General features: G+C 42.7%; 1 protein-coding gene and 2 long non-coding RNA genes across 7 annotated transcripts; 2 read left to right on the top strand and 1 right to left on the bottom strand.

The window, feature by feature from the left end:
* The first annotated feature begins 22,710 nt into the window (after positions 1–22,710).
* LOC123084819 (uncharacterized) lies at positions 22,711–29,032 on the top strand. Its single transcript, XR_006439423.1, has 3 exons — positions 22,711–22,763; positions 24,162–24,278; positions 25,330–29,032. It is a non-coding gene; the product is annotated as an uncharacterized lncRNA (long non-coding RNA).
* Positions 29,033–31,184: 2,152 nt separating this feature from the next.
* LOC123084818 (uncharacterized) lies at positions 31,185–45,861 on the top strand. Of its 5 annotated transcripts, none has more exons than XR_006439420.1 (8): positions 31,185–37,568; positions 38,014–38,100; positions 38,505–38,639; positions 38,845–38,921; positions 39,169–39,232; positions 39,666–39,721; positions 39,802–41,752; positions 41,949–45,861. It is a non-coding gene; the product is annotated as an uncharacterized lncRNA (long non-coding RNA). The 5 variants fall into 5 exon arrangements; XR_006439421.1 differs by having other exon boundaries at positions 31,193–37,568; positions 39,802–39,895; XR_006439422.1 differs by having other exon boundaries at positions 31,194–37,568; positions 39,802–39,874.
* A 20,323-nt stretch (positions 45,862–66,184) lies between these two features.
* Positions 66,185–67,091, bottom strand: LOC123084817 (protein PAM68, chloroplastic). The gene has a single exon (XM_044506327.1). The coding sequence runs from the start codon at positions 66,998–67,000 to the stop codon at positions 66,365–66,367; it is 636 nt and encodes a 211-aa protein (XP_044362262.1). The 5' UTR covers positions 67,001–67,091; the 3' UTR covers positions 66,185–66,364.
* Positions 67,092–72,089: the final 4,998 nt, after the last annotated feature.

The following is a 72,089-nucleotide window of genomic DNA, read 5'->3' as shown; positions in this document are numbered from 1 at the left end:
TGCTTAGCTTTGGGTTTGATCTTGCGGTGTCCTTACCCAGTGACAGAAGGGGCAGCAAGGCACGTATTGTATCGTTGCCATCGAGGATAACAAGATGGGGTTTATTTCATCTTGCATGAATTTATCTCTCTACATCATGTCATCTTGCTTAAGGCGTTACTCTGTTTTTAACTTAATACTCTAGATGCATGTTGGATAGCGGTCGATGAGTGGAGTAATAGTAGTAGATGCAGAATCGTTTCAATCTACTTGTCACGGACGTGATGCCTATATACATGATCATGCCTAGATATTCTCATAACTATGCTCAATTCTGTCAATTGCTCAACAGTAATTTGTTCACCCACCATAGAATACTTATGCTCTTGAGAGAAGCCACTAGTGAAACCTATGGCCCCCGGGTCTATTCTCATCATATCAATCTCCATCACTTTAATCTTGCTTTGCTTTTTTTACTTTGCTTTTACTTTTTACTTTGCATCTTTATACCAAAAATACCAAAAATATTATATCTATCAGATCTCACTCTCGTAAGTGACCGTGAAGGGCTTGACAACCCCTAATCGCGTTGGTTGCGAGTAGCTATCGCTTTGTGCAGGTACGAGGGACTTGAGCGTGGGCTCCTACTGGATTGATACCTTGGTTCTCAAAAACTGAGGGAAATACTTACGCTACTCTGCTGCATCATCCCTTCCTCTTCGGGGAAAACCAACGCAAGCTTAAGACGTAGTAGTCGCCCACAAATAACCAATCCTCATGAGAAGGGATATCAATATCAAATAGCCATTGAGTGAATTTTTGACGTTGCTCTCCTTGGCAGGGCCCATAAATTGACCAGTGTCCAATGCTGTGCGGATTGCGTTGAGGTGAATCTAATGACAAGTGCAAAATCTTCAGAGAAGAGAGTTACAGCCGAGAAGATCGAGCTGTTCCAAATGGTCGCAATACCACCCAAGGCCCCACATGAGAGGACGAAATCAAATTGATCAAAATTATGCGGGAAACAAGATTTAACAAATGTAGATCAAAAGAGGTCTTGTTCGTTTCCCGCAAACAGACGACAGCACAACCACTAGACCTGACAGCATGTCATCAGAGTTTAACCCGTGAACGTTCCAACATAAAACATTCTAGTTCACTAATGGAGGCATTAAGTAAAAGAGGGTAAAATATTAAGTAGAGGCATCCTACTCCTCCTCCAGAGGAGCCATGAGAGCATCATCAGAGATCTCACCAGTTGGGATAGCACACAGGTTGGTGCCAGTGTGCTGAATAACATTGACAGGAGTTGGCGGGGGATTTGTTCTTCAAAGTTGTCACTGATCCTCTATAACACCTGGACACACCCGCCGGTGGTCATTACTCCTGGCGGGATCTAGACTGGTCCCACAGATCAATACTAGTCTTTTCTGCGTACTTTGTCCTCACTCGTGCGCACCCCGGAGCAACTTCCCAGTCGGTCACCCATCCTGAAACTACTCCAAGCTGAGCACGCTTAATTTTGGAGTTCTTTCCGAATGGGCTCCCGGAAAAGAAGGAATTCCTTATTGATATGAGTAGTCTATCATCCCTAATAAGCCAGGCCATCACATACACCCCCACTCAGAGGAACCGACGTCCTCGTCGGGCCACAGGAACGTTCCCTCTTGGCACATACGTCTGTGCATCCAGTCCGGTACATGTACCATGTCGTGTGCCAAGACGGGTCACAAACGTCATGAACAACATGACCGCGCACCTGTCCACAAACATCCGTGTAACCGCGAAGGTCGGCTCTGATACCAACTTGTAACGCCCCGAACACAACCGCCGGTGGTCGTTACTCCGGGCGGGATCTAGACTGGCCCCACAGATCAATACTAGTCTTTTCTGCGCACTTTGTCCTCACTCATGCGCACCCGGGAGCAACTTCCCGGTCGGTCACCCATCCTGAAACTACTCCAAGCTGAGCACGCTTAACTTTGGAGTTCTTTCCGAATGGGCTCCCGGAGAAGAAGGAATTCCTTATTGATATGAGTAGTCTATCATCCCTAATAAGCCAGGCCATCACATCCTCATAGCAACTGGTACAATCCGAGGCTTAACCTTGGAGACCTTCATCTTGGTGTCAGAAACTGGATCTATGCGAAATCCATCATATTTATTGGAGCGGGTAATACGGCGCGGAGAGACAGAACATTCAGGCACTACGGCCTTCCCCTTGCGTTTGGCAACAACTTCTACCTCTTCAGAATTGGCAGTGTCAGCATTGACCGGCTGGTCATGCATCAAAACCTCTTCAGCAGCGTCAGCGATAACAGTCAGGTGATCCTCCTGGCTTGGTTCAGTGACAGGTGCATACTCCAGCAAAGGCAGGTTAGTCACTGAGTTACCAGCAGAGGCAATATTGTTCAGACTCCAATTGCCTGTACCTGGATAGTTTTCAGTCCATGTAGGAGTACTATCATGCTGTGTGATCGTCTGAGTGGCAGAAGTGATAGTCAGAATACCATCATTCTCAAAGAGTGTGAAGTTGAGAGTCACACATTTGTGTTTGAAACCATAATTGGATCTCCGAGGGCCATAAGAGGCAATGATGGGCATAACAGCAGCTTTCAGGTAGGTGTTAAACCTCAGCATTGGCACACATTCATTCAGAAACATAGCTGGGCTGAAATTACCTTGATCAACCATACTTAATTGCATCCCAGTTTCAAACACAGTGAGTGAGATTTCCAAAGCATTGGTTGGCTGAGTGTGTACAGTAGAGGTGGCCAGGGCTTGGGTGGCCGAAGTGGATGCTTCCAGAGGCCAGAATTGGTTCATCAACGTGACAGGTACCAGCACATAAGAATCAGAGATAGTAGTACTGGAGTCTGAACTGCCATACATATAAATTGAATCATTCCATGCAGATGCAGGGCTATCTTGGAGATTGTTTGGGGGCACAATACCATGGTTCACTTGGAGCCGTTCCCCGGCCAACCATTCTTGAAAATTATAGAGCATTGGTGGGGCTTGCGGAGGTGGTGGAGGCCAAACTCCCCATTCAGGGTGGAAATCAATATCATTTACCTCATCCACAACAATGTTCTCACTATTGCTTTCTCCCTGATTTGCATTAGCTGCAGCATTCTGAAGTTGCCAGTTGTGTAGCTGCTGCTGACAGATTTGTTCCGTAGTCAAGCCATTGCCAAACAGAGGATGCGGAATGCCGTCAGTGGGCGGTGGATCTTCCCCTGCCGGAGGGACCTCAGGAAGATGTGCATTCCAGTCCGAGCTGCACAACATGGTTACCACAACTGTCCAGCTCTGCCTAGGACCACCTAACTGACGCATAACCAGGCTTTTGGGAACAAGCCGCAGATGAATAACCCAAACTTTAACAAGAACAAACTTTCTATCATTCCTAGGATTGTGCCACTCAACAAGACTACCAAACTTATCAACATATTTGTGAATGTAATGTTGTGTCTGGTAGTCATACAGAAATCCGATGTAAAGCAACCATATTTCAGGACCAAAGGTGGTGAGTCTCATATTCAAAGCAGTATCATGCGGAACGAAAGAAATAACAATGTGCTCATCAGCCTCATCCTCATCTAGTTCAAACATTGTGCCTATTGGGGATCGTAGCAGAAATTTAAAATTTTCTACGCATCACCAAGATCAATCTAGGAGATACTAGCAATGAGAGAGAGGGAGTGCATCTTCATACCCTTGAAGATCGCTATGCGGAAGCGTTCAAGAGATCGGGGTTGATGGAGTCGTACTCGTCATGATCCAAATCACCGAAGATCCTAGCGCCGAACGGACGGCACCTCCGCGTTCAACACACGTACGGAGCGTAGACGTCTCCTCCTTCTTGATCCAGCAAGGGGGGAGGAGAAGTTGATGGAGATCCAGCAGCACGACGGCGTGGTGGTGGAAGTAGAGGGATCCCGGCAGGGCTTCGCCAAGCGCAAGCGGGGAGGAAGAGGTGTCACGGGAGGGAGGGAGGTGCCAGGGCTTAGGGTGCTGCTGTCCTCCTCTCCTCCACTATATATAGGGGACCTGGGGGGCGCCGTCCCCTAGAGATCCCATCTAATGGGAGGGGCGGCGGCCTAGGGGTTGGCTTGGCCCGCAAGCCAGGTGGAGGCGCCCCCACCCCTTTAGGGTTTCCAACCCTAGGCGCAAGGGAGGCCCAAGGGGGCGCACCAGCCCACCAGGGGCTGGTTCCCATGTCACTTCAGCCCATGGGGCCCTCCGAGATAGGTGGCCCCACCCGGTGGACCACCGGGACCCTTCCGGTGGTCCCGGTACAATACCAGTGACCCTGAAACTCTCCCAGTGGCCAAAACTGGACTTCCTATATATATATATCTTTACCTCCGGACCATTCCGGAACTCCTCGTGACGTCCGGGATCTAATCCGGGACTCCGAACAACTTTCGGTTAACCGCATACTAATATCTCTACAACTCTAGCGTCACCGAACCTTAAGTGTGTAGACCCTACGGGTTCGGGAGACACGTAGACATGACAGAGACAACTCTCTGGTCAATAACCAACAGCGGGATCTGGATACCCATGTTGGCTCCCACATGTTCCACGATGATCTCATCGGATGAACCACGATGTCAAGGATTCAATCAATCCCGTATACAATTCCCTTTGTCTACCGGTATAGTACTTGCCCGAGATTCGATCGTCGGTATCCCGATACCTTGTTCAATCTCGTTACTGGCAAGTCTTTTTACTCGTTCCGTAACACACCATCCCGTGATCAACTCCTTGGTCACATTGTGCACATTATGATGATGTCCTACCGAGTGGGCCCAGAGATACCTCTCCGTTTACACGGAGTGACAAATCCTAGTCTCGATTCGTGCCAACCCAACAGACACTTTCAGATATACCTGTAGTGCACCTTTATAGTCACCCAGTTATGTTGTGGCATTTGGTACACCCAAAGCATTCCTACGGTATCCGGGAGTTGCACAATCTCATGGTCTAAGGAAATGATACTTGACATTAGAAAAGCTTTAGCAGACGAACTATACGATCTTGTGCTAGGCTTAGGATTGGGTCTTGTCCATCACATCATTCTCCTAATGATGTGATCCCGTTATCAATGACATCCAATGTCCATGGTCAGGAAACCATGACCATCTATTGATCAACGAGCTAGTCAACAAGAGGCTTACTAGGGACATGTTGTGGTCTATGTATTCACACATGTATTACGGTTTCCGGTTAATACAATTATAACATGAACAATAGACAATTATCATGAACAAGGAAATACAATAATAACCATTTTATTATTGCCTCTAGGGCATATTTCCAACAGTCTCCCACTTGCACTAGGGTCAATAATCTAGTTCACATCACTATGGGATTGCAATGAATCCAACACCCATGGGGTTTGTTCATATCTTGCTTGTGAGAGAGGTTTATTAGTCAATGAGTCTGAACCTTTCAGATCCATGTGTGCTTTACAAGTCTCTATGTCATCTTGTAGATGCAGCTACCACGCGCTACTTGGAGCTATTCCAAATAATTGTTCTACTATACGAATCTGGTTTACTACTCAGAGTCATCTGGATTAGTGTCAAAGTTTGCATCGACGTAACCCTTTACGACGAACTCTTTTACCACCTCCATAATCGAGAAAATTCCTTAGTCCACTAGTTACTAAGGATAAGTTCGACCGATGTCATGTGATCCATTCCTGGATCACTCTTATACCCCTTGACTGACTCATGGCAAGGCACACTTCAGGTGCGGTACACAGCATAGCATACTGTAGAGCCTACTTCTAAAGCATAGGGGACGACCTTCGTCCTTTCTCTCTCTTCCGCCGTGGTCAGGTCTTGAGTCTTACTCAATATTCACACCTTGTAACACAGCTAAGAACTCCTTCTTTGCTGATCTATTTTGAACTCCTTCAAAATCTTGTCACGGTATGTATTCATTCGAAAGTACTATTAAGCATTTTTTGATCTATCCTTATAGATCTTGATGCTCAATGTTCAAGTAGCTTAATCCAGATTTTCCATTGAAAAACACTTTTCAAATAACCCTGCATGCTTTCCAGAAATTCTACATCATTTCTGATCAACAATATGTTAACAACATATACTCATCAAAAATTCTATAGTGCTCCCACTCACTTCTTTGGAAATACAAGTTTCTCATAAACTTTGTATAAACCCAAAATCTTTGATCATCTCATCAAAGCATACATTCCAACTCCGAGATGCTTACTCCAGTCCTTAGAAGGATTGCTGGAGCTTTGCATACTTGTTAGCATCTTTCAGGATTGACAAAACCTTCTGGTTGTATCACATACAACCTTTCCTCAAGAAAATCGTCGAGGAAACAATGTTTTGACATCCTATCTGCAAGTTTTCATAAATAATGCAGTAACTGCTAACATAATTCCAACAGACTCTTAGCATCGCTACGAGTGAGAAAGTCTCATCGTAGTCAACTCCTTGAACTTGTCGGGGAACATCTTAACGACAAGTCGAGCTTTCTTAATGGTGACACTTACCATCATTGTCCATCTTCCTTTTAAAATCCATCTGCACCCAACAGCCTTACGACCATCAAGTAGTTCTTTCAAAGTCTATACTTTCTTTTATACATGGATCCTCTCTCGGATTTTATGGCCTCGAGCCATTCGTCGGAATCCGGGCCCACCATCGCTTCTCCATAGCTCGTAGGTTCATTGTTGTCTAGCAACATGACTTCCAAGACAGGATTACGTACCACTCTGAAGTAGTACACATCCTAGTCAACCTATGAGATTTGGTAGTGACTTGATCCGAAGTTTCATGATCACTATCATAAGCTACCACTTCAATTGTTGTAGGTGCCACAGGAACAACTTCCTGTGCCCTGCTACACACTAGTTGAAGTGACGGTTCAATAACCTCATCAAGTCTCCACCATCCTCCCACTCAATTCTTTCGAGAGAAACTTTTCCTCGAGAAAGGACCCGTTTCTAGAAACAATCACTTTTGCTTCCGGATCTGAAATAGGAGGTATACCCAACTATTTTTGGGTATTCTATGAAGATGCATTTATCCGCTTTGGGTTCGAGCTTATCAGCCTGGAACTTTTTCACATAAGCATCGCAGCCCCAAACTTTTAAGAAACAACAGCTTAGGTTTCTCTAAATCATAGTTCATACGGTGTCGTGTCAACGAAATTGTGTGGTGCCCTATTTAAAGTGAGTGCGGTTGTCTCTAATGCCTAACCCATAAACGATAGTGGTAATTCGATAAGAGACATCATGGTATGCACCATATCCAATAGGGTGCAGTTGTGATGTTCGGACACACCATCACACTATGGTGGTCCAGGCGGTATTAGTTGTGAAACAATTTCCACAATGTCTTAATTGTGTGCCAAACTCGTAACTCAGATATTCATCTCTATGATCATATCATAGACATTTTATCATCTTGTCACGACGATCTTCAACTTCACTCTGAAATTACTTAAACCTTTCAATAATTCAGACTTGTGTTTCATCAAGTAAATATACTCAGCATCTACTCAAATCATCTGTGAAGTAAGAACATAACGATATCCACTGCGTGCCTCAGCACTCATTGGACTGCACACATCAAAATGTATTACTTCCAACAAGTTGCTTTCTTGTTCCATCTTACTGAAAATGAGGCCTTTCAGTCATCTTGCCCATGTGGTATGATTTGCATGTCTCAAGTGATTCAAAATCAAGTGAGTCCAAACGATCCATCTGCATGGAGTTTCTTCATGCATATCTACCAATAGACATGGTTCGCATGTCTCAATCTTTTCAAAAACGAGTGAGTCCAAAGATCCATCAACATGGAGCTTCTTCATGCGTTTTATACCAACATGACTCAAATGGCAGTGCCACAAGTACGTGGTACTATCATTATTATCTTATATCTTTTGGCATGAACATGTGTATCACTACGATCGAGATTCAATAAACCATTCACTTTAGGTGCAGGACCATTGAAGGTATTATTCAAATAAATAGAGTAACCATTATTCTCCTTAAATGAATAACCGTGTGGCGATAAACATAATCCAATTATGTCTATGCTCAACGCAAACACCAAATAACAATTATTTCAGTTTAACACCAATCTCGATGGTAGAGGGAGCGTGTGATGTTTGATCACATCAACCTTGGAAACACTTCCAACACATATCGTCATCTCACCTTTAGCTAGTCTCCGCAGCCTTTTATTTCGAGTTACTAACGCTTAGCAACCGAACCGGTATTTATTACCCTGGTGCTACTAGGAGTACTAGTAAAGTACACAATAATATGACGTATATCCAAAATACTTTTGTCGACCTTGCCAGCCTTCTCATCTACCAAGTATCTAGGGTAGTTCTGCTTCAGTGATCGTTCCCCTCATTATAGAAGCACTTAGTCTCGGGTTTGGTTCAACCTTGGGTTTCTTCACTAGAGCAGCAACTGATTTGCCGTCTCATGAAGTATCCCTTCTTTCCCTTGCCCTTCTTGAAACTAGTGGTTTAACCATCAACAATTGATGCTCCTACTTGATTTCTACTTTCACGGTGTCAAACATCGCGAGTTGCTCAAGGATCATCATGTCTATCCCTGATATGTTATAGTTCATCACGAAGCTCCAATAGCTTGGTGGCAGTGACTATGGAGAACCATCACTATCTCATCTGGAAGATTAACTCCCACTCGATTCAAGCGATTGCAGTACTCAGACAATCTGAGCACATGCTCAACGATTGAGTTTTTCTCCCTTAGTTTGCAGGCTTAAGAAACTTGTCAGAGGTCTCATACCTCTTGACGTGGGCACTAGTCTGAAATTCCAATTTCAGTCTTTGGAACATCTCATATGTTCTGCGACGTTTCAAAAACGTCTTTGGTGCCACAATTCTAAACCGTTAGTATTACGTACTGAACTATCACGTAGTCATCAAAACGTGTATGTCAGATGTTTCCCAACATCTACAGACGATGCTCGAGGTTCAACACACTGAGCGGTGCATTAAGGACATAACCCTTCTGTGCAGCAATGAGGACAATCCTCAGTTCACGGACCCAGTCCGCATAATTGCTACTGTCAACTCTCAACTAAATTTTCTCTAGGAACATATCTAAAACAGTAGAACCAAAGCGTGAGCTACGACATAATTTGCAAAGACCTTTTGACTATGTTCATGATAATTAAGTTCATCTAATCAAATTATTCAATGAACTCCTACTTAGATAGACATCCCTCTAGTCATCTAAGTGATACATGATCCGAGTCAACTAGGCCGTGTCCGATCATCACGTGAGACGGACTAGTCATTATCGGTGAACATCTTCATGTTGATCGTATCCACTATACGACTCATGTTCGACCTTTCGGTCTTCCGTGTTCCGAGGCCATGTCTATACATGCTAGGCTCGTCAAGTTAACCTAAGTGTATTGCGTGTGTAAAGCTGGCTTACACCCGTTGTATGCAAATGTTAGAACCTATCACACCCGATCATCACGTGGTGCTTCGGAACAACGGACCTTAGCAACGGTGCACGGTTAGGGGGGACACTTTCTTGAAATTATTGCGAGGGATCATCTTATTTATGCTACCGTCGTTCTAAGCAAATAAGATGTAAACATGACAAACATCACATGCAAATCATAAAGTGACATGATATGGCCAATATCATCTTGCGCCTTTGATCTCCATCTTCGAGGCGCGGCATGAACACCATCGTCACCGGCATGACACCATGATCTCCATCATCGTGTCTTCATGAAGTTGCCTCGCCAACTATTACTTCTACTACTATGGCTAACGGTTAGCAATAAAGTAAAGTAATTACATGGTGTTTTCATTGACACGCATGTCATAAATAAATTAAGGCAACTCCTATGGCTCCTACCGGTTGTCATACTCATCGACATGCAAGTCGTGATTCCTATTACAAGAACATGATCAATCTCATACATCACATATATCATTCATCACATCCTTTTGGCCATATCATATCACATACCATATCCTGCAAAAACAAGTTAGACGTCCTCTAATTGTTGTTGCATGTTTTACGTGGCTGCTATGGGTTTCTAGCAAGAACGTTTCTTACCTACGCAAAACCACAACGGTGATATGCCAATTGCTATTTACCCTTCATAAGGACCATTTTTACCGAATCCGATCCGACTAAAGTGGGAGAGACAGACACTCGCCAGCCACCTTATGCATGAAGTGCATGTCAGTCGATGGAACCTGTCTCACGTAAGTGTATGTGTAAGGTCGGCCCGGGCCGCTTCATCCCACAATGCCGCCAAATCAAGATAAGACTAGTAACGACAAGCAAATTGAACAAATCATCGCCCACAACTACTTTGTGTTCCACTCGTGCATAGAATCTACGCATAGACCTAGCTCTGATATCACTGTTGGGGATCGTAGCAGAAATTTAAAATTTTCTACGCATCACCAAGATCAATGTAGGAGATACTAGCAACGCGAGAGAGGGAGTGCATCTTCATACCCTTGAAGATCGCTAAGCGGAAGCGTTCAAGAGAACGGGGTTGATGGAGTCGTACTCGTCGTGATCCAAATCACCGATGATCCTAGCGCCGAACGGACGGCACCTCCGCGTTCAACACACGTACGGAGCGGAGACGTCTCCTCCTTCTTGATCCATCAAGGGGGGAGGAGAAGTTGATGGAGATCCAGCAGCACGACGGCATGGTGGTGGAAGTAGCGGGATCCCGGCAGGGCTTCGCCAAGCTCAAGCGGGGAGGAAGAGGTGTCACTGGAGGGAGGGAGGCGCCAGGGCTTAGGGTGCTGTTGCCCTCCCTCCCCTCCACTATATATAGGGGACCTGGGGGGCGCCGGCCCCTAGAGATCCCATCTAATGGGAGGGGCAGCCTAGGGGTTGGCTTGGCCCCCAAGCCAGGTGGAGGCGCCCCCGCCCCTTTAGGGTTTCCAACCCTAGGCGCAAGGGAGGCCCAAGGGGGGCGCACCAGCCCACCAGGGGCTGGTTTCCATGTCACTTCAGCCCATGGGGCCCTTCGGGACAGGTGGCCCCACCCAGTGGACCCCCGGGACCCTTCCGGTGGTCCCGGTACAATACCGGTGACCCTGAAACTCTCCCGGTGGCCGAAACTGAACTTCCTATATATATATATATATATATATATATATATATATATATATATATATATATATATATATATATATATATATATATATGGAAAATCCATCCTACCACCCGGTGGTAGTTACCCCACATGTCTCATATACTAGCATGTGGTACTATATATATACTATTTTATTATTTTAAATATGTTCATATACTATATCTAAGATATTTCAAAGCAAGTTACATGAAAAAATTGCATATGAGCCCATAGTTTTTGTTATATTTGTAAAATACGTACATATTTGTACGTAAAAATGAGCATACTCAAAAAATGATACATACTACCTAAAAATTAGTATATATACTACCTAATCATTGTTATATACTACATACTACACGTATATACTCTCGGTTTTGATAGATACTACATACAACATACAAAACGCAAGTGGTGGTAACTACCACTGCTTATAGGAAACATTTGTCCTATATATACCTCCGGACCATTCCGGAACTCCTCGTGACGTCCGGGATCTCATCCGGGACTCCGAACAACTTTCGGTTAACCGCATACTAATATCTCTACAACTCTAGCGTCACCGAACCTTAAGTGTGTAGACCCTACGGGTTCGGGAGACACGTAGACATGACAGAGACAACTCTCTGGTCAATAACCAACAGCGGGATCTGGATACCCATGTTGGCTCCCACATGTTCCATGATGATCTCATCGGATGAACCACGATGTCAAGGATTCAATCAATCCCGTATACAATTCCCTTTGTCTACCGGTATAGTACTTGCCCGAGATTCAATCGTCGGTATCCCGATACCTTGTTCAATCTCGTTACCGGCAAGTCTTTTTACTCGTTCCGTAACACACCATCCCGTGATCAACTCCTTGGTCACATTGTGCACATTATGATGATGTCCTACCGAGTGGGCCCAGAGATACCTCTCCGTTTACACGGAGTGACAAATCCTAGTCTCGATTCGTGCCAACCCAACAGACACTTTCAGAGATACCTATAGTGCACCTTTATAGTCACCCAGTTATGTTGTGGCATTTGGTACACCCAAAGCATTCCTACGGCATCCGGGAGTTGCACAATCTCATGGTCTAAGGAAATGATACTTGACATTAGAAAAGCTTTAGCAGACGAACTATACGATCTTGTGCTAGGCTTAGGATTGGGTCTTGTCCATCACATCATTCTCCTAATGATGTGATCCCGTTATCAATGACATCCAATGTCCATGGTCAGGAAACCATGACCATCTATTGATCAACGAGCTAGTCAACAAGAGGCTTACTAGGGACATGTTGTGGTCTATGTATTCACACATGTATTACGGTTTCCGGTTAATACAATTATAACATGAACAATAGACAATTATCATGAACAAGGAAATACAATAATAACCATTTTATTATTGCCTCTAGGGCATATTTCCAACAGTGCCCACTACAGTATCCCTCACCACGAAGTCCACAAATCCAAATATTGCAATTCCAAGAGGATGATCATCAACTTCAGTAGGGAAGATGTGAGATTCATGGAGCAAACCTTCCACTGTGTGGCGCAGCTGAGCCTTGCGGTGATGGGGGACGAAGCGGTTCGCCTCTACGATGTCCAGGAAATCATGGCGCAGAGGAGGCACTAGGCCAATCACCATGTCATCACGCACCCTCCGATCCGGTGGCCCAAGCTCAATCGTCATCCCTTGGGGAAGGTAGGGGACGACATTGAGGGTGAAGTTCGCCATGACAGGGGAGAGCGGAGGAGCAGAGGCTGGAGCAGAGGTTGGTGCAGAGTGCGAGGCGGAATGCGTATCGACCGCGGGGGTGGGAGACTTGGGTACCCAGACTCCTTGATCAACGTGCACCCACTTTTGGCAGTCAGCCACCACGTGTCCATGTATTCCACAGGATGAGCATCGGACGGTCCTCGTAGCCTACCTAGCAGGAGGGTCTTTATTAAACTTTCCATTTAATGGTAAACTCTGATTGTCATTTATGGTAGGCCCAATATCCCTTATCATCCTCCTTCAGTGTAAAGACCGATCTCTTTCATGGTTAAAAGGCAATGAATCAGCATTAGGAGGCAAGCTACCAATTTGAGGATTAACAGAATCAATTTGCAATCTCCTACTGGAATAAGATTGATTTGAAGTAATAGGAGGATCCATATATGTAGATGCACCCGAGGACGAGTTTTTGGGCCTCCAACATAAACGAGACACATGGGGCCGATTGCAATTGTTTTTTAAGTGGCCCAGCCAGCCACAAGCCGAGCATTTAGAACGGGCCGGGCAATCGAAGAACACATGTTCGGAGGAGCCGCAGGAGAAACAGGCCCATGCATGTGTTGGAGCTGGCTCAGTACATGTACACGCGCATGGTCTATCCAAACAAACCGAACAATAGGATCCCGGGCAATTATCAGCCGTGTGATCCTTGTCTCCACAATTTGAGAAGATCCTTAAAGTGTCATAAATGAATGCAGGAGTCGGGACAAAGGAAATTTTCCAAATTGAAGCAATCTTGTCATCTGAGATTCCAACACGACGATGATCCAAAATATGGAGAAGCGCGAAGGGGGGTAGAGATTTCCATTCATTATATTTGAAATTATGAGCCTCAAATTTCCCCTTGAAACCCACGGGATAATCAATAAGCGGCCTTTTAAGATTAACATTGAAATCTCCGACAGGTAAAGTCTCCGGTAAAACCTCATGATTAGAGACACCATTATCCCTAGCATTGATGGGGCAATTAAAGCAGCCAAGAGCCAAATTAGCTGGTAATGAATGCTCCCTAGAATCCGGGGATTGATCCTTACCATGCACGTCCTGACTGGTCACCGGAGCTAGCCGGGAAGCCATCGCCGACGAGGATTCCGGTTGGTCATCCCCACCGTTAGGGACATTGAGAAACCCAAATTTTGAGAGGACATCCAAAGAAGCATCGTCACAAATATCCTCTTTTTGAGTAAATGGTAGCTTAGATTTGATCGCCAAGGGAGAACGAACCAAAACCTCTGGAATTGTCTGATCAAGATGCCAACTCAAAGATGAATCTCTATTACCACCATCCTCAGGATGGTAGAGGCTAAAATGACAGACGAAGTCTGGCCAAATTCGATCCTTAAGACCATAGATGAAATGACCAACTCGACTAGAAGCAACTGAAAACCGAAATCTTCTTCCATGCAGATGTACCATGTTGAGACCAGAGGGGAGACCACCAATGCAACATTGAAGGGCCACCACAACTGATTCCTCATTGAGCAGGAAGGAGGCAGACGAGAAATGCACAACCAAGAAGAATTCCTTGGTATGATCGGATAAGGAGAAGTGAACCGAAGATCCAAAACAACGACGCACCTGAGCCGCGACCGCCAGGCCGGGGGAGAAGTCCCAATGGAAAAGCCCCTCCATTGAACCCTAGATCAGTCCGAATGCACGCTTCGAAGGTATGAATAGCATAAGTGGGTCACATGTGTCATTGTCTTATACTTCAATTAGATGATTTTAGTTCTTCTATTTAGGCAGCGGGGCCCAGCATCAGTGACTATTAGTAGCAGGATGGCACTAACAGTGATTAACTTTTAATCTAATTAGGCCCGGCCCCATATGGCGTGACACTAGTTAGCCATTGTGTGGCTGTACGTGAAGCTCACGCACAAGCACACACAAATGGCGCTGGTGGTCATGGCCAAGCAGCATCAGCAGCAACTAACGGCCGTAGTAGACCAGCAGTAGCATGAGTAGCAGCAGCGCAAGGGCAGCAGCAGCAGCAGTAATTAGCAGCAGCGGCAGCACAACATCAAGAACCAGTAGTAGTTCGAGCAGCACGCAGCAGCAGGGCAGCAACGCGGTAAGCAGAGCGGGCGAGGGGCTGGAGTTGGCCATACGAACGACGGCCGGCGGAGGTGCACAGCGGATGCGACGACGACCAAACGGGAGCCTCTGGCGGCCATTTGAGGCGTGGCATGAACCTACGAGTTCACCTTGCAGCCGCGCATCTAGTGGCGCAAGCGGCCGAGGCAAAGGATGGCTAGAGCGATGCCTACGCGCGAGCCTGGCGGCGGCCGAAGCTCGGCCTTGCGGCAACGGCGCCAGGGACGGGCAAATTCGAGCAAGGGGATAGTGGGAAACGGACGGCGGCTCATAGCGGAGCTTGATGGAGGCTCGACGAGGTCGTAGCTCGTTGGAGAGGCGCAGATCGAGCGGCGGCGACCGGCGGATGCAGCCGGGGAAGGAGGTCCAGCGCAACACTGAAGAAGAGGGGCGCGGTGGTTGTCTCGTTGACGAACGGCAGTTGCGACCCGCCAGAGGAGCGTCGGAGAGCTGCGGAGGAGCAGGGGAGAGGAGGGGCTGCGAGGGGGTTCGGGCATAAGGTGCGGCGCGAGGAAGATGGTGAGGGATCGAGCGAGGCTCTCCCTGGCGGCGCGAGGTGGGGATTGGGACGAGAGGAGGCTGGTTGTGGGCTAGGTTAAGCAGTTGGTGGGGGCGCCTGGGCCTAGCAGGCCGGCATGTGGCCTAAGGCCCAGGGTGATGAGGGCGGTATCCTTTTTTTCTCTATTTTTATTTCTTTTATTTCCTATTAAAAGGATAACTACTGTTTTGGATGGAAACAAGGCATCAAATGATTTTGTTGAATGTGAAACTTAGAAAATAATCCAGGTACAACATTATGGTGTTGCCTAAAAAGTTTCAGGGCCAATGGAATTGTTCAAGCATTTTTTTAGAAACTGAAAAGGTTAATTAATATGATGTTGGATCACTTTATAATTTTCCTAGGAATTTATTAGTAAGTCAGTTGAAGTTGGTTTCAACATGACAATGATCAAGGGAATTTATAGGATTATTCGAACATTTTTTGTAATCATGTTTGACAAGTTTGAATTTCTGACTTTAATTTTGAATTTGAATTTTGAACAGGTTTCGAATCAACGCGAGTTTAACAATAGTAACAGTGATGACATGGCGTCATTAGCAGAGGTTTACTGTAACTTAATTATCCGGGCGTCACATGTACCTTAATGGTATTACCACTAAATCCACGTAGCGTCATTTCATCGGCGCTTGTGTATAGCATAACCCACGTAAAGTGAGTTTGTGATATCCATTTGTGATGATACTAATAGTTTAGGCTCTTATAGCATTGGAGCATTTCATGACATATTTTATTTGACTTTGGCCAAAATATGAAGGGGAGCCTTGGTGCAGTGGTAAAGCTGCTGCCTTGTGACCATGAGGTCACGGGTTCAAGTCCTGGAAACAGCCTCTTACAGAAATGTAGGGAAAAGCTGCGTACTATAGACCCAAAGTGGTCGGATCCTTCCCCGACCCTGCGCAAGCGGGAGCTACATGCACCGGGCTGCCCTTTTTGGCCAAAATATGTAGCCCGAAAATTTTGTTTAATTTTCTCTCACTTGTATTACTACTAACACTGCGTAGCGTTAAGATAATGCCAGTGTGTAGCGTAACCAAGTAAGATTAGTTTTTATGATGCAACATGTTTTATAATTCATCTTGCATGATTTTGGTTTTTTGGGTGTGTAATATGAACACATTTTTTAGTAAGTTTTGCCCTGCTCGTATTGCTACTAACACCGAGTAGCATTAAGATAATGCCCTCGTGTAGCGTAACCAAGTGAAGCAACATTTTGTATATTCTTGTTCGTTTTACAACCAACGCGACACATAAGGTTTGTAGCGTAACCGAACAAAAACGAATTCAGTTTAGCATATTTGTGATTTCATTCCAACTTAGTCATATTCATTTTTTATGGTGATCAAATTAAGGCATTTTTTATGAAGTTTTCGTGCCTATGATAATCTCTTGATTCGTATCCGCATATAGGGACCAAACCGAGGAACGAGACGGTCATCCTAGCTTGTATCACTAAAGGGACCGAACCAAGGAGATCATTCGGACAAAGCATATGCAACATGCAGAAGGAACATGTATGCTCCTTGACTCATACCGCGATGGCCGAATCGAAGGCGAAAGTTTGAGGTAGATATAACATGCTCCTTGATTTGTACCGTGATGACCGAACCGAAGGCAACAATTTGGGGTGTATATAACATGTCCCTCGATGGCCGAACCAAAGACAAATATTTGAGATGAATGTAACACACTCCTTAGTCCGTACCAAAATGGCTGAACCGAAGACGAAATTTTGGGATAGATTAAACATGCACCTTAGTCTGTACCGCAATGGCCGGACTAAGAGTGAGAATTTTGGGGAGATGAAACATATTCCTTGATTTGTACCATGATGGTTGAATCAAGGGCTAGAGTTTTGGGAAAGGAGGAAGAAGAAAGCTCCCTGGTCTGTACCACAATGGCCAAACCAGAGACTAGAGGAGAGCCATGAATCTCACCTTCAACCTTCCAGCAAGCACCCTGCCTGCCTCTTCTTTCTCTATGTACTTTTATATGATTTATAGTATGTAGTAGAATATTGCTACTAGAGGAGAAAGAAGACCAAAGAACTCCGCAGCAAAAATAAGTTCAACCCCCTTGAGAGCAGCCTAGGGGCCTTGTATTTATAAGAGGTAGAGGAGTGCAACCCACGGTCGGCTGTACGCACCCCCACGCTTTGACCAATCGTGGGGATCATGGGAGCAGGGGCTAGCTTCTTTCCCTTTTCTCTATTTTTAATTGCTAATTGCCTGGCCACTTCTAGTTAATCGGTGTGGGCTTAAGCCAAGTTTTAGTCAATGTGTGGAGTTTGGACAAAAACCAATTCACTTGTATGCGTGCAACGTTGACGGATGGGGCTGCGCATGCACTAACTTTAAGACTAATTTTCCTAATGTCACACTAGACAAATACATGAGAAGATATTCTTTCAATTAAAATTATACACGAATATTTCAGTAACAGTCTTAACACATATTTTTTTAATATGTTGTCACGTGGGATATTTTCCTTTCATATGGGGCGTGTGACATTTCATTAACAGTGCTGAAATAATGTCCACTTTTACTTTGTGGTTCTGTATTTTAGCAATATCAACACTGTCTATGACAATTTAAATTCATGTGAAAATAGAATTCCGCCGCCGGTGGCGGCATATATGTAGGCGAGCCATGTGTCCTGTGTATTTTCTTTAGGACAAAACTTGACGAGCATTTATTTGTTTCAGCATATTTTATAACTATTGGCTCTTTTCAATGTCCATAAAATCAACAATATATCATACCATGGTTTTCATCAGCCCTTGCTTTGAATGATCGATTATTTTTAAATTACCCCTTTCATCATAAAACGGATTATTGTCATTTTGCATTTTATTTTTTATGTGGTTTATGCATTTTATTTTATCTTGGTCAAAATCCATGTCAACACTCGCTCCTGCTCTCTTTTACTGTATTAGGACAACAACGATTCATCTGTTAAATGTTGGGGTAGTTGAACCCCTTTTTCTCTGCATGACCTGTCATTACCACAATAAATAGATGAAACCCACTAGCATGAGTATGAGTTTTTTGAGCCTGATGCGCCTACTCATTCATGCTTGTTTGTCATGCCTGCTACTGCTTAGAGTTGAGCCAGGTCTTATTCATCGAGGATGAATTGGAGATGTGTGAACATGTCCTACTGTTGAGAACTAAGTGTGTGAACACGATTTGATAAAGGTGTCGATGAGAGGCCACGTAGGAGTACATGGTGGGTTGTTTCATTGGAACTGTCCTTAGGAACTGAGATCTGTATGTGTGATTTAAGATCAGCTACTACCACGCGTTGGGCCCGAAACCAATGGACCCTCTCGACTTATTAACCGCCCTAGTTTCTGGCGTTTGTAGTATACTGGAGGCCGTGCGCAGCGCTGACCCTTGGGGTGGGCTGTGACGCGGTAGCCGGTAGGTACGTGGCCCGGTGTACCAAGACGCCCGTTTGGTGTCTCGGAAACTCGGCCGTTGAGGACATCCCGGCCGGATCTCCATGGGGATGGAACCCGAATAGGCGATAAACCTGGACTAGGGACTTGTGTGGTTAGTCAGGTCGTGGCCGACACCCTCGCCAGGCTTCCGCTTGAAGGTTGCCGAGATACATGACGTGCACATGGCGGTGAGTGGCGAAACCATGTGTGAATAAGTACACCCTTGCAGGGTTATCAAACTATTCGAATAGCCGTGTCCGTGGTAAAGGACTACTTGGTTGCTTATGCAGTTCATAAACAAGTGAAAGTGGATACTCTAAAATGCGCAAGATAAGCGTGAGTGTTATGGATGGTGTTCTCATAGGGAGACGGGAGCGGATCCATAGCGGTGTATTGATTTGGTGAATATGTGGACTTGTGTGAGCCACCCCAAAAGAGTTACTTGCAGACGTAGTTCAGGATAGACACTGAGTCAAAACTGGCTTGCTGCGGTTAAACTCCACCACCCCTTTGTTGATACTAATGTGTATGTAGCTAGTTATGATGTAAGTCTTGCTGGATACATTTGTACTCACGTTTGCCTAATTTATGTTTTTACAGAGAGAGTTCAGTCTCACTAGTAGTTCCGCGTGGACTTCAACGTTTATCTTGTTACCTTAGCTACGATCTTGTGCCCTCGGTAGGGTCTTGTAGATAGTCAGGCTTCTCAGCTTTTTTCATTTGTAGTTGTCTTTACTAAGACAAGTTAAGCTTACACATGTGCTTATTGCTTGTATGACGCTGGGTCATCAGACCCATGTTTGTAATATCTGGCCCCTTGGGGCCTAATGAATAAACACTTTGATTCGTAGAGTTTTATTATGATGCCATGTTGTGTTTGCACATATTGAGCATATTGTGTGTATGTTATTGAAATACTTGGTATGTGTGGGATCCGACAACCTAATTGTTTATTCTTGATAGCCTCTCTTACCGGAAAATGTCTCCTAGCGCTTCCACTGAGCCATGGTAGCTTGTTACTGCTTCCGAACACTTAGGCTGACCGACATGTGTCATTCTTCGTTCATGTGTCTGTCCTTTCGGGGAAATGTCACGCGTTGTTCCATTAAGTCTTTGTAGCTTGCTACGACTTGGGTTCATACATTGATGATCTACAAGTTCATTGCTTGGTCATGTATGCCTGTCCCTGTAAGTTAGCGCCACCTTGGGTTTACGACTAGCCATGTTGGCCCAGATTCTCTGTCATATGGATGCTAGTGACACTGTCATATACGTGAGTCAAAATGCGCAAATGGTCCCGGACCAGGTAAGGTGGCACCCGTGGGAATACCATGCGTGAGGCCGCAAAGTGATATGATGTGTTACATGCTAGATCGGTGTGACTTAGGATCGGGGTCCTGACAATACATGACCAACAATTCGAAAACAAGAATATTTTTTGAATTTATGATCAAGTTTTCAATGCAAGAACAAAAGCATTCCAACAATTTCTGAAAAATGGGAACATTTCTTGGAATAACTGAACAAAATTTTAAAATGGATTTTTTTTTGAAAAAACATGACCATTTTAATAAACTTTGAACTTTTTTATAAGCATGAACATTATTTAAGTTTTCAAACAATTTTTGAAACAAGAAAAGGAAAAGAAAAAAATGTTCCGAATAATTTCAAGTTGAACCTTTTTAAAACTCTTGAACATTTTTTTGTAATGCGAACATTTTTTGAAATTATGATCTAATTTTGAAACCACAAACATTTTTCCAAATTATCAATTATTGTTAAATAAAAAAAATTGGACTGAACATTTTTTGAAATCTTGACCAAATTTTGAAAGTTCCTGTAAAATTTTTGAAATTCATTTTTTTGAATTTGTGAGCAAAATTTGAAAGTACAAACATTTTTTGAAATCTGAACAAAACTTGGAATTATCAAAAAATATTTTAAAAGAAAAACAACTTGAAAAAGGAAAAACCGAAAAAAAGAAACAAAAAAGTGAAAAGTAAAAAGAAACAAAAAAAGATAGAAAAAGGAAAAAAATAAAAATAGAAAGGAAAAATAATGACCGGTTCAGAAACTTCTAGAAGGTTCCAAAAATCAGTAACAACCGGCTGGGCATCCTCTAGAAAGTTCACAAAACCAGAACCTGTACATACGCTATAGCTAGGCCGGCCCAAATCGCGCGCTCGGTCGCCCGCCTATGCGATACGTCGACTGTTTGACGCAAAATGCGTCAAATAGGGTTTTCCCCGGATTGCAGAAAGACCTATAACGGGCACATAAGGCGCCGTTTAGGAAACGCCGAAGCGGAGCCCAGAGACAGCCCATTTATCTAACCAACCCCGATCTGTCTTATTCCCACCGCCGCCGCCAGTCAAGCGCCTCCCGCGGCCACCGCTAGCCGCTCCACCCACCGCCACCGCGCGCCTCGTTTCCTACAACGGCCGCGCCCCAGCATTCCCACCCCCGCGCGCTGCCCAACCACCCCGCTCGCGGCGCCCCGACGATCTAGATAAGCGACGGCGAACATTCACCATCCCGAAAATCTGGGTAAGCACCATGGTACCTCCTCTGCTTCCCGTCACGGTCATCTCAACAAGGCGAGGCTCTCCTGGCAGCGTGGGAAGGGAGTTTAAGCTGGAGTCACCGATGGCGGGGGCCGCGGTGTGGGAGGAAGGGGAGGTTGGGGTGGTTGGTCCTCGTTAATCTCACGCGAACGCCGTCGTCGTGTCTGCAAGGCGGCCGGCGCTGATGCAGCCCACTACGACCTCCGGTTGCTCCTCGGCGTCATGGGCATGCGTGTGCCGCTCAGTCTCTCTCGCACCTCAGCATTAGGACAGTCCAATCGTAATTGCTTCTCCCTCATGCTACTGGATTTCCCCTTTTGCTCGAGATTTTGTGAGTCTTGTGTTCGATGAAATGCTCGATTCAGATTTCTTCTTGGATGTGTCTTATTTCTCTCCTTCAATTTATGGCATGCACACTATATAAAATTTATTTCTCATGATGACAATGATGTAGGGGAATAGGAAGTTAGCTCGTTAGGGGAGGACCATGGTGAGACTGCAGCCCAGCCATGGCTTCCATTGGTGTTCATTATACTGATTGTTAATTATACTTAGTATCTCATTCTCATTGTAGGGAGAAGCTTTGATTCATGTAACTTGAACTGACTAGAAGGAGCATTCGTGATGAAAAGCGGAGAAGACGGTCACAACGTGTGTCTGAACGCTCCATTCTTTGCTCTTGGCAAGTCTCTCTTCCCGGTGAAGTCTTCATAGTTTATATAAAAAAATTCTGTAAACAATTCAGGCTTTGATTTCCTTAACAATGTACACATCATGTGTTTGATGCAATGCACAACAGGAATCATTGTACTCAACTGTCTCTATTTTCTCTAAGTGAGGAACATGACAAGGCTATACCTGATTGCATGTGTCATGTTGTTAACTTCAATTTTCCATCTTTCGAAATGATGTTCATGTGAAGCTTACCATAAAACTTATGTTTCAGGTGCAAGTATGTTGGCTTGAGAAGCATCAGAACTAAAGGTTGAATATAAGCAAGTGTGATTCCAACAACTACGATATTCTGTGAGGTCGACCTGGTGCCATACTACTTAATTAACTCTTGTGTGCCACCATACCCCTGGTCGCAGTGCCCATTACTTCAGTCCTAGCATGTCGCATGCCACAGCTTCTGACCCACTCTCCAGCTCCACTCCTTCAACTTGTTGGAGTACTGGCCAACCTCATGGAACCACAGTAACGCTCCTTAATGTTCTCTCCTGCTTCTTCTCCCCTTTTTGTTTAGCCCTGATACTAAGGTTTAGTAGAGTCGACGCTAAAGTCCGTGTAGTTGTACATGCTTATTAGAATATCCCAATTACCCATATGCATGTTGATGTTCAGCATTTTGCTGCAAACTTGCTGCATTATCATATAAAGTTTCTGTTATCGACCCTCTCCTACTAATATAATTGTATTGGTTCGGGAATAGTACGATGATGGTCCTGGTAGACAATGAAACTTAACACTGCACATTAATTAATTTTTAGTTGCATGCTCATCCCTGAGAAGCTCAACAAAAATTATGCCATGTGAAAATATTCTTGTATAAATTTACAGTATATGACTTTCAGTGTTTGTGCCCAACAAGTGACAAGATTTAATAAGTACGATAGCTACATGTATTTTTCTCAGTGTATATATATGTTATTTTCACGCCGAGTTTAACATGACTAGATGTTTGATTACTCTTGTGTAGAATAAAACAGAGGTTTAGGTTGTTCTTGTAGGCTGGGTTTGAATATAGTATGTGCATGTGCATGGCAGTCAAATTATATACATGTTGAGTTCCTGTTTAATAACTTGGTCTTGATGCTGCCATTGTCCGTACCCCACAAATCAAACCCAACCCAAGTCAAATGTAGTGTCACTAGTTTCTCATCAAATCTACATGAAATTTATACATATACATACTACACAGCTGGCTCCCACCCGTCATTCTCTCCCTTCTCTCTCTCTCGCCACCAAGTGGACCTTAGCTGCTGAGTACTGCTCTATGCGATCCATGCAATTTAGCGATATGTTTAGGAAGCAGTGGAAGAAAATAGCCCGCCTAGGCGAAGGTTAACTGTACTAGGATCTAGGCAACAAGAAAACGCCTAGCAATTCGTTTATCCTTGCTAGGGAGTCTAGATGTCCATATAATGAGCTCCAATATTATTACGGGCTTATAAGGATGGCTAGTAGAGTTTGTTAATAATTCTGGCAAGTATATCTTGTGTAGATGATCAATAGTATCCATAGTTTGATTTTGATATATCATGTAATATTTTATTCAATGTCTCATGGAACTGGCCCTGTTTGCTAGATGCAACAAATGACAATAGTTTCTGTGGTTCCTTTTTAACATGCAAAAAAACAGTAACATACTGCATTGACGATTGTCTATCGGCACAGAGCCAAATATTTGATTATCTCATCTAGTACATAGATGATGTGGTTTCCAGTAATATTTTCAGTCACCTCTGAATGTTATTAGTTTGTTACTTATGTACTGACATCATTGTCCTGTTTTATGTTGTCCACATGAAGGTTTTTCTCACTCAACAGATCTGCAGCTATCAGTAATATAATGAGTTGTTGTTTTGTTTTCAGGCATGGTTCTTCCATCCCACCCTTATCTTATCAAGGAAACACACCTCAGTATTCTTCATATGGTGGTGGATACCAGAGTCGTAGTACAACAAAAAAAATTGATATCCCAAATGGAAGGTATGCTACTTGGGAGTTTACTCGTTTGGTTTTTGCATTCTTGCAGTGTTGTTAAAATTATGTGGGTTTAATTATCAATTTGTTTATGTTACTGTATTTTTTGTCTTGATTTATATTTCTCCACTTGACCTTCCTTTTCCATTGTTTGCTTGTGAAACTCTTCCCTTCAGTTATGACATACCCTATATTCTTGTCAAAATGTACATGTCCAAAACGTTGTCTCAACGGGTTGTCTTGTAAAACAAGGTGGTCATGGAGCAGCAGCAGTATGGCTTTGACATGATTGTATACTTTATACAATTGTGTGCTTGCTTCTGAGATGTTCAGAGACGCACAACAAATCTGAAATTATATTTGTAATTTGCGCAGTCTCTTTGTTATTAGCTGCTATGCTCTGTGTAGTCTCTCTAATGAAGATACTAGAAATCTTTGAACAATCATAGTTAAATACTGGCAAATCCATACTTCCATTGGGAGGTTTATATACCATATACATCTTCACCACGTATCATACCGGTGCTTGTGGTGTTATCCATATATCGCAGGCTATACTGTCTATTGATCATTATCTTGACATAAGGCCAAATTAGTGTCAGTAACTAGTTCTGAGGGCTGCACACATCAATCCCGGAGGCAGATTTGTTACTACCTAATGTTAATATACTTGATGCTGGTGGATGAAAGATGAAATTATGAACTGCTCCCTTTGTTTTGGTATAAAAATCTCATGTGTACCATTGGAGTATACCATTAGAATATAATACATACATCCAGGAACATGCCTGGTATTTCTATATCGAAACAGAAGGAACTAGTTTGTATTTGGATTATATGATTGGATTTCATATACCTGGTCTTGTCCTGTCAAATTTTCGTTTGCTATTTCTGTACATCTTTGGCCCAGAATGCCATTTCTCTTTTTCTAAAATCCAGGGTACTTCCAGATTTCATCTAAAGTTTCCTCTTTCCAATGATAACTTCTGTAAATTTTGGAACCCTTTGCACATATTGTTTATTGATTGTGTGTTAATTTTATTTTTCCAACGAGTAGAAATCATTATCTTTCGAAAGATTCAAGGACGTTCGAGGAGTGACCAGTACCATTGAAGACTTTGGTGAGCGAGGCAAGCAACCTACTTTGATCATGTTGAACCCATATTTGCATTACACTTAGAATTATTTTTCATGCATAAAGTATTTTTTACTAGTATTGCTATTAAGCAAATTAGCTAGGGTTTTAGCTATGCCCTATGTGCTTGATATTGACACCCCTTTGACATTCTTATGCTAAGTAAATTAGCTAGGGTTTAGCTATGCTCTATGTGCTTGATATTGACACCCCCCTTTGATAATACCCTGTGCAAGTTTGACAGTAATGCTTAGCCATGCTAGTCGCATAAGTCATAGAACTTGGGAAGAATCTTTGTTACTCATAAATGTTTTACAAAAACCTAAGGGTGTCACTGATGCCCATGGTATGATTCTGAAAATAAGGTTGTATAAATGGAGTTGAAGTGGAGATTTAGTTAGGTGATTGTGATCTTTGACGAGATAGTCAAAGATGTTCGGTGGATTATAAAAATTTATGTATAGTAAATGATCATGGTGGTTATTCTATTGGCGGATAAATGGATCTTCAATAAACTTGAAGCAGTCTGGATTTAGTTAGGCGATTATAATCTTGAACCAAATTTCATGGTGGATTGTAAGCTTTCGATGCATTTATTTAGTTCATTGTGATCTTGGGGAGATAGTCAAAGATGTTCGGTGCATTAATTAATCTTGGACAATTTGGATTTAGTTAGGTGATTGTGATATTGAACCGTATTTCATGATGAATTATGAGATTTTAGGTGGATTTAGTCACATGATTTAATCTTGAGAAGATAGTCTAATGTTTGGTTGATTATGAGATTTTAGGTATGGTAGATGAGCATGGTGATTATTATACTGGTGGATAAATAGATCTTTAATTTTGTTTGGACCATTTAGGATTTAGTTAGGTGGTTTAGATCTTAAACCAAATTTCATGGTGGATTATGAGGTTTTGGTCGGATTTAGTTAGGTGATTGTGATCTTGACGAGCTAGTAAAAGATGTTTGGTGTATTATGTGAATTTAGGTCTAGTAGGTGAGCATGGTGGTTATTATATCGATGAATAAGTAAATTTTTAACAAACTTAAGAAAAATTGGATTTAGTTAGGCGATTGTGGTCTTGAACTAAATTTCATGGTGAATCACGATATTTTAGATGGATTTAGTCAGTTGATTGTGATCCGGAGGAGATACTCAAAGATGTTCAATGGATTAATTATCCTTCAATAATTTGAATTTCGTTAGGCTATTGTGATATTGAACTGAATTTCATGATGATTTGTGTGATTTTAGGTGGATTTAATTATGTTATTATGATCTTGAGAAGATGACAAAGGTATTTGGTGGATTTTAAGATTTTAGGTCTAGTATATGTGAGCATGAGGACTATTATATTGGTGGATAAATAGACCTCTAATTTAGTTTGAAACAATTTAAATTTAATTAGATGATTGTGATCTTTTAACCAAATTCATGGTGGATTTTAATGTTTGGGTTGGTTTTAATTAGGTGATTGTGATCTTAACGAGATAGTCAAAGATGCTTGATGGATTATGTTAGAACTTATGTCTAGTAAGTGAGCACGGTGGTTATTATATTGGTGGATAAATGGATTTTTAGTAAACTTAGAGTAATTTGGAATTAGTTAGGCGATTGTGATCTTGAACCAAATTTCATGGTGAATTATGAGATTTTGAATGAATTTAATTAGTTGATTGAGATCTTGAGTGTCACAGCCTTAGAATTGGTTGTAACTAGTTGCACAAGCACTCATGCATCATGTATATATTTATGAAAGTTGAATTGGGGAAAGCGGAAAGCCTCAGAAGTCTTTTATAAAAATGATCAACACTAAAAATTGTTTCAAATAAACCCAAGAAAATGTTCCTGTCAAGCTATAAAAATATTGTCAAGAGGTAAAACTCAAACCAATATTTTTGGAGTCTCAGAAATATTTATTTTGGGAATTTGGAATTAATTCAATAACTATTTGAATTGGATTTATATTTATTATATGTATAAATATATGTTTATACATATATTTATTGGTTTGTGTATAAATATATTTATTAATTCAATAACTTTTTTTATATGTATAAATATATGTTCAATAATTCTGAAAATTGTTGTGTGGCTTTTATAAGTCCACTTAGTTGACACAATTATTTTCATGAAGTTTAAAATTGATTTAGTATTTTACTAAATTAGAAACAAATGTCAGAAAAATAGAAAACAGAAACAAATAAAAAAAGGAAGCAGAGACTTACCTGAGGCCCACTTACCTGGTAGCCCAGCAGTTTCGGCCCAGCCCACCTTCTCCTTCCTGTCGTCTTCCTCCCCAGGCCAGTAGGCAGAGCGCGTGGCCGGAGCGCGTCGGCACACGCCCCGGCCACCTCCACCCTGCCTGCCTGCGTCCCCATCGCTCTGGATCTCTCCCGAGCGTCACGTGCCCCCCCTGCACCTCTCAGTCCCTCTCGAGCTCATTCCCCCTCCTCTGCTCTCTCTCCCTCTCACGGCCGAACCCACCCTCGCCACCATCGCCGACCACCGCGGCCACAGCCGTCCCCACGCCTCTCCGTGCTATCCCCGCCGTCCGCCTCGATGCCGTGAAGCTTCCCCCTCAACAAGCGCAAGCCCGAACGCCCTCAAACGCCGACCACACCGTCTTCTTCAACCTCGGTCCGCCGAGATCGTCACCGCCGTTCCGCCTGCACCGGACCTCCCCCGAGCCTGCTGAGCACCCCGACGGCCTCGCCGTGAGCACCTCGTCGTTTCCCCTCTCCTCTCTTCCTCGTTTGCGTGCCGTAGCCGCACTAACCACCGGACCCGAGAGCTCATCGCCGCCGTAGTTCCTCACCGCTGTGGCCAGGGCCACCCCAGCTTGCGCCTGAGCGCGTCACCGTGTTCGCTGCACTCCCAGGAGCCCGCAGCACCCTTCGGTTTCTCCTCTAGTGCACCGTAGCGTCGACCCCTTCCACGTCCGAACTCCGGCCACCGCGGATGCGCTCGCCGTCGTCGATTCCGGCGACCCCGCGCCCAACTCCGCCTCCTCTTGATGCGGACGAGCAAGGGCTATGCCCTGGTGCCCTCAGCGCGCTAACCCGACGCCTCTAGCGCAAATCCGACGCGCCCCGCCGTGTTCTGTGGTCGCCGCCGGTTGAACTCCAGCGAGCCGACGTGGCCGCGTGATTAGCGCTAATCACCGCCAGCTAACCCTCCCCAGAGCCACTGACTACTGGGCCCCACGGCCTAATTAACACTGCTTAGCTCCTGTTTAGACTAAACTAACCCCACGGGCCCACAGGTCAGTTTGACCTGGCCACGTCACCGTTGACCAGGCCCCACCTGTCATTGACACTGAACAACATTGTGTCACTGACCAGTGGACCCCACTGGTCAGGTTTGACCTAGACCGCTGCTGTTGACTTGCTGACGCAGGCATGGCGCAATGCCGACGCAATAAGTCATTTCTAGATTAAAAATAATTCAGAAAATTCCAGAAAATTGCCTAAACTTCTAAAAATCATAGAAATTCAACCGTAACTCCAAATGAAATAAATTATATATGAAAAATGATCAGAAAAATCCAATCTATCCATCTGTACCATTTTCATGCATGTTAGAACAACTTATGGCTGCTGTTTAGGCCAAATCATATAAATGGCTTTTAAACCCTCACATATGGAAGTTTGAATCTGAACCTAGGGTTCAAACCAACTCCATTTAACATGTTGCTAGTTGCATTAGCTCAAAACACAGCATATTGACATGTCATGATCATGCATCATATTGTGCATTGCATTGATTGTGTTCATTCTCTGTTGCCGGTGGTTGTCCCCTCTCGATAGACGTTGTACCGACGCTATGATCGTTGACACTGATGAAGACCCAATGATATCTTCAGAAGTGCCAGGCAAGCACAACCCCCTTGTTCATTCCGATACAAGCCCACTCTCTCGCTCCTGCTCTCTTTTACTGCATTAGGACAACAACGATTCATCTGTTACTTGTTGCGGTAGTTGAACCCCTTATCCTCTGCATGACCTGTCATTGCCACAGTAAATAGATGAAACCCACTAGTATGAGTAGGAGTTGTTTGAGCCCTGATGTGCCTACTCATTCATGCTTGTTTGTCATGCCTGCTATTGCATAGAGTTGTGTCAGGTCTGATTCATCGGGAATGAATCGGAGGTGTGTGAACATGTTCTACTGTGTGTGAGCTAAGTGTGTGAACACGTTTTGGTAAAGGTAGCGGTGAGAGGCCATGTAGGAGTACATGGTGGGTCTCATTGAAACCGTCCTTAGGAACTGAGTTCAGTGTCTGTGATCCATGAACAACCACTACCACTCATTGGGATCCTTAATTGACCCTCTCGGCTTCTTAATCACCCTAGTACTCTGTCGAGGAGTTGCAACTAGTTTCTGGTGTTTGTAGGTTATGTGTTGGCGGCCGTGCGTAGTGCTGACCCTAGGGGTGGGCTATGATGCGGTAGATACACCGTGGCACGGTGTATCGGGCGCCCGTTTGGTGTCTCGGGAACCCTGTTCACATCGTTCGGGGCCGTATGCGGAAACCTCGGCCGGACTCCCTGCGGATGGAACCTGGATAGGCGATAAACCTGGACTAGAGACTTAAGTGTTTAGGTAGGCCGTGGCCGACACCCTCGTTGGGCTTCCGCTTGAAGGTTGCCGAGTACATGTCGTGTAAACGACGGTAAGTGGTGGGAGCGTGTGTGAAGAAGTACACCCCTGCAGGGTTATCATTATCTATTCGAATAGCCGGATTCCTCGGAGATGGAAACTTGGACCCCTTGCATAGTTCATAGACAAGTGAAAGTGGATGCTCTAAAACTCGCAAGATAAGCGTGAGTGCTATGGATGGCCTGCTCGTAGGGAGACGGGAGCGGATCCATAGTGGTGTATTGATATGGTGAATATGTGGACTTGTGTGCGCCACCTCAAATGAGTTGCTTACAGTCGTAGTTTAAGATAGCCACCGAGTCAAAGCTAGCTTGCTGCAGTTAAACTCCACCACCCCTCTTTGTTGATACCGATGCATATGTAGCTAGTTCTGATGTAAGTCTTGCTGAGTACCTTTGTACTCATGTTTGCTTAATTTATGTTTTGCAGAGAGACTTCAGTCTCGCTAGTAGTTTCGCGTGGACTTCGACGTTTAGCTTGATACCTCAGCTACGATCTTATGCCCTCGGCAAGATCTGGTAGTTAGTCAGGCTTCTTAGCCTTTTTCATTTGTAGATGTCTGTACCCAGACATGTTAAGCTTCCGCATGTGCTTTGATTTGTATGCTATGATTGTTGGGTCATGAGACTCATGTTTGTAATTTCTCGCTCCTCGGAGCCTAATGAATAAATACTTGAGTCGTAGAGTTATGTTGTGATGCCATGTTGTATTTACACATATCAAGCATATTGTGTGTATGATTGAAATGCTTGGTATGTGTGGGATTCGACAATCTAGTTATTTATCCTTGGCAGCCTCTCTTATGGGGAAATGTAGTCTAGTGCTTCCATGAGCCATAGTAGTCCGCTACAGCCCAGTTCACCGGAGTCCTGCTAGCCCAGCACTACTGCTTAGGACACTTGACTGGTCGGCATGTGTTTCACTTCGTTCCTGTGTCTGTCCTCCGGGGAAATGTCACGCGGTGAAATCCGGAGTCCTTCCTAGCCTGCTACAGCCCGGGTTCCCGGAGTCCTGTCAGCCCAGTGCTACAGCCCGGATTCACACGCTGCTGACCGACATGCTCGATGTGATTCATGTATGCCTGTCCCCATAGGTTGGTGCCGCTTTGGGTTCACGGCTAGCCATGTCGGCCCGAGTTCTCTGTCATATGGATGCTAGCGACATTATCATATACGTGAGCCAAAAGGCGCAAACGGTCCCGGGCCATGGTAAGGCGACACCCGTGGGAATACCGTGCGTGAGGCCCTAAAGTGATATGAGGTGCTACCGGCTAGATCGATGTGACTTGGAATCGGGGTCCTGACATTGAGGAGATAGTCCAAGATTTGGTGGATTAATTAATATTTTTTGAACATAGTACAAGCGCAAGTGTTATATAAACGTGCATACACTCACCTCTATGAACGCACGCACGCACACCCTATCCCTATGAGCACCGTCGAGAGACTAAGCCGGCATTTCATCTTGAGATTTTACAAAGTCAGCGTAGGTGCCTCGTAGTCGATGGGAACAATTTGGATTTAGTTCGGTGAGTGTGATATTGAACCAAATTCCTCGGTGATTTATTTGATTTTAGGTGGATTTAGTTAGGTGATTGAGTCTTGAGAAGATAGTCAAAATGTTTGGTGGATTATGAGATTTTAGGTATGGTAAATGAGCAAGGTGATTATTATATTAGTTCTAAACAAATATTTAGATCAATTTGGATTTAGGTAGGGGATTGTGATCTTTTAACCTAATTTTACAATGGATTATGAGGTTTTGGTTGGATTTAGTTAGGTGCTTGTGATCTCGACAAGGTAGTTAAAGATGTTTCATGGACTAATATGTCTAGTAAGCGAGCATGGTGGCTACTACATTGGTGGATAAATGGATCTTTAATAAGCTTGAAGATATTTGAATTTAGTTAGGCGATTGTGATCTTGAACCAAATTTCATGGTGGATTACGAGATTTTAGCCGGATTTGATTAGTTGATTGCGATTTTCAGGAGATAGTAAAAGATGTTCGGTGGATTAATTAATCTTGAACAATTTGGATTTAGTTACGTGATTGTGATATTGAACCAAATTTCTCGTTGATTTATGAGATTTTAGCTGGATTTAGTTAGGTGATTGCGTCTTCAAAAGATAGTCAAAGATGTTCAGTGATTATGATATTTTAGGTCTAGTAGATGAGCATGGCAATTATTATATTGGTGGATAAACAAATATTTAATATAGTTTGGAACAGTTTGGGTTTAGTTAGGTGATTGTGATTTTTAACCAAAATTTAGGGTGGATTATGAGGTTTTGATTAGATTTAGTTAGGTGATTGGGATCTTGACGAGCTAGTAAAAGATGTTCGGTAGATTATGTGAATTTAGATCTAATAGGTGAGCATCTTGATTATTATATTGGTGGATAAATAATTTTTCTATAAACTTGGACAAATTTGAATTTAGTTACGCAATTGTGATCTTGAACCAATTTTATGGTGGATTATGATATTTTTGATGGATTAGTTAGTTGATTGTGATCTTGAGGAGATAGTCAAAGATATTCGATGTATTAATTAACTCGAACAATTTGGATTTAGTTAGGTGATTGTGATATTGAACTAAATTTCTCTGTGATCTATGAGATTTTAGTTGGATTTAGTTAGGTGATTGTGTCTTCAGAAGATAATCAAAGATGTTTGATGGGTTATGAGATTATAGGTCTAATAAATGAGCATGGTGATTATTATATTGATGGGTAAACAGATATTTAATTAGTTTGAAACAATTTGGATTTAGTTCAGTGATGATCTTTTAACCTGATTTTATGCTGGATTATAAGGTTTTGGTTGGATTTAGTTAGGTGATTGTGATTTTGATGATGAGCTAGTAAAAGATGTTCCGTGGATTATGTGAATTTAGGTCTACTAGGTGAGCATGTTGATTATTATATTGGTGGGTAGAAATAAGGGCCACACGAGTGACTCAAGGCGATGGTGCCACTACTGAAAATAACTGGTAAACACGACAAGAGAGGCGGAGAGACTGTGGGTGATGGGAGTAGATGGACTTTGATCCAGCATCCTACCTCTTCAAAGATGTTTGATGGGTTATGAGATTATAGGTCTAATAAATGAGCATGGTGATTATTATATTGATGGATAAATAAATATTTAATTAGTTTGAAACAATTTGGATTTAGTTCGGTGATGATGATCTTTTAACCTAATTTTACGGTGGATTAGAAGGTTTTGGTTGGATTTAGTTAGGTGATTGTGATTTTGATGATGAGCTAGTAAAAGATGTTTGGTGGATTATGTGAATTTAGGTCTAGCAGGTGAGCATGTTGATTATTATATTGGTGGGTAGAAATAAGGGCCACACGAGTGACTCAAGGCGATGGTGCCACTACTAAAAACAACTGGTAAACACGACAAGAGAGGCGGAGAGACTGGGGTGATGGCAGTAGATGGACTTTGATCCAGCATCCTACCTGCCAGTGCACTCTCCTTCCCCGCTGATCCGGCTTGGTGTCCTTGTCCTGTTTGCGGATTTGTGTCACGCACTTGATTAAGCATCCCACGTTCTCCTAATGTGCGCCCTTGGCCTTGACGATAGGTAGCGCCGTGTTCTCGGACGCGTCCCGTGGGTAAAATTCAGGTATGCGTCGATTGTCTGAGCTCTTGCTCGCCATTGTGCCGCCCAGCAAGGGAACACATGATGTGGGATCAAGACAACACACATAGCAACCCGCCACCAGGCAACGGACGCCCATCCGGACTTACAGGGAGCGGAGGTGGACAAAAAGGTGGATGTTGAGCTCCATAGTAGTCTCAACAGTGTGCTCATTAGTAAGAGTAGCACGAGCAAGAAGATCCTGGACATACTGCTCTTAGGAAATAAAGAAGCCATTAGAGGTAGAAGAAACCTCAATCTCATGGAGCAATTTGGATTTACTTAGGCGATTGTGATCTTGAACAAATTTTATGGTGAATTATGAGATTTTTGAATGGATTTAGTTGATTGTGATCTTGAGGAGATAGTCAAAGATGTTCGGTGTATTAATTAATCTTGAAGAATATGGATTTAGTTAGGTGATTGTGTCTTGAGATAATAATCAAAGATGTTTCGTGGATCATGAGATTTTAGGTCTAGTAGATGAGCATGGTGATCATTATATAGTTAGGTGAATGTGATTTTGACGAGCTAGTAAAAGATGTTCGGTGAATTATTGTGAATTTAGGTCTAGCAGGTAAGCATGTTGATTATTATATTGATGGATAAATAAATTTTAGGTCTAGTAGATGAGCATGGTGATCATTATATAGTTAGGTGAATGTGATTTTGACAAGCTAGTAAAAGATGTTCGGTGAATTATTGTGAATTTAGGTCTAGTAGGTGAGCATGTTGATTATTATATTGATGGATAAATAAATTTTCAATAAATTTAAAACAATTTGCATTTAGTTAGACGATTGTGACCTTGAATCAAATTTCATGGTGGATGATGAGATTTTTGATGGATTAGTTAGTTGATTGTGATCTTCAAGAGATAGTCAAAGATGTTTTGTGGATTAATTAATCTTGAACAACTTGGATTTAGTTAAGTGGTTGCGATACTGAACCGAATTTCACGCTGGATTATGAGATTGTAGGTGGATTTAGTTAGGTGATTGTGTCTTGAGAATATTGTCATAGATGTTTGCTAGTCTATGAGATTTTAGGTTTAGTAGATGGGAATGGTGATTATTATATTGGTAGATAAACAAATCTTTATTTTAGTTTGGAACAATTTTGACTCACTTAGGTAATTGTTATTTTTCAACCAAATTTACGGTGGATTTTGAGATTTTTTTGGATTTAGTTAGGTGACTGATCTTGACAAGATAGTCAAATATGTTTGGTGAATTATGTTAATTTAGATCTAGTAAGTGAGCATGGTGGTAATTATATTGGTGGATAGATGGATCTTTAGTAAAAATGAAGCAATTTGGATGTAGTTGGGTGATTGTGATCTTGAACAAATTTCACGGTGGATTACGAGATTTTCAATAGATTTAGTTAATAGATTGTGATCTTGGGGGATGTCAAAGATGTTCGGTGGATTAATTAATTTTGAACAGTTTCAATTTAGTTAGGTGATTGCGATATTCAACCAAATTTCTCGGTGATTTATGATATCTTAGTTGGATTTAGTTAGATGATTGTGTCTTCAGAAGATAGTTAAGGATGTTCGATGGATTATGAGATTTTAGGTCTAGTAGATGAGCATGGTGATTATTATATTGGTGGATAAACAAATGTTTAATTTAGTTTGGAACAATTTAGATTTAGTAAGGTGATTGTGATATTGAACCAAATTTCTCTGTGATTTATGAGATTTTAGTTGGATTTAGTTAGGTGATTGTGTCTTGAGAAGATAGTCAAAGATGTTTGGTGGATTATGAGATTTTAGGTCTAATAGATGAGCATGGTGATTATTATATTGGTGGATAAACAGATAAAGTGATATTTAATTTAGTTTGCAATTTGGATTTAGTTAGGTGATTGTGATCATTTAACTTAATTTTACGATGGATTATAAGGTTTTGGTTGGATTTAGTTAGGTGATTGTGATTTTGACGGGCTATTAAAAGATTTTCGGTGGATTATGTGAATTTAGGTCTAGTAGGTAAGCATGTTGATTATTATATTGGTGGATAAATGGGTCTATAGTAAACATGGAGCAATTTGGATTTAGTTAGGCGATTGTGACCTAGTACAAATTTCATGGTGGAGATTTGCAATGGATTTAGTTGATTGTGATCTTGAGGAGATAGTCACAGATGTTCGGTGGATAAATTAATCTTGAACAATTTGAATATATTTAGGTGATTGTGATATTGAACCAAATATCTCTATGATTTATGGGATTTTAGTTGGATTTAATTAGGTGATTGTGTCTTGAGATGATAATCAAATAAGTTTGGTGGATTATGAGATTTTAGGTGCAGTGGATGAGCATGGTGATTACTATATTAGTGGATAAGCATATATTTAATTTAGTTTGGAACAATTTGGATTTAGTTAGGTGATTGGGATCTTGACGAGCTAGTAAAAGATGTTCGGTGGATTATGCGAATTTAGGTCTAGTAGGTGAGCATGTTGGTTATTATATTGGTGGATAAATAATTTTTTAATAAACTTGAAAAAATTTGGATTTTGTTAGGTGATTGTGATCCTTTAACTTAATTTTATGGTGGATTATAAGGTTTTGGTTGGATTTAGTTAGGTGATTGTGATTTTGACGAGCTATTACAAGATTTTCGGTGGATTATGTGAATTTTGGTCTAGTAGGTGAGCATGTTGATTATTATATTGGTGGATAAATGGGTCTATAGTAAACATGGAGCAATTTGGATTTAGTTTGGTGATTGTGACCTATTACAAATTTCATGGTGGAGATTTGCAATGGATTTAGTTGATTGTGATCTTGAGGAGATAGTCAGAGATGTTCGGTGGATAAATTAATCTTGAACAATTTGAATATATTTAGGTGATTGTGATATTGAACCAAATTTCTCTATGATTTATGGGATTTTAGTTGGATATAATTAGGTGATTGTGTCTTGAGATGATAATCAAATATGTTTGGTGGATTATGAGATTTTAGGTCTAGTGGATGAGCATGGTGATTACTATATTGGTGGATACACATATATTTAATTTAGTTTGGAACAATTTGGATTTAGTTAAGTGGTTGTGATCTTTTGACCAAATTTTAGGTGAATTACGAGGTTTTGGTTGGATTTAGTTAGGTGATTGGGATCTTGACGAGTTAGTAAAAGATGTTCGGTGGATTATGCGAATTTAGGTCTAGTGGGTGAGCATGTTGGTTATTGTATTGGTGGATAAATAATTTATTAATAAACTTGGAAAAGTTTGGATTTAGTTAGGCGATTGTGATCTTGAACCAAATTTTATGGTGGATTATGAGAATTGTGATGGATCAGTTAGTTGATTGTAATCTTGAGGAGATAGTCAAAGATGTTCGGTGTATTAATTAATCTTGGACAATTTGCATATAGTTAGGTGGTTGTGATATTTAAACAAATTTCTCCGTGATTTATGAGATTTTAGTTGTGTTTATTTAGGTGATTGTGTTTTGAGAAGATAGTCAAAGATGTTTGGTAGATTATGAGATTTTAGGTCTAATAGATGCGCATGGTGATTATTATATTGGTGGATAAATGAATATTTAATAAATTTGGAATAACTTGGATTTAGTTAGCCGACTGTGATCTTGAATCAAATTTTATGGTGGATTATGAGAGTTAATTTGGCGGCGCTTCGCTTCTTCCTCGAGGAGCATGTGCAGTGAAGTGGTGCGGGGGCTCGTGCGGCCTGCGGAGGCCTGCGAAGGTGGGCGGTGACACCTGCAACTTGTGCACAATGGCGACTCCACGCATCTCTTGCGCCCCGCAACCCTCTCCTTCCCGGCACAACAGGAGTAGGAGCAAGGATGCCGAGGCGGTTCAGGTTTGCCTCCACCTCGTCTCTCCCTCCTCTCTCACTCTGGTCTCCCTTTTTTGTCTCATTCTACTGCTTCATTCAAGCATATATTTTAAATTGCTAGGTATTCCAGGTAGTTAGCCTATCTATGGACTACACCTACATTTGATGTTAGAACTCTGATACTAATTTATGTTCTTGTTGCATAGGTGAATGGTGCTTTAGCTTCAATGATCAATTTTATTGCTAAATATTTTTTCCACAGAAAGTGTCAAAGAATATACAACTTGGTATAAAGAAGTTTTGTTATGGGGAAATAAAGATTCTTGTATGCAGAACTATTTGGGCTCCCGCAGCTGTATCAGTTGGTTTTAGTTCTCAGATTTTTTACTTTGCCTTTTTTGGCAAAAAAGTTGGATGTATGAATCTGAGATCTGGACCTCAAGTTCACTGCTTTTCTTTTCATCTGCAGTCGCGAGGAAGAGTAGGAAGATCAGGCAGAGAGGGTTTCACACACCTCTTCTACACTGACAAGTCTTTGCATTCCAGGATTGCCATGGTGAGCTGCTGCTGTAATGCTTTAATTTTCTTTTCTTTTGTCACTTTGTTAAAATTTGTTATCTTATTCTGATGCTATGATTTGTGATGGCTAGATGAGCTTTGTGGTGAAAAGTCTCCTTTATTTTGTTTACCTACAGATCTTGAATGCACGATTGATAATTTTGCTGGATAGGTTAGAAATCTAAATTATAGACATTTTAAAGGATTTAGTTGGTAAACATGGAAAGCCAAGAAAAATATATAGCTTACTTACGATGGACCTGAAGTATGCCTAACCTTGGACTGCATTTATTGCCTGTCATAGGTGTGTTTCTTTTATTCTATATTTGGGGGGTTCTAAGCTATTTAATTAGGAAGCATACAGTTTATCCGTTTGAGACCCAAGTCTGTTGGCTACTGCAGGGAGCTTTGGATGGTGGTCTTGATCTTCCGCACAGTGACAGGAGATTTGCTGGCTTCAAGAAGGATAAGAAGCAGTTGGGCGCTGAGATTCACCTCAAATACATCTATGAAGGTCATGTTGCTGACTACATGAAGGTGAGTTGGATCCATTGCCCTCGTGGTATTATAATGCCATTTCTTCACTCCCTAGGGCTATCATTGTTGTATACATGAATTCTTTCTGGAAGATATATCTGGGCCTGATTCACCCATATAAAGTATCCTAAAGCAGTGTACTTTGTTCTTATTTCTGAAGGAGCTTACTGAATCTCGTTTTAACTGCTACCCTACCCTATTTCAGTCAATAGCTGATGAGGAACCTAAGAAGTACCAATCTCACTTCAGTGAGTACATCAAGAAGAACTGAAGAAGATCAAGGTGATTTTTCTCCCTCTTGTTAACCTTTGTCCTCTCATTTTGATGCTATAAACATGACTACATGAGGGAGAGAAGAGAATACGACAAAGTTAGATGAGATTTGCAGTGAAGAGCTTTCTTTCATTTGATTACCTACATATCTTGATTGCATGATTGATTTTTTTGCTGGGCATGTTAGGAATGCAAATGCCCCTTTATAGGAGCTTGAAACTTCAATTTTCTGATGGGGAGTTATGTGTGGTTTCAGGGTTACAGATGCCACAAGGCTTGCCTAACAAATGTTCCTAGAAAAGGAATGATTGAGAAAAAAGGTGGTTCTTTCTTTAAATGTTTTGATCCTCTTTTTTATTCTAAAAGGAATGCTTATGTTTATGTTTCACTATTTGTAAAGTAAACATATGTCTGGTTTTAGAGCAAATTTCAGGTTAAACATTTTCACTATTTGTATTCCTGGTTTGAACATATGCTAGAATCATATCTACTCCTGAAAATCTTTGTATATATATGCAGTCGTTTTGGAATGGGCTATGATTCCTTTTTAGTATTTTAGGTTACACATTTCTCCTAAGAATCTTGATATTCACTATATTAGTATGGTATAGGTTTGTAATTTTTCCTTGGGAATCTATATATCCAGTCAAGCTGGGATAGGCTATATTTTTTTTACTCGGTCATGGCGATGGCACTCTGCCGATGACATGGCAACAGGTCAATAGTTCATGTTCTTTCTATACATTTTTGCAGGCTTTGCTCTCCAAGTGCAGAACACTTTCCCACTCCCCATCGATGACGATCTTCCTGTATGAGCATTTTCATCTGTGCTCCCTATTTTCCTAGCTCCACTAAGAATGAAGCCATTAACTGTTGACTGTAATTGCAGGGTAGCTCTTTTAGTACCACAGAAGTTATTCCGAAAGGTCATTAAGCTTATTCTAATGCCAACTTCTGTAGAGGTGCTTGTCCTGGTTATTACAGTATGTTCCTTTTGACAACCAACAGAAGTGTACAAATTATTTAAATGGGTTCGCAAGGTATTTTCATTAGCAATGCCACAAGGCACCAGAAAGCACAAGTAGCGAGATTGTGTTAAATTAATCTGCTAGAGTATGGTGATAACAGAGGGGCACTGTTTTTGAAAATTGTTTTTTCTGTTTCAATTGTATAGGGCCCTCCGCAACGATATTGATTTCATCAGGTGTAGATGTTTAGTTGGACAGATATTGTTCGTCACTTTCTTAGTGCATGCCTAGCTGTTTCCCCTTTTTACATTGCTTCTTTTCTGTAGGATTTCTTGAAACATAATAACTTGCTTCCACAATTGTGGAATGATCATGGTTTCTTTGCATTCCTGTACTTTCATATGATTAACAATTTCATGGCTAACCTAGGTAACAAGCAGACATCATTGGCATTAGCCAATGCATTTCCGTTAAATGCCCTGCTGGCCGAGTGCAACTTCGTTCTTCTTTAGTGGGTATTTGTATTTTCCAAAAAGAAGTTGGTGCACCTCATAGTTGTATTGTAGCCTGACTATTATGCCTAGATTTTGCTCTATGATACAGAACTAAGTAGTGATTTGAGCTGCCTTATTCCCAGATAGTGACTATCTAAATTATTGACATCAGAGGACGGGGCGTCGACCCGTTGGCTGGGCAGCTGGGGTACCAGCCAGTCCACCCGAGTTCGAGCCCCGGCTTTGACGCGTGATGCCCGCGGAGCTTTTCCTATAAAAAAATACCAACGAGGGTTAGCCCTTGGGTTGGTCTCATTTAAAAAAAATTATTGACATCCACTCAAATAAATATACAAGATTTGTATGAAAGGGAACCACTTATCTTTTTAACAAGAAATATGTTTAGCGTCATAACAATGTTCAGGTCGCACATGCATACCAGAACACTGAGGGGTGGTCTTACAAATGACAACTACTTTCATGTCAGTAATTTCTTCTGTTTGACATATTCCACGAGCCTTCTTGCTAGCTCCAGTCATACAATTTATCATTATATCCACCATATTTTTATGCTCGGCATTCCTAATCTGCCGGTCACAAGAAACTGTAGTATAGTGTCAGGTCGCACATTCTTTTTGTTTCATGGTTCAGTACAGGTCTCATGGTGAGCAGCAGCACTAGGTTGCAGTATAATGTCAGCTGATTGCAACATCCTGAGTTATTTTATCGATGTTTTGCATCTGGAAGCTTGAATCTCTTTCAACTTTCAGTACACATATATTCTGATTTGTGCATCTTTTTGGTTGTAATCATATGGCTTGCATATTTTATCGGACTGATCAGTCACAAAGATCGGACTGATCATATTTGGTACAGAATATCAAAAGAAGCATTTATATCATCTTTTTGTGTGCTTTATCTGTAGAAAAGTACCATGGGTTGATGGTGTTGGATCCAATTACTATATGATGTAATTGACTGCTATTCCTAAGAACTGCTCCTGGACACAGTGCTCTATGTTATCATGTTTTACATTCTATTGTGTCGCCTATCTTTATAGTTACTCGGATCTTACATTTCAATTTTTGTATTTTTGTCTGTGCAAGTGTTGTCTTCCTACTATCAAACAACAGGGATTTCTTTAAATTAAATTGTACATATTGTTGAAAAATATCCTGTGTATGTCTATATTCATGCCTAGTATAAAACAAACATTCTTCATTGCCTATGCCTTTTCCTTCTGTTAATGATGATAATGTAGTTCTCCATCTTATTAATTCCTTCTTCATTCACTTGAAATATTGCCTAATTTTTGTGTGTGTGTATTTGGTTTAGCACCCTGACTTATGGTCAAACTGAAGGTGCTTAGCATGGTCTGGTATGCATTTCTCAGTTTCTCTTGATTTCTGTTTCTGTTTCTGTTTCATTTCATTTTAAGCCGATTGTATTTGCATACATATTGGAGAGGTTATTTCTCGTGTGAAGTTACTATTTTTTTTCAGTTCTGAAGCACCTTCCTCAACTTTGATGGTCTACTTTACAAGAGAAAATATTTCTCTGTTTGTATGGTGCAGGTTTCTTTATGGTCTACTTTACAAGAGAAAACATTTCTCTGGAAGGAGCTGCTGACAAGGTTTAACAACAAACTGGACGGAGTTCTTCACATGGCAAACATAGATGAAGGAACGATGTATGCCTTCACCTTCAGATGCAAGGCAAAGTGCCTCCGCCTCTGTCTAACTTCTCACTTCCTATGAGGACACCATCGTAAACCTTCGGTGTCACCTATATATAACTTGTGTACCAGACTTCATGCTTATAATGCTCTTATACCCCCCCCCCCCCCAAAAAAATCCCACCACGCCTGGGGCTGGCACACGATTTTTTATGGTGCAGGTATTGCGAGCTAATCCTACCCCCTCCCCGAAGTTTCTGGAAAATGTGGGCTCCATTACCAGCAGTATCGAGATCGGAGGCGAGGGCCGAGCAGTTTCGGCGGCGAGCGGGCGATTTCGCGTTGGGCGCCCTCGTCGGCATTGGCTTTCAGCCAGGAGGAATCGATGCCTCAGCTTCGCAGCGACACGTTACAGCGTCTCCACCGCCACCGCTTCTGCCCTGAGGTTATTTGGCGGTGGGCAGCACCACGTGAAATCTAATGCAGAGGATTTGGGCATTTTCCTACCGGTGGAAGACCTGCATCCAGCCCCACAAGTCCTTTACTAGCCCTCCTTGCCGCAGTTCCATCCTCTACCGTCAGGCCAGGCTGGTACGAGATTCTGGCAAGGATCTATTTTCTCAGCCCTTTTTCATTACGTGTGTATTCTTCAGTAATGCTCCCAAATCTTTTCTCACTCCAGAATTCCAGATACAATGCATCACGTAATTTCTTTTGTTTAGTTGCCATTAGCCAGATATTCACATAATTCGAGTTAGATTTATTTGAACTGCAGAGTGTCGTACTGACGCTCACCCATTATTCATTCAGGTTATTTCCTGTTAATTTCTATAGAATAAACTAGACGAGAATGTGTTATTTTGCTGAGTGATCATATGGTTATAGCTAGGCTCCATTAGTTTGTGTATGGAAGTAACCTGCTATTCTCTCTTCAACCAACTGCATAAGTAAAATTATTGTGATTATCCATCTGATGACATGAGTAATTCAAATGTTGGTCTGTGTGCATGCTGTCAATGCTTGGCTCCTAGTACCTGTTTACAGATAGAGTTATTTCCATTGCAATGAGAACGGCTGTTAATATTTGCTTATTTTTTGGTTGAACCAACCCACAAACCAAGAGGAGTCATTTCCATTTTTGGTTGACCCTCTTCTCCTTTGTTCTCCTTGGTAGTCCAGAAATCAGTAACTTGAAAAGATTCAAATCAAGGTTTCCTGATAATTCTTTTGAATCTTCCTGTAAGGCAGGCTTTTCAGATATCCCCCATTTAACTAAAGGTGCATTCCTTTTACTTCCGGTGATATAAACTTAATTTGTCTAACCTTCTGTGCATAGGGTCTCCTTCGCATGAGAGATAAAGATGTTCCTTGTACAGTATTTAGGTTCTGTAGTAAAAAAATTATTTTTTTGATTGGTTGTTCTTACTTGTCAGTCACACAAGCCTTTATATTAGGCCTTAGATGCTATTAAGTACTAACTGTTAACCCTTTGTAGTTCAAGAGCAGAATTTCCACTCCCTAGTTCATATTTCTCTGCGCCTTATTCTAGTTCCAAAAATGCATTTTGATGGTGCAACTTGTTGATTGCCTGCTGTTATTGTGAATATCTGATTATGCTTGATAGCATCACTATCGAAGATGGCCTCATTAAAAATCTTAGTTGGGGAGTGAAATTTGCTTTAGTAGTATGTACTGAATTTTCTTATACAGTCATAAGATGAATTTCTTCCTGTGAACTGAGGACTGAAGGCAGGGGCTAGGATTATTGTGTATATTTACATTACACGGGGTCAAACTGATTCTAGTGCTCAACAGTATGATAGTGACCCAAAAGCAATAGTTTAGCCCCTGCATAAATCATGGGAAATCCCACGTGCATGGAAAATGTAACTATTTGTATTTTAAATATAATTTATATTTATGAAATGATCGTAAAATTACCTCGGGTGAAGAATAACTTATTCTGCACCCTGGGTGATGAATAGTAACACCTAATTAGCATACATATAGTCTAATCACCATGAAATATGTCTCTGTGTGATTACCTCATGGTTTGTTTTTTACACTGTCCAAATCTAATTAGCATATATATATATATATATATTCAAGAACAGTCATAGCAACTAAGGCAATGGGTAGATATGATGCTTAGCGCCTTTCCTTTGTAGATACTAATCAATTCAAACTTTAAGTATATACTGTCCTTTGTTGTAAAGCTGCAGAGATGTCAAACCTTTTGTTCAGAATTTGATATCCAAGCTGCAGAGGTGGCACATAATATAGGTCTGGAGAAAGCGAAACTTTTGTGAAACTTAGCTTGTATGAGACTAATAGAGAAGCTGCAAAAAAATAGTTTGAACCTAACAATGATAAAAAGTAGGTTGCCCTTGTAAATCTGTCAAGTAATTTTCTAAAACAATTTTACTCAAGGATTAGTTTAACTATTGAGAGGTCCTAATCCTGTTTGTACTTTGGTTCTTCTTGTTTTAGCTACTACTGACCTTGTTCATGGATACAGGAACCGGGAAGAGCAAGTTGATTTTGCAAGTTTTGGTTCGGTTGACACTTATGTGTTTTTGTTACTGATTTGTAGCTCCTATTTTTTTTATCTTCTTTTGAGAATGTAACTCCACTGATTAGTAGGATCAATAATTACCATAATAAAGCTGCCACACTTGCCTTCTTAGAAGATCCATTAAAGAAACATGGCAAATCTCACCAATTGAAGTTTTTTTTTAAAGAAACATAGCCTGATACTGTTGGTAGTAGCTTACATTAAACCGAGAACAGTTGACATCATCACATTTGCATGGGCATGTCTAGGTTTTGCTTCTCAAGGAAGACACACCCATTCTCTTCCGAGTTTGAGTTTAACATGTATTGTACTATTTCCATTAGCACTATGCATTTCAGTTTTGGACACTCCAATGGCGACATTAGGTATGCTTAGCAAAACTAATCATTCTGGAATCAACACGTCATATGACCGAAAATACATGGGCTTTAGTTAGCTCATAGTAACCGTGTACATGTTTATTGATCCAAAAAAGATGTCTTGTAAAACCGAATTACATACGCATTTAAGTGTAAAACGTGATCTGGATGATGGCATTATCCTTAACTATGCCTTGCCATGATATGTCCATACATATTCAGTGTGCTCTTTCACTTGAGAACAATAGTAGTTGTAGTAAGTTTTTCCAAAAGTTTCTGCCAAAAATCACTATGTTAGAGCCACTGGTGGTTCCTGAAATTGTAATGGGGAAGAACCCATTTATCAATTTCAGAACCAGCATTTTTGGATTGAATATTTTGTAATGTGTTCGATTGTTTTTAACTAGTGAAATAAAATTACAGAGACTTCATTATTAAATTTTACATCTCTTGTGCTGCCTCGTTGACCTTAGTTAGGTAGATTAGGTAGCAGTTCTATGTTGGTATCGAGCTGGTCAACAGAAATTGCATCGGCGTACTGTGGCATCTGCCACAATGCAAGCATAGCTGCGACCTTGGTATCTACTCCCTCCGTTCCTAAATACTTGTCTTTCTAGACATTTCAAATGACTACTACATACGGATGTATGTAGACATATTTTAGAGTGTAGATTCACTCATTTTGCTCCGTATGTAGTCACTTGTTGAAATGCCTAGAAAGACAAGTATTTAGAAACGGAGGGAGTAGCCTCTTACAATTTTTCTTCAGCTTGTAGTTTGGGTACATGCGGTGTTAATTTTTGTTGCATGTTCTACTGTTTCCTGATTCTCATGGAGGTACAAATATCCAATTTCAAAAGAAAGGCATTTGCCTCCAACTACCATTGTTTCTTGACGTGGTTTCTATTAATTGAAGCAAGGTTCATTCTTTAATTCAGTTTGGTAGTTGAAGCGATCCAGGTGAGGCCACACCATATAACTAAGATCTACTCCCTCTGTCCCATAATGTAAGAGTGTTTATGATACTAGTGTAGTATAAAAAACACTCTTATGTTATGGGACGGAGGGATTAGTTATTATCAATTTGTCATTAATCATGATGAACTCCATGAAAACATACTACTGTTTTCTCCTCTTTGCAGAATTCCCCTAGTGTGAGTCAGACTTTAGAGCTCTAGCGTAATTGCCTTATGAAAGTCACCACTTGAATTTACCTTGCATTTTTTGTAAGGTATGGGAGAAACAATTTTTTTTGTAGAATGTACCTTTATAACATAATACATGATGGGCAAATGTTGTTAATGGATTTGTTGCAATTTTGGTTCATCGTGCACCACATGCAAATATGCATGACTCCTTCCGTCCCAAAATAAGTGTCGCAAGCATAGTATAATTTTGTACTCCCTCCATTTACTTATAAGTTCAGTTCAAACTCTAGGCAATAGTTGCCATTTAGTTTAGTTCAAGTTCAGTTTTCTGTGCATTTAGTTAAGTGTTAGGAGCAACAAGTGGAATCCGGTTCAGTTTTGTTCATAATTCTGCATATGTTGTTCTGTTCAATTCTGCAAATGCTTAGAGAGTCATAACGTTCAAGCAAACACTGGAACATTTTGCCATTAAAATATGTTCAATCCTACACGTATACAAGTAGCGACTGGAACTCTTATTCAATCATAACATCCAATCAGAACTACAATATTTAGTTCTCTTAATTTTTCCCTCCATATTCAGTTAACAGTTAACATGAGTGACTCAGTTGAACGCTTCGTGTACTTCGCAGCATTTTGGCATGGTTTTTTACACCAACCGACTCAAGTCTGCTCAGAACACAAACCACATGATGCGTCGAGGTAGCCTTGTCTTCTGGCTCCTTGCGATGTGTAACACCCCCAGTGTCATGCTACAGTAACCCTCTGTGATTAAACTAATCATTTTTCCAAACAGTGCTTAATCACCTTTGTTCAATGTTCCATTTGGAATTCCAGTCAATTCAAATTCAAGTGAAGTTTGAAGTTGCTCAAAAGTTGTTGGAAAAATGTTCATCATTTGTCAAAAATTCCATAACAATTATTTGTTAAGAAACACAACATCACTTTTGTGCAAAGATGAGCATTAGCAATTATAACAACACTAATTCAGCATTTTTTTAAATGCTATCCTATTTATGAAAAATATCAAATGAATTCTTCTGGTCTCCAAAATATGACACTGTCTAAGATCACCAGGGAATAAAAGGGCCACGTCTCATATTTTTCCTAATTTTTTTGGATGCTCCAATAAATCATTTCCCCTCTCTGTTTTAAATTAAAAGAAAAAAACAGAATAAAGAAAGGGTAGAGGCTTACCTGGCCTTTGGGCCGCAGCTGTTCCCAGCCCAGTCCACCTAACCGCATCGTCGTCCTCATCGACACGGCGACAGCAGCCTCGCTGTCGCGCATCCTGCGGTCCCCAACGCCGTTAAGACCTGCCCCGAGTCCGTCTCGCCCTCCCACAAACCTTAGCTACCCATTCGCCCCCGCGCGTGTCTCCCTTTCTCGTTCCCCACCTCACTCGAAACGCTCGCCGCCGTCGCCGCTCGATTCCATGGCCACCGTGCCTCCAACGCCTCAATCTGGTGCTCACCGTCTTCCTCATCATCGTCTACGTCGCCTACGCCATCGGGATCGAGTCGAGCGCCTCTACTCCGACCAGAACGAGCTCGTCTTCAACCTTCGGATCACCGGCGTTCGTCGCCGATTTCGGCTAAATCGCGCCCTCCCCGAGCTCAGCTCCCGCCTCTCCTCCCTCTCTCCGTTAGCTCGCCCACTTTTTTTAGCCGCCGATGCCATCGACGACCAAACACCCCGCCGCTCGCTGCTACCTCCTGAGCATGTGTTGGTTTTCCCTTGAAGAGGAAAGGGTGATGCAGCAAAATAGCGTAAGTATTTCTCTCAGTTTTTAAGAACCAAGGTATCAATCCAGTAGGAGACTACACGCAAATCGCCTAGTAGCTGCACAAACAAACAAGAACTTCGCAACCAACGCGATAAAGGGGTTGTCAATCCCTTCACGGTCACTTATGAAAGTGAGATCTGATAGAGATAATAAGATAAATATTTTTGTATTTTTGTTGTATAGATTGAAAAGTAAAGATTGCAAAATAAATAGTAAACTAGAATTGTAGATCGGAAACTTATATGATGTAAAGTAGACTCGGGGGCCATAGGTTTCACTAGTGGCTTCTCTCAAGATAGTATATATTACGATGGCTGAACAAATTACTGCCGAGCAATTGATAGAAAAGCGCATAATTATGAGAATATCTAGGCATGATCATGAACATAGGCATCATGTCCGTGTCAAGTAGACCGAAATGATTCTGCATCTACTACTATTAGTCCACACATCGACCACTATCCAGCATGCATCTAGAGTATTAAGTTCATAAAAACAGAGTAACACATTAGGCAAGATGACATGGTGTAGAGGGATAAACTCAATCAATATGATATAAATCCCATTTTTTTATCCTCGATGGCAACAATACAATACGTGCCTTGCTGCCCCTGCTGTCACTGGGAAAGAACACCGCAAGATTGAACCCAAAACTAAGCACTTCTCCAATTGCCAGAAAGATCAATCTAGTAGGCCAAACCAAACTGATAATTCGAAGAGACTTGCAAAGATAACAAATTATACATAAAAGATTTCAGAGAGGAATCAAATATTGTTCATAGATAATCTTGATCATAAACCCACAATTCATCGGATCTCGACAAACACACCGCAAAAAGAATTACATCGAATAGATCTTCAAGAAGATCGAGGAGAACTTTGTATTGAGATCCAAAGAGAGAGAAGAAGAAGTCATCTAGCTAATAACTATGGACCCGAAGGTCTGTGGTAAACTACTCACACATCATCGAAGAGGCTATGGTGTTGATGTAGAAGGCCTCCGTGATCGAATCCCCCTTCGGCAGATCGCTAGAAAAAGGTCTTTAGATGGGATTTCACGGGTACAGAAGGTTGCCGCTCCCCCCGATGTTTTCAGGGTATAAGAGTATATATAGGCGAAAGAAGTAGGTCGATGGAGCTATGAGGGGCCCACAAGGGTGGGGTGCGCGCTGCCCCTGGGCACGCCGCCCTACCTCGTGGTCGCCTCATTGCTTACTACCTCCACTCCAAGTCTCCTGGATTGCGTTTGTTCCAAAAAAAGATCATCGTGAAGGTTTCATTCCATTTGGATTTCGTTTGATATTCCTTTTCTTCGAAACACTGAAATAGGCAAAAAAATAGCAATTTGCACTGCGCCTTCGGTTAATAGGTTAGTTCCAAAAATAATATAAAAGTGCATAATAAAGCCCATTAAATGTCCAAAACAGATAATATAATAGCATAGAACAATAAAAAATTATAGATACGTTGGAGACGTATCACTCGTGCTCGTCGCTGGCGTAGCCACAGTGACCTTTGGGTCCTGTGCGTGCCACCGTCACACTCATCGCGTCGCGTAGAGGCCGTCTGGCCATTTATTTGCTCGCTAGCACGCCTGCATCGCCAATCGTCATTGCTCCCGAGCGCCGCCGTCCGCTGACGAGCTCGCCATCGTCGCTACGGTGCTCCTCCGGCCACACCACCGCCGCAGATCACCTCTCCGTCGCATGCTCTTTCCAACGCACCCACGCACGACCCTCTCCATGCTCTGTGCATGTTTTCCGGTGATGTCCGCCACGCGCCGCCGCGCGAAATGGTCACCGGCGTTGCTCCAGCGCCGGTGGGGCCCGCCTCTGGGTCGCTGCCCATGGCCCTCTGGACCCAGTTCACCACGTTGACCGTGGTCAACTTTGCTGACTGGGCACTCACTGCAACTGACACGCCCCCCTCGCATAATTAAACTAATTAAAACATTGTCCTAAATAAAAATAATTAGCTAAACTAATGAGTCACTGACAGAAGGGGTCCAGTCACTAATTACTCTGCTTAAATAAAAATGAACTGTTGTTAGCCCACTGCCAATGACAGGCGGGCCCCACTGGCCAGGTTTGACCTGGTCAGCGCGGCTGTTGATTATTGACGTCACTATGATGTCATCCTGATGCAATATTCCTTTTCTGTTAATTTAAATAGTTTCTAAAAATGTTTAAATCTTTTAAAATTCGTAGAAAGTAAACCGTAGCTCGGATTGAAAAAGTTTATATATGAAAGTTGCTCAGAAAAATCCAACAAATTCGAATACGCGGTCCGTTCATCTGTCACATGCCCATAGCATGCTGAACATGGAACATTCCCCCTCCGGTCATTTGTCTCACACGGGTCCGAAACCGGGAAATCATTCCCGGTTGAATTCCCCCTTCACCTATATCGTGTAGCCATACGTTAGGTCAGACCCGACTCATCATATTGCCATGTTATGCTTTGTGATGCTTTGTTTGCTTTATACTTATTGTTTCTCCCTCCTCTTCTCTCCGGTAGACCCCGAGGCCGATGATGCCTCGGTGATCGACCTCGTCGACGACCCTTCTTTTGCAGCAAAGCTTCCAAGCAAGCAAGCCCCCCTTCAGCATTCCGATATCGCCCATTTCTTTCCCTCTCATGCTCGAACTCCTACTGCTTTTTGTATGATCCTATTCTGATGCATAGCCTGTTTTTGTTACCTGCTTTCATACCTTACCTACTTATTCTAAACTGCTTAGTATAGGTTGATTACAGATCCATCAGTGACCCCCACCTTGTCCCAGTTGCCCCTGCTTTATGTTCGATGACTCAATCGACGTGATCGACGTCCAGGCCCCGACACCGCACATCACCCCCCTTAGTTGTACGACTCTGCAGAGTTACTATCGAGTGTCGAGGGTGATACCTCATCAGCACCTCTGATGTTAACCCTGTAGTGTAGCTATTCGATCGTGGTCATCAAGGGTGATTCCTCCTTGACCACTCCCGATAATGACGCTGTCGTGCAACCCCTCAAGTGTGGACCAACGAGGGTGATTCCTCCAAGTCCACCTTGATGGTTACATCGAGTGGGAATTCATCGAGGGTGATTCCTCAGGTTTCCCCCTTGTTCTTTCAGACACACGGTTACTTTGACTTACCACAGAGCCATGATGACATCGGGTCGGCCCCGAGGGGTACCCGCGAGTGATGTGAAGTTGGGTTGATCTAGAGGATACCCGCAAGTTTTCCACGTGGCACGACCGGGCATTCTTAGCCCTTGCCGCAAGTCTGTGAGACGGGGCGACGGGACCACATATCGTGGATCATTGATCGACCGCACTATCAAGACACTAACGGTTTGGATATTTGATCCGAGTAGGCCTCTGGCCTTTTTCGCACTAACCACCACGTGGGAATAAGTATGGGCACTCTGCGTCGTATGTATCAGCCGAAAGCTCTATGGACGTCAGCGATGGAGCGGCGCGCACCGGGTTGGACTGGAATGTCTCGCTTGTATAAGGGAGGCTAGGTCTGCTCACCGGCCGCGTACACAACGTGCAGGATTGCAAAGGGCGATGGCCCATGACCCCTTCACACTTAGGATGTAGACCGGCGTACATGCCTCTCTGTTGAGCCTAGGTAGGACTGCGGTGTGTTGATTGGCCGAGGCCGGTCATGACCTGATGGTGTGTCCGACCGGAGTTGATCGAGCGTGTTGAGTAAGTTGGTGCACCCCTGCAGGGAAGAAAACATCTATCGATAGCCTGTCCTACGGTAACGGACTCTCGGAGTTGTATCCCGATCGATACAACTAGAACTGGATACTGGATGCTGAGGCATGTAATGGATATTACGGCTCCAAGATTGTTTCTTCGCAGGGAATCGAGGAAGCGATCTCTGGGCGCTAATGTTACAACATGTTTGCTAAATATATACTGCCATTCTATACTCTTCTGAATGCTGCAAGATGCTTGGAGCTGCTTGAAGATGCTAGTCTTCGATAGGCTTGGCTTTCCCCTTCTCTTCTAGCATTCTGCAGTTTAGTCCACAGATACAACCCTTTCCTTTGATACAGATGCATACTTAGTTTAGATCTGATGTAAGTCTTGCGAGTACTTTGAATGAGTACTCACGGTTGCTTTGCTACGTCTTTTCCCCTACACCCGATTGTTGCGACCAGATGACGGATCCCAGGAGCCAGACGACACCACTGATGACTATTACTACCCCGAGGGTGCCTACTACTACGTGACAGCCGCTGATGACCTGGAGTAGTTAGGAGGATCCCAGGCAGGAGGCCTTGCCTTTTCGATCGTTGTTGCTTTTGTGCTAGCCTTCTTAAGGCAGACTTGTTTAACTTATGTCTGTACTCAGATATTGTTGCTTCCGCTGACTATGTGTATTCGAGCTTATGTATTCGAGCCCTTGAGGCCCCTGGCTTGTAATATAAAGCTTGTATTATTTTAATTTGTGTCTAGAGTTGTGTTGTGATATCTTCCTGTGAGTCCCTGATCTTGATCGTACACATTTGCGTGTATGATTAGTGTACGATTAAATTGGGGGCGTCACTAGTTGGTATCAGAGCCGACTGCCTTTAGGAATCCCCCTTCCAAACTCCTTGGCCGACGTCTATAATCTAGGACTCCGATCTCTAGTCATTCCAAAACTTTTTACTAACATGGCTGTGTGTCTTACGGGCCCACGTCGCCATTGGGTGGTATTAGGATGTTTTACTCCTCATCTATAATCTAGGACTCCGATCTCTCTCCTATTTGGGTTAAACGATCTTGCTAACTCTAACTCTAGGTTCACGTAAATACTATCTCCCGGAGAGCCCCTCGGTCCGAATGATCGGTTGTTTCACCAGAACCGAAGACACCCTATGATGTTCTCTCGAGACTATGTGTCATCGCTTTTACAATTCCCTACCACCGATGTATCCTTATGGATAACTACCTACATTTGTCATTCATACATTCACCCCCAGTTAATCTTGTCATTACAAGATACACCGAAATTCTCTCTATTGTTCCGAGAATACTTTGTGCCTACTGCCTTGCAGTTCTTTGCCTCCTGAATACCCCTACGGATAATTTCTCGCACTTATTGAGTATCTGCTCATCCCCAGATGATTCATGTGTTTGACAAAATCCTTTGAAATACTATTCGATCTTCCGAAATCCTTAGAAGCCTATTACTCTTGAAAGTCCCGCGTACCTGCATTATGGTTAATTCCATATTTCTAGTAATCTCTGTTGACATCCTCTGTCGCTATCGTTTTGAGTCTTGTCCGTCCCTTGATCCAATATGTTGCGAATGCTCGCAATCCTGAATCAGATCCTAGGATTCATCCTTCCGGCTCTGACGTCATTTTAAACATGAGCTGGATCTTGACCGATCAAATTGTCGTCGATTGTACCCCTAAGCTTACTCAACTTATCCATCCTTAATTAGAGCGTTTGCTTCTGATTCCTTAATTTGGAAGTCATAATTCCTCTACATTGAGCTTTGAATTAGTCAGTTGTTTCTATCATATGATCTCCTTGCATTCTTTCTCCTTCTAGTTGAGTACCGATGCTCACATCAGATCCCTTGTGGACTCGAGATCCTTTGTTGGATTTCAACCAACAACGTCCTTCATATTCAATAACCTTGTGAGTTTTCCCTCGGATACATAATGCCACTGGTAAATCCTATTCTCTGATTTGATCAACCATGCTCTGTTATCGAGTTGGTAATATTTACTCTTGAAGCTTGTGGTATACGTTTCTAAGATGCCCTGATGGGATGCACCTATGCCTTTTCTAATCTATGTGAATCCAGAATCTACTACGGATTATACTCTACTGGCTTTTCGTCAGATAAAATTCCAACACTACAACTCCTTCGAAAGTGGTTAGTGAATGAAAAGTTGTGCATTGGAGAAGTGGGAGTCGACCTTGAACTTTGTGTTCATGCCCATGGACACGATGTAGATCTTATCATTAACGCTTCTCTTAAATTAATTATTCCTTGGGTATAAGTTCATCTTATATCTGGGATCTGTCCTTTACAATCGTGGTTCCAACCATGATTGTTCTTCTTTGATCCCATTTCTCGGACAAGTTAAAGCACTTGTATTTTGCAAGTCAATACACCAGTCCAGCCTCTACTTTGATCTACCATCGAGTATTACCCCATGTTATCTCGAGATTATCACGGAACTGCATAACTTCTTATGAGTTCTCTATCAAGTACTACATTCTCATTAATTCCAAATTTTTTTGGGTCTGAGTTGTTAAGTCACTCGAGGACAGCCATAACTAAATCTAGTCCGCACTACGATTCAACAACCTCTAAGTAATCTTCGTTGCTTATGAGTTTAATAATCCTTCAAGTCATCCCTAGCCTGATCGGCTACATCATTATCGTGCTAATTTTAACTGTGCTACCTGGTCCTTCTTCTCGGAGCACAATTTTTGACGATGAGCTAACCTTTCGTCGATCTTCCTTGTCTTATCATTTCACCTCAAACAACAAGCTTGATTCCGAGTTGGTGTCATATCTGTGGTTTCAATATCTTATGCTGCATCAGTCCTTTTACTTGATGTAGTCGTTGTGAAGAATATACCCCCTGAATTATGTGTTTAAACACATTTTCCTTTCCATTGTTCTGTTTAGTCTGATAATCACATTTTCCTTTCCATTATTTTTTAACGTTCTTGAGGTTTATATGATCTAAGCAGTAATAAGTCACTGCTTTTGTAAGCACCTTGGTGTACAACTCTGTCAGTAAGAACCTGCTACTATTGTTGATGACATTCCGGTAACCACCGATGGACGAGAACTTTTCCTATTGGTCCGCCTCGTTCAACGAGCAGGAAGATGGTTCTCTTCATCCCTCGCCCTTGGTACCGATGTTGTGCCGACATAACTGACAGGCTATCCTCTGACATGCCTTACTTACATGGTTATGCAAGATGTCAGCGCCCTTTCCACTTTTATCCCACATGGTGGGTCCATAATCCACAGTTCCACAGGATCGAAACCTGACTCTTCTATACATCCCTATTTTCCAAAAGTTATTGCTTGCGCTTGGCTTCATTTGTAATTCACGAGCCACCTTGTGAGTGATCTATTTTGGTATCAGACGCAATACGTATTCTCATTGCTCTGGACCTCTTTCACACTTTGTTTCAAACATCGAACGATTGTCTATCCGTTTGAAGCTTCTTATTGTACCTTATTACTTCGCTCTCAACGTGTTTTCTTTGTTCAACTCGAGAGATACTCATGTTTTCATTCGTGGGATAACCCCCGATGATTACCCCTTATAACATTCTATCATTGTCAAGCCGCCCCTTTTCCTATTCGTAAGTATGATGGAATTCCCGAAGACAGGATGACGACTTCATAATGATGCTCATATGCAGAAAATTGAAGACATCAACGTTATGGTTCAACCTCTTCGATGAGAGCAGCAAGGAAAGAAGAGCTGTTAGAATTTCGTAACCAATCCTTTTCCCCTTACTGCACCTCTTAAATCTCGGGATGAGATTTCTTGTAGTGGAGGAGATTTGTAACATCCCTAGTGTCATGCTATAGTAACCCTCTGTGATTAAACTAATCATTTTTCCAAACAGTGCTTAATCACCTTTGTTCAATATCCCATTTGAAATTCCAGTCAATTCAAATTCAAGTGAAGTTTGAAGTTGCTCAAAAGTTGCTGGAAAAATGTTCATCATTTTTCAAAAATTCCATAACAATTATTTGTTAAGAACACAACATCACTTTTGTGCAAAGATGAGCATTAGCAATTATAACAGCACCAATTCAGCATTTTTTTAAATGCTATCCTATTTATGAAAAATACCAAATGAATTCTTCTGGTCTCCGAAATATTTGTGACACTGTCTAAGATCACCAGGGAATAAAAGGGGCACATCCCATATTTTTCCTAAATCCTTTGGATGCTCCAATAAATCATTTCCCTTCTCTGTTTTAAATTAAAAGAAAAAAACAGAATAAGGAAAGGGCACAGGCTTACCTGGCCTCTGGGCTGCAGCTATTCCCAGCCCAGTCCACCTAGCCGCATCGTCGTCCTCATCGTGCGCTGTCGCGCGCGCTCGACAGTTGCCTCGCTGTCACGCATCCCGCGGTCCCCGATGTCGTTAAGACCTGCCCCGAGTCCCTATCGCCCTTCCGCAAATCCTAGCTACCCATTCGCCCCCGCGCGCTGCTCCCTCTCTCGTTCCCCACCTCACCCAAAACGCTCTCCGTCATTGCCGCTTGATTCCATGGCCACCGTGCCTCCCGCGCCTCGATCTGGTGCTCACCGTCTTCCTCGTCATCGTCTGCGTCGCCTACGCCATCGAGATCGAGCCGAGCGCCTCTACTCCAATAGGAACGAGCTTGTCTTCAACCTTCGGATCTACCCCGGGTTATCCTGCCTGTATGCGAGATGCTTCTCCATCAGGTAATCCTGATTGACCTGCCGAACTCTTAACAGTCAATCTTTTAAACAAGACCCTGAACTCATTAAGGTTAAAACGCCGGTTTCTCATGAGAGGGAACGGTTTACGAAAAGCAAGGAGAAGCTCAGGCTAATAAAGCCGCCTTCCTTGAAACTTGGATAAATCGGCCTGTGATGCACGATGCTACTCTGACCCCGCATACTCCTGATAAGTCTATCTTTAAATAAGAACTGAACTTATCTGGGTTAAAATGTCGATTGGGTAATGTGAGTGTCGGCTCACGGAAAGCGCGTACCTTCCAATGGCTAATGCTAGTTTCATTGAAGAAGATATTTTGGCTTGGCGGCCTATGAAAGCCTTGCATTTTCTGTTGTTTGTTGCTTTGAACGTCTTTTTGAGATTTTTTCTTGTGACATAGTAATACATGGTTTTTTTGACCAAAGAACAGTAGGGCAACAACCCTAATGTATGTCATTTTTCATTAAAACAAAGAAACAAATAAGATGGTCTTACAATGGTTGTTGGGGAGACAACCAGAAAAGGGAGAAATACAATAAAAGATGAAAAGAGAAGAAAAGGTAATCTAAATTATTGAAATTAAATGTTGTCAATCCAAGATGACATGCCATCTTTCAGAGATGGTTTAGCTCTCATCATGGTAATCTTGAAAGATCTGATGAAATCATACTTGCATTCATTAATTGAGCAAGGTATCCCCTCAAATATCATCCCATTTCTTTGATTCCAAATGCTCCAACAGCCCACTATCATAATTTCCATAAAATGTTTGATTTTGTATCTGTGATTGGCATCCATGATCATACTATGAATATCCAAATCTGAATTCCATTCAAATCCAATATCCCACCAGAAACCTTGACTAAATGGGCAAGTGAAGAGGAGGTGCATTCTGTCTTCCATGTCTTCTGCATTACATAACACACATGTAGTGGAATCAAGGTGCATGCTCTTTCTAGTTAAAAGGTCACATGTATTTATCCTGTCATTAAGCATAAGCTAGCAGAAAAAATTATGTTTAGGAAGGCAACATGATTTCCATATCCACTTAAAAGTATCAGCAACATCTTCACCCTTCATAAGAAATTGATAAATCATCCTGGTCATGCTTTTGTTGTTGCTCCAATTGAAATTCCAAATGTCATGCTCTTGGTTGTGCCTGATGGCATTTAATTCATCAGAAAGTTGATGAAATTGCTGATGTGCTTGAATGGATAGGGGTAGTTGAAATAAACTATACAAATTATCCATATCCTTGGCATCCTTGATAGATATATTTTCATTATAAGTAAATGAGTGTAGCTCAGGATACTTTAGCTTCCTAATATCACCATTCCATTTATCCTCCCATAGCATATTGGTATCCCCAGTTTTAATATCACCAGTTGTCATATCTCTGAAGTAATCATACATTTTCATGCAATCTCTCCACCAGAAAGAGCCTTTGTTTCTGTTAGCATGAGGAGCTTCATTATTCTGATAATGGGCCTCCCAAATTAGTTTAACCCAAGGTACATCCATCTTGTTATAAAATCTGTAAAGATGCTTAATAAGTAGGGCTTTGTTTTGTTCTCTCAAATTCAAAACACCAAGACCCCCTTGATTTTTTGGTTTGCATATAATCTGCCAGCTTGCCAAACATTTGCCACCTTTATTAATATCATTTCCATACCATAAGAAATTTCTGCTTGATTTATCAACATGATCTAGGATGGTGATATGCACTTTGAGAGAGCACATGGCAAATATTGGCATTGAAGCAACAACTGAATTGATGTAAGTAAGTCTGCCAGAATAATTCATGAATCTAGCAACCCCAGCTAATCTTTTGTCAATTCTAGATATGACAGGAATGAGATCCTGTACTGATGGTTTTGTGGTGCCCATGGGTAGACCTAGATAAGTGAAGGGGAGGCTCTCCACTTTGCATCCAAATACTATGGCAAGTCTGGTGACCTCTTGATGATTCACATTGATGGGAATCATTGAGGATTTGCTGAAATTAACAAAGAGACCAGTGGACAGACTGAACAGATTCAGAAGGTAATTGAGGTGGTTTAGCTGGTCTTCATTGGCAGGCATAATCAACAAAGTATCATCAGCATACTGAATGATTGGATAATCTTGACCATATACATGATTTATAGGAAGAGCTAATTATCCATTTGACCAGGCAGCATTAATAACCGTTTGAAGAAGATCTGCAGTAATAACATATAATAAAGGGGAATGACGATCCCCTTGTCTGACCCCTCTCTTGCAGATGATTTTTTCCCAGCCACTCCATTAAGTAGGACAGAAGTAGATGCAGTTTGGAGAATATTTTCTACCCACTTGATCCATCTAGGTCCAAAATCTTTGGCTCTGAGCATAGCAGTAATGGTTTTGTATTCCACCTTATCAAATGCCTTTTCAAAATCTAATTTTAGAATGATGATGGGTTCTTTTGACTGATGGCATAAATGGAGATATTCAAAAGCATAACCCAAACAATCTTGAATATTTCTACCTTTGATAAACCCATACTGATTCTGATGTATAACTGAGGTAATAATTTTCTGAGCTCTATTAGCCATAAGCTTAGTAATAATTTTTAAAGGAAGACTGACCAGGGAAATAGGTCTATAATCATTCATATTGACAGGGTTTGAAATCTTTGGAATAAGAGTAATGAAGGCAGTGTTGATACTCTGAATGTCACTGTTCCCTTCAAAAAATCCCAAATCATAGTGTAAATATCTTGTTTAATTATATCCCAGCATTTTTTAGGAATGCACCATTGAAGCCATCTGGTCCTGGTGCTCTATCAGATGGAATATCCTTAATCACTTGATCAATCTCCTCCATAGTGAAAGGGGCTTCAACTTCAGAGAGGTCAGATGGTTGAATAAGTTCCTCCATGTTAAATAACATATGTGGATCAATTGACTTGCCCAGTCTGTCTTTGAAAGATTTCCATATGATAGCAGCCTTATGATCATGGTTTTGGACAGGATTTCCATCTTCATCATTGATAGAAGTAATGAAGTTTTTTCTGTAACTCTGGGTAGCCATGGCATGGAAAAAATTGGTATTCTCATCATCCAGTTTCACACACCTCATTTTAAATCTTGTTTTCCAATATACTCTTTTCACTTCCATTAATTTGGAAATGTGCCTCCTCAATATAGTCCTGAAATTGGCTTCCATAGTGCTGAGAATTCTTTGATCTTCAATGCCATCCAACATAGATAAAACATAATTACAAGAAGAAATGTTAGTGTTATATATGACATTCTGAGTCATATATGACATTAACCCGTGTTCATTAACCCTGCCTGGTCTTCGACTATAAGTCGCCAATATGAGATGAGATAGAATCCGGTGTTTATTAGCCCGACATGGCTTTTGACTATAAGTCGCCAGTTTGAGATATGATCCGGTGTTTATTAACCCGGCCCGACTTTCTTTATAAACCGGCAATTTCTGATAATTACCAGTGCTCAAAAATTTGGGTTATCACCCCTACTGCACTGCCTTGGTAAACCAATAGTGTGATCAAATATCACAGGTATGATATATTTTAAATTATATGGTTATCATTCAGTCCAGTTTTGGTTATATAACTATGATTACCATGGCTTGAGCAATCAAAATCATGCTATTGCATGCCTACGGGTCAACACCCTCGACAGATTATATTATTCAAATCTTGAATAGCCAATATGGCTGGATTTTTTATGGTTATCAATAACCAATATTATGATTGAGGTTTTCAAAGTCGCTTCAGCGCAATGGATATTATTTTATCAATGGATATAATTTATTCTACAATTTAAGGAGTAGTCCCAAGTCGCTGCAGGCTTACGACCCGGCACTTGGGGGCTACATTATTCAAGTTGAGATTACATCAAATACGCAAGTCTCATGTCACTGCAAGCATGCACCATGACACTTGGGGGCTAATGCAAAGTCATTTTTACTGGCCTTATTGAAGACCCGACTCATTACATCATAATGAGCCGGCCCTTGGGGGCTACCAATTGCTCTTGTCAACAATTCAAGGTACACAAGTCTTATTCCATTATATTGAAGGGTCCACTGCTCAGTTGGTAAAGCACAAAGCTCTTAACCTTGTGGACGTGGATTCAAGCCCCATGATAGGGGTTACATCATATGATGTTCTTTTCAAAGAAGTATATATAAAGTCCCAGCTCAATATTATCTTACTGAGCCGGCCCTTGGGGGCTACACATTGTTGTTCAAGTCTACATGATCATATTTATAAAGTCCCTGCTCATTATTGCATAATGACCCGGCCCTTGGGGGCTACACTGGTTGAAGTTTTTATGAGTATAAGGCAATTACAAGTCCCAGGTTGCTGCAAGCATGACAACCCGACACTTGGGGGCTGCATATATGGAGTATTCAGTCTTTACTAGTGACTAAGATGAACAACATGGATTTCTTCAAAGTGCCAATATTCATATTGAAGCAAGTCTTAAGTCATCACTTTGTTCTTCTCAAGACTTGGGGGCTACAGGTAATATGGATATAAGGGAGAAATATCTTCCAATTTTGAGTTTTGAGCAAACCAGATTGACCCGGTGTCTGCAACAATTATGACCCGGCGTCACCAACAATCATGACTCGGTGTCACCAATAACTATGACCCGGCATCGGCAACAATTATGACCCGATGCTATCAATATTTACAAACCGGATATTTTGGCAATGATAAACCGGCAAGTTCTACAAGCCGGCTGAAAATCAGATGAGTATTTCAAGACCAATATTTTTGTTAAGCATTGGGAGTTGAATCAAATATTCTTCACAATATATTTCTATGAGAAGCCAACGTCAGCAAATTGATTATGAAGCTGGCCTATTGACCCAGATTTTCTAGAAGGAGGAAATGACAAGGACTTAAGGATGATCAGGTGCCGACTTACAAATTTTTAACCCGAAGCACAACCTGTCAAATTTGTTCTTGTGTTTATTTTGTAGGATCAGTTTAACATGGATAAATCCAAATTAAACTGGGGGCTAATGTCGGGGATATACCCCGCGGTGTAACCTGGCTGGATGTATGACCCAGATGGATCTTGGCGACTCACTGGTGACCCGCCCGGAGCTTGGCGAATAACGGGTAACCCGCCCGATCTTGGTGGCTCATTAGTAACCTGGCAGGTGTTTCAGATGGATGACAAGGCCTAGAAGACCGGCTCATGTTATGGTGGGCCGGCTTAAGAGGAAAGGCATAAGGAATATTCTCCTACAAAGGAAGCAAGACTAGGACTCCACTTGTAATAGAGTAATCCTAATCCTACTAGGACTAGTCATGTAACCCGCCCCCTCAACATATATAAGGAGGGGCAGGGCACCCCAAGAGGGAGAGGTTCCACAGATTTCACAAGTTAGGTTTAGACAGACAAGTCAATAGCTCTCGAAATAGAGCACCCCTATAATCGTGATCATCATCATCAATATCAATGAAGCAGGATGTAGGCTTTTACCTCCACCATGAGGGGCCGAACCTGGGTAAAACCTCGCGTCTCTCGATTCCGATCAACCCCTCTCAAGCTACCACATAGATGCGTTGGCCTCACAACTAAGTCCTCACACTAGGACATCTGCCGTGACAATTCCACGATAGCCGGCGTTCGTCGCCGATTCCGACTACCTCGCGCCCTCCCCAAGCTCACTACCACTCCCTACGGCTCTGCTGTGAGCTCCTGCCTGTCCTCCCCCTCTCTGTTAGCCCGCCCACGTTTCGTAGCCACCGATGCCACCGACGACCGAACACTCAGCCGCTCGCGCTCGTAGCCGGCATAGCCACGGTGACCTTTGGGTCCCGTGAGTGCCACTGTCACGATCATCGCGTCACGTAGAGGTCGTCTGGCAATTTATTTGCTCGCTAGCGCGCCCGCATCACCAATCGTCATTGCTCCCGAGCGCCGCCGTCCGCCGATGAGCTCGCCGTCGTCGCTACGGTGCTCCTCCGGCCACACCACCGTCGCAGATCGCCTCTCCGTCGCATGCTCTTTCCAACGCACCCACGCGCGACCCTCCCCATGCTCTGTGCGCGATTTCCAGTGATGTCTGCTGCGCGAAATGGTCGCCGGTGTTGCTCCGGCACCGGTGGGGCCTGCCTCTGGGTCGCTGCCCGTGGGCCCCCTGGACCCAGTTGACCACGTTGACCGTGGTCAACTTTGCTGACTGGGCACTCAGTGCCACTGACACGCACCCCCCGCATAATTAAACTAATTAAAACATTTTCCTAAATAAAAATAATTAGCTAAACTAATGAGTCACTGACACGTGGGGTCCAGTCACTAATTACTCTGTTTAAATTAAAATGAATTGCTGTTAGCCCACTACCAATGACAGGTGGGCCCCACTGGTCAGGTTTGACCTGGTTAGTGCGGCTACTGACTGTTGATGTCACTATGATGTCATCATGATGCAATATTCCTTTTCTGTTAATTTAAATAGTTTCTGAAAATGTTTAAATCTTTTAAAATTCGTAGAAAATAAACTGTAGCTCAGATTGAAAAACTTTATATATGAAAGTTGCTAAGAAAAATCCAACGAATCCGAATACACGGTCCGTTCATCTGTCACATGCCCCTAGAATGCTGAACATGGAACAATCCCCCTCCGGTCATCTGTCTGACACAGGTCCGGAACCGGGAAAACATTCCCGGTTGAATTCCCCCTTCACCTATATCGTGTAGCCATACGTTAGGTCACACTCGGCTCATCATATTGCCATGTTATGCTTTGTGATGCTTTGTTTGCTTTATATTTATTGTTTCTCCCCCATCTTCTCTCCGGTAGACCCCGAGGCCGATGATGCCCCGGTGATCGACCTCGTCGACGGCCCTTCTTTTGCAGCAAAGCTTCCAGGCAAGAAAACTCCCCATGAGCATTCCGATATCGCCCATTTCTTTCCCTCTCATGCTTGCATTAGAACTGCTACTACTTTTTGTATGATCCTATTCTGATGCATAGCCTGTTTTTGTTACCTGCTTTCATACCTTACCTGCTTATTCTAAACTGCTTAGTATAGGTTGGTTAGAGATCCATCAGTGACCCCCACCTTGTCTCAGTTGCCCCTGCTTTATGTTCGATGACTCGATCAACGTGATCGACGTCCAGGCCCCGACACCGCACATCAACCCCCTTAGTTGTACGACTCTGCAGAGTTACTATCGAGTGCCGAGGGTGATACCTCATCAGCACTTCTGATGTTAACCTTGTAGCGTAGCTATTCGATCGTGGCCATCAAGGATGATTCCTCCTTGACCACTCCCAATAATGACTCTGTCGTGCAACCCCTCAAGTGTGGACCAACGAGGGTGATTCCTCCAAGTCCACCTTGATGGTTACATCGAGTGGGAATCCATCGAGGGTGATTCCTCAGGTTTCCCCCTTGTTGTTTCAGACACACGATTACTTTGACTTACCACAGAGCCATGATGACATCGGGTTGGCCCCGAGGGGTACCCGCGAGTGATGTGAAGTCGGGTTGATCTGGAGGATACCCGCAAGTTTTTCACGCGGCGCGGCCGGGCATCCTTAGCCCTTGCCGCAAGTCCGTGAGACGGGGCGACATGACCACATATCGTGGATCATTGATCGTTAGCGCACTATCAAGACACTTACGGTTTGGATATTTGATCCGAGTAGGCCTCTGGCCTTTTTCGCACTAACCATCACGTGGGAATAAGTATGGGCACTCTGCGTCGTATGTATTAGCCGAAAACTCAACGGATGTCGGCGATAGAGCGGCGCGCACCGGGTTGGACTGGAACATCTTGCCTTGTATAAGGGAGGCTATGTCTGCTCACCGGCCGCGTACGCAACGTGCAGGATTGCAAAGGGCGATGGCCCATGACCCCTTCGCATTTAGGATGTAGACCGGCATGCTGGCCTCTCTGTTGAGCCTAGGTAGGACTGTGGTGTGTTGATCTGCTAAGGCCGGTCATGACTTGATGGTGTGTCCGGCCGGAGTTGATCGAGCGTGTTGGGTAAGTTGGTGCACCCCTGCAGGGAAGAAAACATCTACCGATAGCCTGTCCTACGGTAACGGACGCTCGTAGTTGTATCCCGATCGATACAACTAGAACTGGATACTGAATGCTGAGGCATGTAATGAATATGATGGCTTCGGGATTGCTTCCTCGCAGGGAGTCGGGGAAGTGATCTGTGGGCGCTAATGTTACAACATGTTTGCTAAATATATATTGCTATTCTATACTGTTCTGAATGCTACAGATGCTTGGAGCTGCTTGAAGATGCTAGTCTTCGATAGGCTAGGCTTTCTCCTTCTCTTCTGGCATTCTGCAGTTTAGTCCACAGATACAACCCTTTCCTTCGATATAGATGCATACTTAGTTTAGATCTGATGTAAGTCTTGTGAGTAATTTGGATGAGTACTCACGGTTGCTTTGCTACCTCTTTTCCCCCATACCCGATTGTTGCGACCAGATGACGGATCCCAGGAGTCAGACGACACCACTGATGAGTACTACTACCCGAGGGTGCCTACTATTACGTGACGGCCGCTGACGACCTGGAGTAGTTAGGAGGCTTTCAGGCTGGAGGCCTTGCCTTTTCGATCGTTGTTGCTTTTGTGATAGCCTTCTTAAGGCAGACTTGTTTAACTTATGTCTGTACTCAGATATTGTTGCTTCCGCTGACTCTTGTGTATTCGAGTTTATGTATTCGAGCCCTCGAGGCCCCTGGCTTGTAATATAAAGCTTGTATTATTTTAATTTGTGTCTAGAGTTGTGTTGTGATATGTTTCCGTGAGTCCTTGATCTTGATCGTACACATTTGCGTGTATGATTAGTGTACGATTAAATTGGGGGCATAGTGACTGCTACCACGGGACCTTGAAACTGGACCTAAGCAGTGTGTTCCAGGGTGGTGGCGACATAGAGGATGAGCGCGGTGGCCCTAAAGTCGGGTGCAGTCTGTGAATGAAGATATGTCAAATGACACTACATCTCTTGAAGCTATCCGATAAATGGAGAACGTAGGCTGTAGCCAAAACTGAAGTTAGTGACCTCAATTGCTGTCACATGAAGAAACTTAGAGCAGGAAAATGTATATGTAAGAATCAACTCGGGGTGGCAAACACTACCAGCAGGAAACATTTTAAGGGCTGGTTCGTTGCAGCAAGGTATGCAACATTATAATGCTAAGCTACTCACTTGGACAATGAGATCATGAATTCAACTCTTATGAAAATTGAAGGACTGGCAAATTCTTGTACAATCTCGACGCAGATACATTTGACAGGAGAGATGAAACAACTCTGAATCTGAAGAGCAATGGAAGTAGAAATCAGCAACTAGCTGTGGCCTGTAGCTTGTTCACCACCATCAGACAATCTGAAGCCAGAATCATCACTCGTCGATAGCCTTCCGACACAGCAAAATGCAGACCTTTGGTCAAAGCCGCTATTGCTTCAGCCAGTTCTTGGATGATGACCCCTTGAAGAGTCTGGACAAACTGAGCCAGGACATCACACTCCCACACCCATCATTTGATCATCAATGAAGTAGTAACCATCTTGGCACTAGTGATGATGGCTCACACCTAGAGGTAGACACCGGGGAAACAAGACGCTGTTGGATCATATCAATATAAGCCTCCTGATCTTATGCACAACCCTTTGCGGTACAGGACCGCCTTTGCTGTTCCGAGCCTCGTTGGGTGCGTCCCGTGGGAATTGATATGTAACAGCAGTAGCAGTGGATGTTTCTTCCTTTTGACTAGAGTTATTTTGACAGTAATTATATGCTTTGGATTATGCCGTAATGAATGATTTCTACTTATGCTGCTCCGTCTCTTACTGATGAGTGACTGGCCAACAAAATCTCATTGTATTACACACACACGCTCACAAGAACATCTACAGCTACGTACAGGCGTACAGCAAGAAGAAGAAATTGTGGGAGACAAGAGTACTTAAGCTTAACCGAGTTACCACCACAGCCTATGATCATCGTCCCCGGCGAGGAGGGCTCGGAGGAGGGGTGCCCCGGAAGGACTCCCAGAAGACGGGCCAGTTGCGGCGGGCCTCGTTCCAGCCGAGCAGGGAGCCCTCTCTGGCGGGATCCCAGCTGGCTGACACGATGCCGTAGCTCACGCCGGCCAGCGCCGCCCCGAAGAAGACGAAGGACAGCCCGTAGGGGATGAAGCTCGGCACGTCCACCTTCGCCACCTTCTTCAGGTAGTAGAACGCCGGGAAGAAGGCCAGCCCCAGCGCCAGCGGGATCCCCACCGACGCCCCCACCCGCCGCATCATCCGGTTCGTCACCACCTCCGGGATCGCCACGTCCCTCTCGTCCTCCTCCTCATCATCGTCCTCCTCGTCGTCTTCGTCTTCTTGGTCCGCCGGGAGCTGCTGCTGATCCTGCTTCTTGTCGCCGCGCCGCTTGCTCTTCTTCCCGGGCCGGCCGATGGTGATGACTTTGGGCTCCGCGGCGTCGCCCCTGGAGTTCTTGTTCCTGCGGGCGTGCAGAGGGCGCGCGCGGCTGTGGGGAGTGGCTGCCCCGTGGAGGCGGAAGATAGAAGTGGGGCTGCAGGGGAAGGCAGCGGCGGCATGCGCGCGCGGCGCAGAGAGCGGCAGCTCCATGGCGAGAGCTAGCCCCGTTCCGGGTCACTGGCAAGAGGACATCTTATCTCTAACACGCACGCGGGGACGGAGACGGACGGCCTAGAGCAGCCAGAAGCCGAAGTCCAGATTTTCAAAATGGAAAAATAGAGAAATATACCTTTACTTTATGTTCAGAGAAGGATTTTTTTAAGAAAATATACATTTTTAATAATTTTGTATTTTTTGTGGGGTATAATCTTGTATTTACTATAACCTATTTATCGAATCTAGTTTCAGTACCAAAAGAACCAAACCATCTAAGCTTGATCACCACATCTCGAAAATGCATAGATTATATCAAAGGTTCAACCCCTTCCCTCCTCCTCCACATCCCGGGTGAAAGCTCAAAATTCCTTGGATTGGACGGCGAGAGTGCTCCAACGGCATCATTTTTTTCTTGAAGAAGCTGCCCTAGGACTTTGGTTGGGTGGGCGAACCTTCGGTGTGGGTGGTCGATTGCCGGCGTATCTTTAGTGCTAATCATGTTCAGCGGCTTGAGGTCTCTGTCTTGGTCTTGGCTAGAGGCGACGTCGACGTCGGTGGTTTGTTTCGCAGGGTGAGGTGACCGTGCTTGTGGTCCGCTTTCTGGCACCGTGTTGGCCTTGTTCATACTTGCTCGAGGGTCAGCATTACTACCACCGACCGCGGCGTCCTTCAATCCCAAAGGTGCGAGGGTGGGGAGGCCTCTTCGGAGGTAGAGAGGTACGGGGGTGCCTAAATGGTTGGCCTCAAGGGAGTTGACGGAGTGAGGTCTTCCTTTGGCGGCGGGCGGCTCACCTGACTTAGTTTCTTCGATGGCTTGACCTCGGATTCGCCGAGGGCTCCAATGCTCAAGTGTTCTTGGTGCATTCAAATCATGTTAGCTGTTATTTAGCATCTTGTATCTTTTGATGTTTCTTTTCTTTTCCTTTTTTGATCGATTTATCAGCTTTATATATAAAGCGGGGTGGCAACCTTTTGCAGTACAAAAAATAAACAACATTTGAAGCGATTGATGGGTACAACAATATCACGCACGTCCCAACAATTTCAATATAAAGGGGACCAATAAAAGATGTAAAACATTGAGGGGGGCAAACATAAAAATTTAGAGCATTTTGAGCTAACAAATATGGGGTTGTTTGACAAGAAGTTCACCATGGGGCAGCCATGGCCCCAGCACCCCCATCCCTCCAGCTGTATTACTGCGTCCTAGTGCAGTCAACGAAAACATAGAAGAGAAACCTTAGAAACTAGGGGCAGGGAAATCAAATTGTTTGAAAAATTATAGTACACATTAGGCAATTTGAAAACATGTATTAACGCTAGGTAAGTTCTTGAATTCTACATAGTGAAAAAAATATATTCATTGAAATCAAATGAGATGATGATTTTCCATGGGCACTCACAAAGTGTTTTCTAGCTTTTTTAGATCGAAAAGGTTAATTGGTGGACGCATCAAAATCTGTAAGAAGTCCAAACGAATTCAAACTTGTCTGATGGTATCCTAAAGTCGCGATCATCCCATTGTCTACCGCGCGCTCGAGAAAGTCTGAATCCTTGTTGGCTCGCATTATGCACGCCCTTGTAACGTGTAGGCTGAGGGAAACAACCACAACACCCAACCTCCTTTGATGTTCACAAAAGAGAAACTAACTTCCTAGTGGAGGGAACTGACACACAACATAGTACTAGTGTACAAAAGTGATTTTTGTTGGTTCTTTTTCATGCGGGTTTCACATAATTTGGTGTACCCTGTAAACACTTCATCAATATTGAGGACAATGCTGATGATGGGTCAGTAAGGGCCTTTATAGGAAATGTAGTTGGAAAGGTAGGGTTGTCGGTCACAAAGAGGGTGTCGGGGCATCTCGATGTACAAACCTACCATATCATTGTAGTGCTTTAGCGTGACTTTTGCATGATGCCTCGAGGTTGAGTTGGATGCCAGCGATTCTCGCCAAATCCAACGGGTGTGGTATACCCAGCTGTTGTAACAATCATGTAGTTACGAAGTTGCATATGCTACAGGTATGAACATGCCAACCATTTCAGTTAAAGAACTACACCGCCCATGTTATAATTACCAACACAGTGATTAAGTAGTTATCAGGTTGCGCGTGCTAAAGTTATCAACATAGTAATTATATAGTTACCATACCACACTTGTTATAGTTACCAACACAATGAATATGTAGTTACCAGGCTGATCAGGCTAAAATTACTAACATAGTGATTTTGTAGTTATCAGAACGCTCATGCTATAGTTATCAGGTTATTCATGCTAAAGTTATGAGGCTACTCATGCTAAAGTCATCAGGCTTCTCATGTTATAATTACCACACCATATTGCTATATCAAGTTACTCATGCTGAAGTTACCACGCTTCTCTTATTAAAATTACTAGCCTGCTCATATTGAAGTTACCAAGCTGCCCATGCTATAATTATCAGCCTTCTCAGGCAATAATTACCATAATTACCAGGCTGCTCTTGCTATAGTTATCAACATAGCAATTATGTTGTTATCAGACTGCTCATGCTATAGTTGCCAACATGATGTGAATATATTTACCAGTTGCGCGTGCTACATTTATCGAGTGTGTTAGATCACATTCACCATTGTAGTAATCATGTAGTTACATGGTAGTTGCGGCGAGGTATAATTTTAGAATCAACTATCCACAAGTAGTTCGATAACCTACATAGTGTTCATGGGTAATAGAACATTAACATCTATGGGTAACTCTTGTAATACCACTTTCAACCTACAAAACATTGAAACCTTGCAAAAATTCCAACTTTTAGTGCCCAGTAATTTCAATGTAATCAACATGGTAACATATGTACATATCTAATAACTTACGTACCCCAAACATGGTAACTTTTGACCCCCAAAAAATTCATTGAAATATATCAATATGGGATCTAATTTTGAATGTCCTATACTTTTTTGCTAGGCTTGCAACAATGTTAGTATTATTTTTTTCTAGGCCTGTCGCAATCTTAGTACTTTGTTGCTAAATTTCATTCATAGTTTTCTATGGCATGGTGTTTATTAAGAGTTTCAGAGACAGAGAAACACATACATTGCTTGATCCATACATAACGCTGAGATGTTCAAGTTTACCAATACTAGATATTCAAGTACTAGATAAACAAGTTCATACATAATTGTCAATGACAACATAGATTCATACAAAATGATCAAGGTAAAGGAATCTCATCCAACGAACCCTTGTAGCTGGTTGTGGATGCATGTTAGCCTACCTCCTCGCCCAATGGATTATATAGTCGAATGAATGACTGTCTCCAGTAGGCAACACCTGCTCATACTCTTGCTCGGTGCAGAACTCCAGTATCCTGTTGGACAACCGACGCTTGTAATCCAGTGAGTTGCTGGCCGTGACTCCCTCTGCCTATGCATCAGTGCCCTAGGCACCCTCACCTCCATGGTCTCCTCTTTTTCCTCTATCAGGTCACCAAGATCTGGATCCATCCTGCTAGGGTTTGTAGCAGTCAGCTGGTGACTGAGGAAACCGGGTAGTGGATGGGACTGTTGGGAGGGGTGGGGTTTTATTAGCAAGGCTTGGGTGGTTGGGGTAACTTTTGTGTCGGGGGGATGGACCCCGGGCAGGAAACGGAATCCGGATCCTTTTCAAAAACATCGGGGCCAGCAACGGCCCTCAATCCGGCTCGCCCTGGCCGGATTCCCAGCGCAACCCGGCCAGCCGGCTGGTCCCAAGAAGCCAACCTCCAGCGACAAGTAATCATGGCTATAGTGCTCCCTCCTTTGCGTCGGCCCCGCCGGGCGCGACAGTCGTGCCGACCAAGCCACCGCCTAGGGCGGGCGGCGTCCCGGAGGCGCAACCCTGTAGCAAGGCGGTGTTGCTGTCCCATGACATCCGGCACGACGTGCCTGTTAAAACGTAGGATTGTGGGAATACAGCACACCTCCCGTATTGGGTGTGGCTCTTTATATTTATAGAAGTAAACATGGTGTACAATTACAATACAGGGTTGTACAAAAACTCTGTGTAAATATACATTCTAACACCCTCCCTCAATCTTAACTATGGCCTGAAGTACAAAGTAAGTTAAGATTGCGTCTACAACCTTCAAACTGAGGCTGTGGAAGTGGCTTCGTGAAGATGTCAGCAAGTTGATCTTTGGAAGGGATAAACTTGATATGAAGAAGTTTCTGTGCAACACGTTCCCTCACAAAATGATAGTCAACTTTGATGTGTTTGGTGCGAGCATGAAAAACTGGATTAGATGACAGATATGTCGCATCAATATTGTCACACCAAAGGACCGGTGTGTGATCTTGAGAGACTCCCAACTCTCTCAACAGAGATTGTATCCAAATGAGCTCAGCCGTGGAATTGGCAACCGTCTTGTACTCTGCTTCAGTGCTGCTCCGAGATACCATGGCCTGCTTGCGCGCACTCCAGGCGATCAAGTTGCGACCAAAGAAGACAACATAGCCCCCCATTGATCACCGGTCATCCAGGCTCCCAGCCCAATCTGAAGGAAATATGACCTAGAGGCAACAATAAATTTGTTATTTATATTTCCTTATATCATGATAAATGTTTATTATTCATGCTAGAATTGTATTAACCGGAAACTTAGTACATGTGTGAATACATAGACAAACAGAGTGTCCCTAGTATGCCTCTACTAGACTAGCTCGTTAATAAAAGATGGTTAAGTTTCCTGACCATAGACATGTGTTGTCATTTGATGAACGTGATCACATCATTAGGAGAATGATGTGATGGACAAGACCCATCCGTTAGCTTAGCATGGGTCGTTTAGTTTTATTGCTATTGCTTTCTTCATGACTTATACATGTTCCTCTGACTATGAGATTATGCAACTCCCGAATACCAGAGGAACACCTTGTGTGCTATCAAACATCACAACGTAACTGGGTGATTATAAAGATGCTCTACAGGTGTCTTCGATGGTGTTTGTTGAGTTGGCATAGATCAAGATTAGGATTTGTCACTCCGTGTATCGGAGAGGTATCTCTGGGCCCTCTTGGTAATGCACATCACTATGAGCCTTGCAAGAAATGTGACTAA

The sequence above is a fragment of the Triticum aestivum genome, chromosome 4A, assembly GCF_018294505.1.
Source record: "Triticum aestivum cultivar Chinese Spring chromosome 4A, IWGSC CS RefSeq v2.1, whole genome shotgun sequence".
In the NCBI taxonomy this organism is placed as follows: Eukaryota; Viridiplantae; Streptophyta; class Magnoliopsida; order Poales; family Poaceae; genus Triticum; species Triticum aestivum.
This window is presented reverse-complemented; position numbering and strand designations above follow the sequence as displayed.

Excerpts from the sequence above, each read along its gene's own strand:
- LOC123084817 (XM_044506327.1), bottom strand. The coding sequence starts at position 67,000 with ATGGAGCTGCCGCTCTCTGCGCCGCGCGCGCATGCCGCCGCTGCCTTC.